This window comes from Cannabis sativa, chromosome 1 (genome assembly GCF_029168945.1).
Source record: "Cannabis sativa cultivar Pink pepper isolate KNU-18-1 chromosome 1, ASM2916894v1, whole genome shotgun sequence".
Taxonomy (NCBI): Eukaryota; Viridiplantae; Streptophyta; class Magnoliopsida; order Rosales; family Cannabaceae; genus Cannabis; species Cannabis sativa.
The window spans coordinates 41,302,633-41,374,721 of NC_083601.1; the positions used below are offsets into that span (position 1 = coordinate 41,302,633).

Sequence of the window (72,089 nt, forward strand, 5' to 3'; positions counted from 1 at the left end):
GACCAAAAGTTTTCTATCTACCAATTTTGATATGAAAGATCTTGGAGAGGCATCTTTAGTTTTGGGGATTGAGATTCATCATGATAAGAATTGAAAAGTTCTTGGCTTACCTCAAGAAGCTTACGTTACTCGTGTGCTCAAAAGGTTCAACATGGATTTGTGTAAAGCTGGTTTCGTTCCTATTTTGAAAGGGACAAATTTACTAAGCAACATTGTCCTAAGAACGACTTAAAAAGAGAAGCAATGAAGAATATCCCATATGCAAATGTAGTAGGGAGTTTGATGTATGCTTAGGTTTGCACTAGACCTGACATTGCTTTCATGGTCGATGTTCTTAGGAGATATTTATCTGATCCTGGCCATGATCATTAGGATGCAGCCAATAAAGTTTTGAGATATTTGCATAGAACGAAGAGTTTTATGCTTGTGTATAAGCATGTCAACAATCTTTAAGTTGTTGGTTATTCAGATTCAGATTTTGGTGGTTATGTAGATGATTTAAAGTCAACTTCTGGCTATATTTTCACTTTTGTTGGTGTTGCTATTTCTTGAAAAAGTGTTAAATAGACTTTAATCGTATCATCTACTATGTATGTTAAATTTGTTGCATGTTATGGGGCATCTTTGCAAGCTTTATGGTTAAAGAATTTGATTTTAGAGATACGACTAGTTGATCCTATTTCCTCTCCTATACTAATCTATTGTGATAATAGTATTGTTGTTTTCTTTTCAAAGAATAATGAGATTAGTAGTGCTTCCAAATATAAGGAAATAAAGTATCTCACTATTAAAGACTTGGTCTAGAAAGGAGACATTGTGATAGAATATTGAAAGACCAAGTTGTTGTTTGCAGATCCCCTAACCAAAGGATTAAGTTCCATATTGTTTGATAAACATGTTTTTGTTATGAGCATTTTATAATCTTTTGCTCCTTTGGGTTAGTGGGAGTTTCTTGCTTTATCTTTTGAAATTACATTTATATGTAATTTACTTGTTGATGTTATGAACTACTTTGTGGGCCAATAATTTTTATTATTGGATGTTTATGCTTTCAGTTAGGCTTTGTTATATTCTCGAGAATAATTGAATTGAAAGCATGTAGTTCATATCTTGTTGTGATCATTGTATTTTAAGCATATTTGCTTAATAACAATGATATTTTGTTGGCTTAATGTTTTAAGCAAGTTTAGTGACACTTACTTATTTATTAAGTAATGTATGTTTAATTTCACTGGCTTATTTATTAAGCATCACGGTATCAGTGAAATTGAGGACTGATAAGGATATTATGTTATTTTAAATTGATCACATGTTGAACATAATTCCTTACCACACTACTAGACTTATTGACCATGTCGATTTAATACTTTGGTATTTTGTGATTATGAATGTCTTTTGTTGACTTAAAAACAATATGATTGTCATAGTTCATTATCAAAGGTTAAATTGGACCGGTATGTTGAGATGCTATCAGAGAACTATCATTTTTTAAAGTGGCCACAAATGTTTTCCTGTTGTTCAACCCATGAGTCGTTTTCAAACAAAATTATTTTAATATAATATATATATGTATTAAAATTAATGTATCCCAAGTGGGAGAATGTTAGACTTTTTATTTGGGCTTACATTAAATTTTATTGGTTTTATTAAAACTTGGGTTGATTGGATAGTTCTTTGCTGCGTTAGCCCATATTGTTGGTGATCAATTGTTAATGGGCTTAGCATCTGTGAGTAAAGTCTAGGTGAAGCAGAAGTGTGGGCTTTTCTAGTTGACTGAAGCCTTTGATGAGCAGGCCCAGCCCAACTAGGGTTTTGTAGCTAAGTCCCCTCCCTAACTCTATAAATACATATTGTCTCATCACAATTGTATACCTTTTGATAATCAGAGAAAATAAGCGCTTTCGATTTAGAGATCTAGGGAGGAAGACTTAGTTGATAGTATTGCACTATCAAATTGGAGTAACTGCTGTGGATCAATCAGAGATAATTGCTATGGATCAATCAGGTACACATACCTAATTATTATATCTTATTATTGTGTTCTATGTTATATACAAATAGATCTTGGGTTAATTGTTAATTTATTTAACACACATTAGTTTCAACTTTCAACAATTCTAAAACAACACTAAGGAAAAACCAAGACCATAAAATAAGGAGACCCTTTGCCCTTTAATATGTAGAATATATAAAATAATAGATTGAATTTTTTTTTAAGTCATGGGAATTGATTTACTTTGTGTTATACATAATAATATTATATAGTTAGGAGTTGTGAGGAAGAAGTTGGCTATATATCGAAGACAGCCAAAAACAAGGAGATTTGCATGAGTTTTTGTTTTTCTATTTGCCGCGTAGATAATGGTCAATTTCGGTGGAGTTGGAGAGGACTTGATGAATTTAATATTTACTATTTCCATCTGACAAAAATAATTATTATTTCCTATATAGAGTTTCTAGAGACCATTAACTGTACGTGTTAATGGTAAAAAAAAAAACATGCAAATTTTAGTTTAGAGTTTTAGACCATTTCCAAAATTGAAAATTTTGACTTTGACTTTGACTTTTACTTTTCCAAAATAAAATTTTAGACTAACATTTCGATATTACTACATTGAATTAAATGTGCACTGCTTTAAATTTATAATTATAATATAGATTATAATCTCTTATTATGACGTGTTTAATTATATATATGAATCTTATAATAACATCAATAATCCATAATTACATTAATAAAATTTAGATTCATAGTATTCTTTACTTTGATTTATAAAATCATAAACTATTTATAATTGTACTGTTGATTTTTTATTGTTTTTAATTTTTTTTTCTTAATGTTTACTAAAAAAAATGTATTTTTGTATAAAAAAATTTTACGATGTAAAATTATATAAAACATTATAAAAATCTTTTTTTTTTTTAAATGAAAAATTATATGGTATGAGAAAGAGTAATTAATTTGCCGTATAAATACATAAGTTTAACTTTCGGTTGTAAATAAATAACTAATTTTAATTTTTAGCGGTAATAATACCTAAGTTATATTTCTAAAATTACACTCGGTAGGTACCTGAATTAAATATTAAGTTATTATCCACATGTCATTTTCTTATTGGTATCTTTAAACTAATTTCCTTTTTTTAAAAAAAAAAATTAATGACTTGTACCAATTAGGATTATTACGTTGTAATTTACTTAACACTTAACATCTAAGTACTTACTGAAGTTTCATAATTATAACTTAGGTATTTATTTTAAGTATTTATGATGCAAATTATTTTATGAGAAATATATTAAATACACTTTATATTATAATTTGTTAGGGGTTGTATTTGTCATAAATACATAATATAGTTCACTTTATTAAAAATCTACTCTAATAGTGTGCTAAATTTACATCACAATATAGCATCATACAAAATTTTTATCACAATAAATGTTATACTATTATATTTACTAATTACTATTATATCATTTTTAATATTTTATTATTAAATTTTAGCTAACATACTCTTTTGCACTAAAAAACTTGTATCATTATATTATTATTTTATTAAATTTATATTTAATTTTATAATATTATTTTATATTTTTTAATAAATTATTAAATGAATATTAAATAATATATTAAATTTTGCATCAAAATTTAAAATTATATATTAGAGCACAATAATAAAGTTAATATAAAAATATCATAAATTAATTTTTGTACAAAATACAGTTTAACTTTTATATTTTTTATTGGGGATGAAACGTATGGGCAGTTATTAATTAATGTACTAGGTTTATATGTCATGAATGAGGAAATAATGATAACAAAATCCAAATAAAAAGTTGCGAAAGAATAGTAAAAACGAAAAAGATAAAGCTGAGATTATCATTTGCTGATTTTATTCATTTTACGGGACATGAACCGAACATAAATAAATTAATAAGGCATGAGCGTGAGCCTAGATGCTTCAGTTTATTTCTCTACCTCTCTAATATTCTCTAATTTCCGCGTATTTCCCTATTCCTAATCAAAATATTGCAATTAATTTCAACAATTTGTTATATCTTTTTTTGAATGGAATATTCCTTTTTCCAAATTTAAATAAAAATGCTTCTGTATATAAACCACTCACCTCCTCCTGTTTGTATTCACATCTCACACCAAACAACACACAAAATACTCTCTCTCTCTGTTCTTCCTTAAGCACTGTTCTTCAACTGCAGTAGTACTTTAATTTACTTCTTATAATAGTTTTCTCATCGTCGTTTTTCCGCAAAGTTTGTCGTTTTCTTAATTGAAATCAATGGCTGGAAATACCATTGTGGTTTTTGACTTCGACAAGACCATAATCGAATGTGACAGTGATAATTGGGTGGTCGATGAATTGGGTGCCACTGATCTCTTCAATCAGCTTCTTCCTACCATGCCATGGAACTCTCTCATGGTATAATTAATCATTATTAAACTATTATTCCACTTTTCTTTTCTTTATTTTCTCGTCTCAGTCTTTTTTTTTATTATTATTATTTGGTTTCTGACATGAAAACAAAAAACAATTCCAGGATAGGATGATGAAGGAGCTTCATGATCAAGGAAAAACCATTGATGAGATTGTTGAGGTTCTTAATCGGATCCCAATACATCCCAGAGTTGTCCCTGCCATTAAAGCCGCTCACGCTCTTGGGTATGTATCACACTCTTCTTGTTTCTTTTCTTTTTCCTTATTTCTCTCTGTTTTTTATCTCATCAATTTGTTTTCTTATAATTATCTTTTTGTGGTGTATTTCAGATGTGAATTGAGGATTGTTAGTGATGCAAACATGTTCTTCATTGAAACAATGTTGAAACATCTTGGGCTGAGGGAGTACTTTTCAGAGATTAACACCAATCCCAGCTTTGTTGATGAACAAGGAAGACTTAGGATTCAACCTTTTCATGATTTCAAAAACTCCTCACATGGCTGCACTACTGGAACTTGCCCTCCTAACATGTGCAAGGTATATATATATATAATTATACTGTAATTTTTGTCTGTTGTTTTCTGATGTAGTAGTGAGTTTTGAAGGTAATTAAAAGTTCTTAATAAGAAGCAGGGTTCTTCTCGCTTACTACAAATTTTTAATAATAATAAAAAAAAAGGTCTCCCAATGGGTCCACAAATGTTGGAACAAGTTCCTCAAATTTGTTAAAATTAGTTTAGAAACCAAACCATTCCAGCCAATAAATCTTGAATTTTGACCACTTGGTATATGTATGAGACAAAAACTCTGACCCCACATCTTAATTTAATTAATCATATATATTAATTTTGGAATTTGCAGGGTTTGATTATAGAAAGAATACAAGCCAGTGAGGGAAACAAAAGAATAATTTATCTGGGTGATGGAGCTGGTGACTATTGCCCAAGCTTGAAGCTGAAAGAGAGTGATTTTATGATGCCAAGGAAGAATTTCCCTGTTTGGGACTTGATTTCCAATAACCCACTTCTCATCAAGGCCAAAATCCATGAATGGAGTGATGGTGAGGAGTTTGAGAAGGTTCTGCTCAGCCTTATTGACACTATTTCCACTGATGAGAAATCTGCTTTCACTCCAACTTACTTAAAAATGACAAGTAATATTGATGTTTCTGCCATACCCAAAGTCCTCCCAGTTCAGCAATAGACAGATTTGATGTATTATATAACATAATTATTGCTCCAATAATGTTTATCCCTATCCCAAATATATCTCTTTAGGGAATTTTTATAGACAAAAGTGTGTCTAATACTGATCTGTGCTAAAAGCACTGACCATCTATAATAATAAATGTTTTTAGAATTCTAAGATTTTTGCCTTTTATTCGATCTCTCCTTTGTTTAACACAAACCTTAATAACTCAAAGAAAACAAGTAAATCAAAGGACATTAGGCAAGTAAAAAGTTAGCCTTAGTTTGATGATCACTGTTGGATCTTTGTAGATACCCGCGTTTTACACTAAATTTATAGTCAGCAAAAGTTATTGATGAGATTTTAATATTTAACTCATTATATGACTTTACAAAAATAAAAATTAATTATTAAAATTTAAACAAATAAAAATAATACATAATTTCAATAATTTATATATAATTTTTCCACTTCAATTATTTATACTTAAATGATATTTTGGTTCTTTTTAATTAATTGTTTGTACTTAGTTTGATATAAATTATCCATTGCATTGTACTAAAATTAAGAAGTGTGATATTGTACTAACCCAAAATTGGCAATACATATGCAACAAGTAACACAAATATTAATTCTTATATATTTTTAGCATCGACAAAAACAGAGTTACAACCACCGAGGCACCAAGAAACGACTACAAACTATTCTGGAAAATTTTAGAAAATGCCTAAGATTTTGAAATAAAAAATTTAGAAAAATATTGTAAAGTTACGGCAGGACACAATTATAATTACAGAATATATTTTCCTGAAAAGAAAATTTACAAATATATAACATTATATTTTTTTTTTTTCTGAAATTTACAAATTTATAACTAAATTTTTTAATTTTGTAATCATATATATATATACTATTGTTCTGTGGAGAATATTTATAAATAAAATAAAAATTTGTTTCAAGTTGATATATAATTGTTACAAGCTGTTATCTTTTCTGTAAATATTTTTTAAAATTTATATTATTTTGTGTTATTTGTCCAATTATCCTTTTGAGAAATGTTAAAGGGACACCTTAGCATCACAAGAGTGACATATTGTTATAAATTAATATAAAAAGTTGTTAATCAATGGCAGTGGGCGAACATTAAAAATAAGGGGTAAGTTGAAAAATGCCTCTTTTATTCATCAATTAATCAAATTTACCTCTAATTTTACATTTATTTGAAACATACCTCTTTTTATATGTATTGTACCCAAAATACCCTTACATAAGAGAATCACATGGAGAGTATCTTGAAGTGACAGGGGCAAAATTGGTACAATGTTTAAAAAAAGAGGTAAAAATGATAAGTTTTAAAAAAGAAGGTAAAAATAAAAGAGAACAATATAAAAAGGGTATATTATTTTTTGTAAAAATAATTACATTTTTACATTAAATTTTATATATATATTTTTACGATTTTTCATAAAAACAAAACGAAAATTACAAAAAATAACATGAATATAACATTTAAATAATATTAAAACAACAATAAAAAATAAAATACTGATAACAAAAAATCAACAACAAATTAATAAAATACAATATAAAAAAACGTATTATCTATAAATAAAATTATAAAAATATTTAAAATTCTGTAAACTGTATTTTTACAATTTTTTTAATATTTTTTTGTATTTGTAAAATAATTCCATAATACGGTGCCTAATAGTAAAGTTGTAAGTAATCCCCAGTCGGCCCAAATTTTTCTTAGAAGGCCCTATCTATTCAAAATGGGCCTAATGATTCTCCGTGCATCTACACTGAGCAGGGCCTTAATCTTTTCAAAACCTATTATTAGTAGTAACACTTGAGATTCAGCTCAACTGGGCTCGATTTCCTGTATCATGTTTAAAGACATGTCAAAGCCCAAATAATACCTTTTCTCTCTTCTTCTGTGAAATAATGCTGTGTTATTTATACTTTTTTGTCTCGTCTCAAAGAAATCCGAATGAATGATTTTTTATTTCTTTAATTTTTTTTTCCTGTATTTTCACCGACTATTTATTAAATTTTGCTTCAGAACCAATTAAAATTGTGAAAAAGTAAAAAAAATTCAGAACAATTTATTTATAGAAAATTTTTAAAAATATTATTTTTTTTATATTTTATTTATAATTTTATAGGTTAAAATTTTTAATTATAAAAATACACTTGTAAAATTTTTAAATCATAAAACTACACTTTACTCAATAAATAGTGAAAAAAATAACAAAAAATTAATGAGAAATTAACCTCACAGACATCTATAAATTAACTATTAAATAAACTATAAAACAATAAAACAACAACTAAAAAAATAATATCGCGATAGATATAAATAAATTATAAAATAAAAAAAATAATTTATTATTTATACTGAAAAAATATATTTTTATAAATAAAAAAAATTAAAGAGTAAAAATATAAATATTTCTATCTTGACATATTTTTGTAATTTTTTTTTTCAAATTTTTAGTTTATTATGTAAACTTTTCTTTATATTTATTTGAAACAACAACAACCCATCTTTATAGTATAAGAAACTAGCAAATATGGACCAGACTTTTTGACATGGTACAAAACAAGAACGAGCTCAAGAGGCACGTAAATGATCAGGTATGAATAATTATAGACTTAGACATGACAAGAGATGATATTACAAATTGACAGGACACGAGACGAAAAATACAAGTTTGAGCATGACACGACATGAAAATATAAGCTTATGTATGACACGACAAGAATAAAAAATATGACAAGTAAGTACGGATAATTTATCTAAAAGCACAACATGTTAAAAACCTTATATTTGATAATAGTAATAATAATTTGAATATTTATAAGTAAATATCTTAATTTTAATAGTTTTAATGATTTTAATGTTTTTATATAATTTTGTGTGAAAATTGTGAAAAAATTATATAAAAATAATTAAAATTATAGGAAATTTATAATTTTAGTAATTATCTCATTAATTATAAAATAAAATGTGGGAAAATAGAATATGAATTTGAACCTGAATAAAAGAAATGGGTCGGCTTGAGTAAAGCACGATATAAATCTAAGAACAACATGAATATGAGCACGATATGACACAATTTTGTATTTTTTTTAGCACGACTCAACATGACTCGTATATTCACCACAAAAAACAGTTACTTTTAGTCACAAAAAAATTATATTGTGACTAAAAATAAGATTTTTTGTTGTGATTTTAATGATACAACAAGACATGATCCATATTTTTTTATAGCACAACACTGCATGACTTATATTTATGATACTATATTTTTTTACATTGAAGGAGGGGAAGATTCGAACTTGGGACTTCATCTTTATAAGGAGAAGTGTGAAACATTAAACTATGCCTATGACCACTCCAAATCTCCAATACATCCCACTTGAATCTTTAAGAAAAACAATATATAGTATTGAATACAAAACTTATTTACCCAATTTTAATTTAACAAATAAAAACAAATCTTCATAAAAATAAATTTATGTCCCCCAAATAGTATACATTTTCTAATTTCTCACCACATAAAACTAATCCTAGCAATGAAAAAATATTACTAATCATACTAATTGTATTAAAATAAAACTATGAAACGGTAAATTTAATGAATAAACAGAATTTGTATCCTCTCAATTATATCGTTGGTAGAATTTTCTCATTGAATTTCTATTTTTTTGTAAAATATTTATCTTCAACTACAAAATAATTGTAAATTTCTTTCCTTTAATTGTATTTTTTTTTTTTTGAGATAATGCGTATAACTATAATTAAATACAAAAACTTATTTAATTAACTTAAGCTAGTTAGAATTAAGTATAATAACTTTAAAAGTGCGCACATATTAATTTTAAAATTACAGATGGAAAATATTTAATTTTATCACAATCTATATAATTATTTATCACTAGAGTACTACTATAATTTAATAATTTTTGAAAACTTTAAAATTGTATACGTACATTAATTTATAATAATACATATGTTATAAAATGCAAAACCAAATCGTGTTTAATATGTATATGTATTTAAACAAATGCGTTTAGACATTTGTAGTCATATAAAGATTGATCCGACCCATTAAATCAATAGTTTTATTTAGGTACTAAACTCAGTACTACTACTCTTTTTCAACAGAATATATTGGACAGTAATGATTAATGGTCTAGAAAATAATAATACCACAAATTTGTTGGCTGTTGGGGAAGAAAAATTGAGGATACAAATTTTTTTGAACTGACGTTGAATATTTCTTTATTTGATTATTGTAATATAATCAAATGAAGTCTATTGAATGATTCAGGAGATCGATCAACACTAACATCTCATTATTATTTGTATTTGAAGAAGTCAAAAAGGATTATCATTATTCAACACTATATATATCTTTTAAGTCATTAGATCAGAAGGTCAATTTCAAATCACAAACATGTTTGCCAATTTATTAGAGTTGGATATATGGAATGGATAATACAGTAGAACCTCTATTTAAGAATACTCTATTCAAGAATAACCTCTAATTTCTTATAAAAAATTCAAGTCCCGATTTGGGCCAGTTATAAATAAGAATAACCTCTAAATTGTAATTAGTTATACATTTTCTAAGTCTCGTATTAACAAAGTATACCAATAATTACATCTTAATAAAATATATACATGTATTTTGTAAATTTATTTATGTAAAATTAATAATTTTATTTTAAATTATAATACATGTATGAAATTATATTACTCTAAAATATTTTTATTATGATATAGTATTAATGATTATTTATTGTTACATTGATATTTTTGTGGTTTTTTAATTTTTTTTTCTAGTGTAACTCTATTTAGTTATAACCTCCCAATTAGAATATAATTTACTTGTCCAAAGTGTATTCTTGGATAGAGGTTCTACTGTATATCTCATCTCATATAAATTATAATATAAACTTTTTTTTTTTTTATATATTATTGTTATTGTTATATCATTTTTTTCTTAAATTGGCCTCACTAAAACTTTATGAGTAAACTCGCTAAGAAAAATCTCAAAATAATAAAAAAAGTATCAAAATAATATTACTAATCAATAAAAGTCCGTCTACAAATAGATACTAATATAACTGGAGTTGCCATATAAATGGAATTGCTTATTGCTACTAATAAGTGAGCAACACTATTAGTAGGATAATCAGAAATAAAAAAAAAAAATTAATAAATTAGTTACAAATAGAATTACAATATTATGATGATTAGATTTTATGAGAAAATTTCCATTATATTGAAAATCTTATGTAATAAGGATTCTATTACAAATGATTAAATAAATTAAAGTTAAGATAACTATAATATTCTCTCTTTATATAAATTTTGAAAAATAAAATAAAGACAATTTTAATTATTTATTACTTATTTCAATATTTATTCCAACAACAAATAAAATATAATAATCAATTTACATTACTATTTTTTATTTTTACTTTTTTTTGGTAAAAATTCACATTACTATTTTTATTCTATTACATTACTATTATTATTATCATTACCATTATATATCACTAAACCAAACACCTAAATTAGTAACAATAAGAGAAATTATTGTTATATCATCTTAAATTTCCATTCTTCCTCAAACTCTCAATCAAAAGACTTCTTAGCTATAAAAACAAAAGAAAAATTATTTTAGAGAAGAAAAGAAAAAAGAGGACACACATGTCTTTTCATATAAAAAATTTATATATTCTCACTAGAAACACTTTGTTAAAGGATATATTTGCAAAGAAACAAACAAATACATATTTTTCTTTCCTCGAACTCAATTTTGTTAAAGTCACCAGCGGTACATGACCGACCAATAAAATATTATTTCTGTCCACCGCATCGCCACATTGCCCAATCAAAACATTTAAACTAAACCGACCATCACCTTAGGTTGAGTTTATCAAAGCTAAGTTAAAAAAAAAAAACAATAAATATAAAAAAAAAAGTGAAAAAATTAAGAAGCCCATAATAGAGATTTTGGGAGAGAACTAAACTCAGAGAGAAAAGTGTGTGTATTTGTGTTGGGTCTCAAAAGCCATAGAACGGTTTTGCTCACTCACTCATTTTAATATTTACATAATTAAAATGCCAATTTTCTCCTTTTCCTTCTAGATAGAGAGAGAGTGTTGTTGTTTTGGAGAGAGGGAAAAGAAAAATCGGCCATTTCTGGGTTCCAATGGTTGAATTAGGAAAAGCCCAATAATCATTCCGATTTTTACTTGGTTGATTAGATATTGGATATGGGTCTTTGGAAGAAGGACCAGTGATCTTGTGAACCCAGAAAGCGATCTTCGATGTGGTGATTGGATTGTCGGATTTGGGGTTAGTGTAATTTTTTTTTTGAGGGGGATTTAGTTTTTCTGTGACGAAAAGTGAAAAATGAACGGTGGCGATGAGGTCGTGGCAGCTCCGTCGGGCCCTCCACAAGCGTTGGATTGGAAATTCTCTCAGGTATTTGGAGAGCGTGCTGCTGGTGAAGAAGTTCAGGAAGGTATAATCTATTTTGTTTGTGTTGAATAGTGCTTCATGTTTTGGATCCAATTGATGTGTTTTGATGATTTGGGGATTAGGGTTTTTGGGCGGTTGTGATCTGTTTTGGATCGGTAGTTTGTCGAATAATACAAAAGCGAAGTGTCTTATTGGGTTGTGGGTTTTGGTTTTGATTTGGGAATACAGTGGGTTTTATTTTAGGTGTCGAATTGATTCAAAGCTTTGCATTTTTGTTTGTTGTGTTCACAAATAGTGTGGGGAAAATGAGCTTCTTTGAAGTTGTTTGGTGGTTATGGGTCGTCTTTATAGCTGAGGCTTTTACTTGTTTAGTGGCTCTGCTTCCCTTATTGCTTGTGTATACTTGCTGAATTAGCGCACTGCAGATCCAAAATCACACTCATTTTTGTATTTACACGTTGAGATTCATTTACTGCATGTTCATAGCTGTAATTCTCTAACTTATATCAAAATCAAACTTTTCGCTTGCTCCCATTAATAATTAGAAAGCTAATGCTTTATATTTTCTTTTGTAACTGTCATGAAGTGAGAAAGATTATCGCTTTGTCTCCCTGTACTGATTTTGCATTTTCTTGGTATTACTTATACATTATAGAAACGAATGATGCTTCAGGGCATGTTTCACTGGTTATGCTTGAAGAGAATGTATAAAGGTTGATGTCAGCTTTATAAAGATGACTAAATAACTAAGAGGTCTGTGTATTCAGTGATTAGGCAACATAGATTTGCTAAACAGAATTTAATTGATCTGGATGCTAATGTCATTGGAGATTAACAGGGGTTGTCTAGACTAATCCTTATTCATACTACATTATAGCTTTCCTGCAAGAAGCAAGCCTGTAGGGAAGTATAACGAGTACAGGGGAGGAGCCCTCCCCTCATATGTTTTCTGGGTTTTCTCGAGACAGTTTCAAGTCTTTTGACCAATTTTCTTTTTAGCTTGGACTTAACATGTATATGCACTAACTATGAATACAACATATTTATATTCTATTATGTGAAACCACTTCTGCATATAGGCTCATCTTCTCTCTCTCTCTCTCTCTCTCTCTGAAACTGAATTTCTCATTTTTATTTGTTTCTCTGCAGTTGATATTATTTCTGCTATTGAATTTGATAAAAGTGGTGACTTTCTGGCTACTGGTGACCGTGGGGGCCGTGTTGTTCTCTTCGAGAGGACTGATACAAAAGATGTATGTTCTTTCTGTATACCCTTGCAGGCATTGTTAATTGTAAGTACTATTGTAGTTTGTCTTGATATGCTTTGATGTGTAGCATGGCGACTCCAGAAGGGATTTAGAGAGGATGGATTACCCTGTTACTAGGCATCCTGAGTTTCGTTATAAAACAGAGTTTCAGAGCCACGAACCTGAGGTATAAACTTTTATCTTTTCTTTTCTGCCTTTTAAGCTGTTCCATATCTTATATCATCTCAAGTTTGACTTTGTGGGGCCCAATAATCGCATTGCTTTTTCTTTATCCTTTTGTCAGTTCGATTATCTCAAGAGTTTGGAAATAGAAGAGAAAATCAACAAAATAAGATGGTGCCAAACAGCCAATTCAGCTGTGTTTCTCCTCTCTACCAATGACAAGACAATTAAATTTTGGAAGGTCAGTGTAAACTGTGCTTAAGCTTCACAGATCTATAAATAAATATAAAAAGCCTTGCTTAAGCTTGAAGGAAATCCAGCCATAACTGTTTTGACTGTAAGCAATGATTCCAGTTGTAAGTTATAATGCATACTACAGATATGTACTAGTTATTATGTCATTTGTGTACTCTTATTCTTATTATCTTCTAGAAAAGGGTCTGTTCATTTGTATCAAATATGGGCTGGTGCATGAAAGTTTTTATTGTAGTTTACAAGCATTGTACTTGATTGAAAGAGTGAAGATTTTACAGTTCTGGAGCATTCATGACTTGGGGCGTTGGGGGCATGGAATTTGCTGCTATTCATTGCGAAATATCAAAAATATATTTTAAGACATATAAGAAATCTTACTGAATAGTGCGATTAATGTTTCTTGAGATAAACAGGTGCAAGAAAAGAAGGTCAAGAAAGTCTCTGACTTTAATCTGGATCCTTCTAAAGCTGTTGGAAATGGAAGTATTGCCAGTTCAAGTAATTCCAGCAGCCCGAAACCATATCTTGCAAATGGAGGTTGTCCAGACAGAACGAATAGTTATCTGAGCAATGACTTGTCGATCCCATTAGGGGGAATTCCATCATTACGTTTACCTGTGGTAGTTGTACTTAACCCTTAATTTTGGTTTGTTTGATTTCTTGCATCATATTTCAGTACCATTGATTTTGTGCCTATTTTGTCATGATTTGATTAAATTTTCAACATTGTGTCATTGTCAACCCAATGCTTGAAAGCCAGAATGCCCAAGTTTTATCGGCACATAGTTGAAGGAGCCAAATGCAACTGAATCTTATATTCCTTCTACTCAACACTTGAATGTCTTACTGTTTAAAAAAACTTCACACTACCCGAAAACTTTTTTTTTTGTCTAATTTACCAATATTTAATTTTAATAGTCTCTGTATCTTTTATCTATGTTTTGGTTTATATCTTCTGTATACTACTCTTTAGCTCATGTACATGTCATTTTTGTAGCATTGACATATCTAATCTCCTAGATTCAAAGATGTAGTTTCTGTGTGCAACCAGTTTCTACTTGGATTTTTATAATCTTAAGATGTATTGCATTCATATTTCTTTTTCTCTTGTTTCACAATCCATGGATTAAGATATTTGAATTCTCTTTGATTCTGATCATTTTGCTAACCCCTAGAGTATTTCATAATTTGTAGGTAACTAGCCAAGAAACCAGCTTGGTTGCTAGATGTCGAAGGGTTTATGCTCATGCCCACGACTATCATATTAATTCAATTTCAAACAACAGGTGATGGCATTTTTTCTTATATTAATTCTGTATTTGCATTTATCTTCACCCCCTTATTCTAAGTGTTTTGTTGTAAAACTAGTTTGGGTTTCTTTCCTTTGCTTTTTGGTGGGTCATTTTTAGGCCAAGTTTATCCTTATTTATGTAGTTTTGTTTCTTATAATAATTATACATATATATATTATGGTATTAACTCTACTTATATGTTGAAAAATGTCATATTTCAAATGTCATCTTCTGCTCAGTGTTTTAGAACTTACTAACTCTTCTCTCTCATCCTTGTACTTTTTAGTGATGGTGAAACTTTCATATCGGCTGATGACTTGCGAATCAATCTTTGGAACTTGGAGATTAGCAGTCAGAGTTTCAATATTGTTGATGTTAAGCCTGCGAATATGGAGGATTTAACTGGTAAGCTTCTTTTCGACATTCTTGGCTGTGTGAAACTGTGAATTTAGATGTGCTGTGTACTTTTATGCTATAAGATAGACTATGATTTTCGAGGTTTTCTCCTCATCTTTTTGGGTGCTTGGATTGTGAGAGTAATATTTTACATTGCTTCTGCTGCTAATTGCATTGCATGAACATGCTTGTGGATGAAATTTGGTTGAGAAAATGTCTCAATGGAACCAGGGCAGGGTTTTATTTCACCAGGCGCAATGAAAGTGAACTTGTATAAAAACTAAATGTTAATATTTGAGTTGGGGCATTTTAGTACAAATGCACATGGAGAGGGGTTAAATGATAGATACAAAATATATATATATATATATTTATATATATATATATGTAAAAATCTCAGTGGGGCATCTGCCTCCACTCCTCATACACTGGGTCCCTTAGTGAATGAAACTTTTGCCTTGTTGCTTAAACGATTTTATGAGAAACGTTCTGAGGCATGTGGCTTTTCTTGATCTCTTGTTTAATCTCGAAATAGTTACTTAAGTACTGGTCATACCTTCCTATGTTTGTCTAACTCCGACATGATTGCAATCCACATTTATTGATTATGTATGGCTCATCGTTGAATATATATTTTTATTATGTATTATATAATTTTATATATACGTATATTTTTTTTATGTTCTTGCAGTGAATATTTTTTTGTATACCTTGCAGAGGTGATAACATCAGCTGAGTTCCATCCTACTCATTGTAATACACTAGCATATAGCAGTTCAAAAGGATCAATCCGACTTATAGACTTGCGGCAATCAGCATTGTGTGATTCTCATGCTAAATTGTGAGTACTTGGTGCTCTAAGTTTCTGATTTTTAAGTGAATTGGTTGAAAATAATACAAAGAAAGGCATGGAGGAAGGGGCAACATTTATGTGCATATATTTAATGTTTTCCTTTACCCCATTCTCATTTCTTTATTGCTTCTGCATATTTGTTATTCTATAGTTCCCAATACAATTAATAAAGTAACATTAAATGCCATTGCCACCTTTCTGATGTGAATCTTGATTGCCGTGGTTCTTCCTTTCGCCAATTTGCATGAAGCTGCAACTCTTAAATGGTTGAACCTCTATGCTGCCAGGAAATTTTTCTTTGAGGTATTGTCCAATTTGTAGTCTAACCTGCAATTTTTATTCTTATGCAGGTTTGAGGAGCAGGAGGCACCTGGTTCTCGATCCTTTTTCACGGAAATTATTGCTTCAATTTCAGACATTAAGTTTGGCAAGAATGGAAGATACATACTTAGTCGTGATTACATGACTCTCAAGGTTTGGCTTTTGTATTGTATTTCCCAACTTACCTTGGCAATGAATTTTTTTTTTTTCAAATATATATAGACAACAAGATCGGATTAGTAAGCGATGATAGATAGGACAACCACAAAAGAGGCTGTGCTCATAAAAACAACATAACCACCCTCATGAAAAAGCTATTATATTACAACTACAAGTACCTATCACATAGAAGTATCGAGGAGTATGCCTTGAAGTTCGTATTTTTAAAAATTCTGAATAGCAACCCAATGCTGAGCCTTTACCCATGTATCTTCCCATCCTCTTCTACATTGTTGAATACTTGCAAATTGCAATGTTGCACGCCATAAGGAGCATCCCACATTCTTATCAATTGATAAGCATGGCTTATTTAATTATCAAAGCACAGCATCATTTACTTCTCTACTTTGAGTTCTGAGTTGACACTTGTGCCGAATACATCTCATATATGGGTTGGACATTTGATCATTTTCCCAGTTTCTGACTTTCATGCTATGTTTGGCTGTCAGTTATGGGACATCAATATGGATTCAGGACCTGTTTCAACCTTCCAGGTTCATGAATACTTAAGACCTAAGGTGAGACTTCCTCCCTTTGGAAAAATATTGAAGCTTCCTCTCTGAGTCTAAACTAACTATCCCTGAATGTAACCAGCTATGTGATTTGTATGAAAATGATTCAATCTTTGATAAATTTGAGTGCTGCCTGAGTGGAGATGGATTACGAGTTGCAACAGGCTCATACAGGTCTGCTATGAAACATAAACATCCATTTTATTCTATTGCTCTTTGCAGTTTGATATTCTAATTAACATTTTATTGATATGCTCCCAGCAATCTCTTCCGCGTATTTGGTTGTGCCCCAGGAAGTACCGAGGCTACAACCTTGGAGGCTAGTAAAAATCCCATGAGGTAAATCAAATGGTAATAACTGGTAGACATATTTTATTTTTAGACTAGAATAATTGTGTATTCTTTTATGCTTTTTCAGGCGACAAGTTCAGACTCCTTCCCGACCATCAAGGTCTCTGAGCAGTAGCATAACACGAGTTGTTCGACGTGGTCAGTTTTTTTTTTTTCCTTTCTAATATATAGCTATCAACAGCTGCTTTTCATTCGATGAGGCTTGCATGTACTTAATAATTTCTGACATCCCACTTTTCTAATTTTGTAAAATCCACAACAGGATCAGAGAGCCCTGGGGTCGATGCAAATGGTAATTCTTTCGATTTCACAACAAAGTTGCTGCATTTAGCATGGCACCCTACTGAGAACTCAATAGCTTGTGCTGCTGCAAATAGCTTGTACATGTACTATGCATAAAGACAGTCCAAGAACAAATATATTTGCTTGGGTGAACTTTTTTGGGTTGCTATTGGAGAAGGTGACTTTTCCCAACTACCAACCACTCAATTGGAGGCTACATTAGTTCTCAAGATTTCAAAGTGCCCCTTAAGATTGGTAGCCGTTGTTTAATCTCGAGTTCAGGAAATGGCTGTCACAGAATCGAGGATGAAGCGATCAGATTTTGTTCCAGGGTGGGCAGTCTCGTCTTTTTTCTTTCCACCCTCTTCTCAAGTTCCAACCCTCAAAAGTTTCTCTAGTTTTTCTTTTTCTTTTTCATTATTCTCTCCCCTTAGTCATCTTCTGAAGAAGAAGATGCATTTTATGTCTGAAAATTCTGTTGGGTTGAAATCAAGAAGAAAAATGTGATTGTAGCTCTCCTACAACAAAATACTAAAAGGATGTTCCATAATTTGCCACTAGGTTTAAGATAAAGAATGTAGTTTCATTTACTCAAAAAAAAGTTCTTGGTGGGATGGAGCTGTTGAAACCTTGCAGTGCATCAATTTTTTTTATTGATTCTTTATGATGGTTGATATTTGATTAACAACAGTACACTTCTTAATATTTTGTTTTAGACAGAATTTCTGTTTATGTTTTATGTAACATAGCAAAGCTACAATAACTTTATCATTCTCTTTCACCAGGCTTAGTGGTCCTAGGATTTTCTTCTATCTTTTTTTTTTTTTTCGTTAACAATGTTTAATTTTTTTCCCTTCATTCCCATTTAACATGGTTGTCTATGTTTTTCTTCCAAAATCACTTTAGGGATATTAGTTTTACCTGACATCAATAGGAAGGGATTCTTATTTGTACAAATGGTACTTAGAAATAAATGCCTTGATACTATATCTTCCTTCCATTTAAAAAATGTATTCTTATAAATATATTTAATTTCTATAACAGTCCATTGTCATTGTGGGGGTACATCACTTAATTGAACTCTGTTCATTGACATAAATGTAACAGTATTTATTATTCAAAGAAATCCACGTTCCAGAAAATTTGGACCAATGTGATGGCAATAAATAGCTCAATTTGAAACATTTCTACTGACATCTGTTTTCTACAACGAATGGATATCTTTTGAGAGGAGCAGTAGAGATGAGAGCAGACAGCTTTTCCTCTGTGGGCCATGGCTGTTGACTATTGACAAAATTGAAGAAGATCAAAACAAGGAGTTACTTTCCTCATTGCTATGAGCACCCTAGGCTTTATTTTTATATGTTATATATGTTGTAAATGAAATCTCTCTATGATACGATAACTTGTCAATACTTTTCTTTTATTTTCATTTGATTAACTCAGTCAAATATATGGTTGTTCCGATTGTATTGCTCACATTTGAGGCCCAGCCTTCTTATATTTGCTTAGACTGGGTATTTCAGATATATTCTAATTAAATGGGATGAGACTAGATTCCATCTTCAGATCTGCTAAAGGACACTAATAGTATTTAGTGTTATTAGAAGGTGTCATATTATTATCAATGTAATTAAATATAAAATTTCATATATTTTAATTTGATAATTAGTATCAAATATCACAGGGCACAACTTTATAATAGTGTTAATATTAAGTACTACTAGTATCTATTAGAAATACTCTTTCATATATGATATGTTTTGTGCTTTTACTTTAACCAAATACCCATACTCGCTTATGAATGTTTACAGTGTTTCTCCTCTTTCAGTTTGAAATATCCAATTTATGGTTTTTTAAGAATGTTGAAGTTTTCTCCTCACTAACAAATTCAAGATACGATGTTGGCAAATTAGGCTTCTTAACTATATTGTTTTAAGAATTAGCGTGATTATAATTTTTGGTTTTAGATTGAGAATAAAGGTTTGCAAAAGGAAAAAGAAAAAATGATGAAAGAAAGGGACATTGATAAACAGATAAATGATATAATTAATGAAACTCTCCAAATTGTTAGGTGTTATTCTAATAATAATAATATAATATAAAAAAAATTAAGATTTTTATTTGAGTTGCTATGTAAATTTTAGTTGTAATTTATATTACTCTGTTGGTTGTTATATTACTCTGTTGATTGTTATGTGGATTGTTACAGTGATTACTGTAAAAATATATATAAAAAAATCGTTTTAAACTATAAGAATAATGAAATTCCTAAAAAAAAATTAAAGAAAATTAAAGTTGTGATTTTATCATCTATTCCTCTTTCCATATCAAATAGATAAGAGCTTTTTTTTTTTTTTTTTTAAAATTACAATAAGAGATTAGATTCATCTACTCCTTCATATTTTTCTGATCTTAATTAATTGGAGCATGCATACATATAATTTTTTTAATCAATCATCATTTATTTACTAAATAATTTTTTACTCTATTTTTTAAAATACAGCAACAAAATTTTACTTTTAAGTTTTTTTTTCTTAAACTTTTCCATCACGACATCATCTATTTTTCTATTTTTTCACTACATCTTTTAAATATTGAATACTTTTTATGTCTTATGAAAATTCCAAGTCGGTAAGACCTAATTAAGATAGCATTTTGTAGGTGAAACAATAATCAAACTATATAGGTAGCTAAGCTAGGGATCAGATTCTGAATAATATATATTATTCTTTTCCATGAATGATATATGTTCCATTCGATCGGCATATATAAAATATGAGCAAACTATTTTCAATTAGTTCCCCTGCTAAACACATGCATAATAATATATGCTATACTATATACATTACTGTGTATTATATGTATATATATATTCCGAATATAATGTGGCCGATCGAATGATTTTATTAGATATATATGTATAGCTTAATTTATAACCATGTGATGTGAGGGATCTAAATGAAATAGATTGAACGACACAAAACACTATTTGTGTAGATTGTGATCGATCAGATTTTGAGAATATTATACATATATTTAAAAGGAGCGAAAAAAGCACTTCACTCAATTCACACCTGTCATATTAATATTAATAATAAACAGTAATACACAAGACGAAGAACAAGAATAATTATTTATGTGTATATGTATATGTATATACATCTTCTTCTTGTTCAGACGGTGCATATATATTATTCTGTTGTGAAAACTATTTTTTGTTTTTTGTCAAAACACAACGGAAGTGGGTCCCACCCACCCCCACCCAGAGAATGAGCAATGGAATTGAATTGATGAGTGGCACTAGCTAGGTGCTGCTGTAATATATGTACACTCATAATTAATTTGATCTGGAAGACTTTGTTGGTGTGTAGTACTTACACTGTTTCAGTATATACTATATATTCACCATATTATATATGGCAATTATTTTATCTTTTTGGCCACCCCAAACTCAAACTATACGCGTCTTATTTATTAATCCTATTCCTATAAAATATACTTCTGTTTTCTATTTCTGTAAATGTATGCAGTGTTGTACTCACACTTCAAATAAAGTTCAAACATTTTTCTAAATGAAAAAAATAAAAAAATTGATGCATAATATATATCTATATAATTATGGTTATATAATAAAAATATTCTTATTTTTTTTAAATGTTACTATTCAATTTAAACTAATTTTATTTTATATTAAATATTTATATAACATAATTATTTTTTTAATATTATAATTCAAATTTAAACTAATTACATATTTAAAAAAGAGATTACTATTGAATGCCGGTAGTTTGAATATTTTTTATAAGAAGTGCTTTATAATTGATTAGAAATATTCATTAAATGTACTATTTTAATTAAGACCGTATGACACAGAGAAATACTAATCTTGTCTTTTAACATTTTTCCTAAAAAAATATATTTCTATTATAAAAAAAAAAATTATTATACAACTAAAAATATATATAAGTAAAATAAAAATTAAAAATATAATAATATAAATAATATTAATCTAATATATATAGAATATTTTCCCTTTCAAAAAAAAAATGTATATATTCTTTTCATACAAAAAATGGCAAAAAATTTGAGAAATTTTTACATGAAAAATCACTTTTGCACAATTTATTACCTAAATACTCCTACACGCCTATATCTACTTTTTTACTTACAAAGTTTGTTTTATTACACAAATACCACTTAGTCATCATTCCATCCATCATCAATCAAATCCTATTCTCTTCCCTCTCTTTTTTCATTTTCTATCAATCAATCCATCATTTCACTCTCTTTTTTTCTTCTTTTCTTTTTATTTTTAATTTTATTTCAGTTTTTAATTTTTTATTTTTAATTTTATTTCAGTTTTTAATTTTTTATTTTTAATTTTATTTTCAGTTTTTAATTTTTTATTTTTTTTCCATAACAATTCTTCTTTTGTTTTTATTTTTAATTTTTAATTGTAAAGCTAGTTTCTTATATATTGTTGCTTAGGTCTAGGATTGACTTCTATCAATCAATCCATCATTTCACTCTCTTTTTTTCTTCTTTTCTTTTTCTTTGTAATTTTATTTCAGTTTTTAATTTTTAATTTTTAATTTTATTTCAGTTTTAAATTTTTAATATGTAATTTATAAAATATCATATATGTAATATATAAACACTTATAAACGCTTATAGATATATAGTATATATAATAGTCCAGGCAACTATTGGGAGATACTGGTTCTGGGTTGGTGGATATATGTTCATCTATTCTAGGCAGTTAAATTATGTTGCTCACAACTTAGCCAATTGGGCTTTATCTACTTCAAGTTCTGGGTTGGTGGATGTTCCTCCTTAACAGGCCAATGATTGCAATCTGCGCAGTACAGCATGTATTGTATTTGTTGGGCTGACAACACTCCTGCTTTTTATTATGTACCACACAATATACACTTTTGAAAAAGAGAAAGCTAAACATCCAGAACACGTTTATTGAATTTTACCCAGCTGGACCACTACGTAGTTTACATCTCTCTAGAAGTTGCAATATATTTTTGAAATATTGTTAGTTTTATTATTTGAAATTTTACACCTTCTGTATGTATTTTTTTAATATGTTTTTTATCTAGTTGTTTCCTGTCCATTTTTTAATTTTATTTTAGTTTGTATACAGTTGTTTTGTAGTTTTATTATAGTTTTGCTACTTGCATATGTTATTTCATTATAAAATTAATATGCAACTATTTGCACAAAACTTACTATGTATAACTACTATTTTTTAGTCTCCATCAAATTAAATTCTTGCATAATATATAAACTATCATAAAACGATAATGCAACTATAAGGCAACTATTTGCACTTGCATACAGTTGTTTTGTAGTTTTATTATAGTTTTGCTACTTGCATATGTTATTTCACTATAAAATTAATATGCAACTATTTGCACAAAACTTACTATGTATAACTACTATTTCTTAGTCCTCATCAAATTAAATTCTTGCATAATATATAAACTATCATAAAACGATAATGCAGCTATAAGGCAACCAAAACAAAAATAAATCAAAATGTAACTGTATATAACGTAGATGTATTATTCATGAGGTTTTTTTAAAAAATTTCACATCATACATTGTTTTGAATTTGGTGGGAGGTCCAGATCTGTTTGTTACAGATCTACATTTCATGAATCTGGATTTCGATATTAGGGGGAGTTGTTTTGATCGAATAAAACAGAAAACAAATGTGTAATTTCAGTTTCTTCACAGTTTTTCTGATTTTTTTTTCGTCATTTTCAGTTTAGATCATTGCAGGTATTCTTTTCCAGTTGATTTTGCCAGAATTAATAGTTGTATTTTTCTCGTTTTGGTTTCATTTTGGTTGTTTTGCGGTTTTGAAACGAGCGCGTATTTTCATGTTCATGGTTCGCTCTGTACAGCTGAAGGCTTAGTGCATGTGATATTTTTGTAAATATTTGTATATAGACTGTATAAATGTTTAATGGGCCGGCCCAAAATTTATACACAATTTTTTTATTATTATTTTTTTTAGTAAATCAGATGATTATATTAGGGCTTTTTTCATAAATGTACAACAAAAACAACATAATTACAAAAAATGTGCAAAAAAAAATTATTTTAAGAACTTGTATATTTTGAAAACTTATTACATGAAACCATACATTTTAATCATTAAATAATAAACTATGTTTATTAAAACTCAAAATAAACAATTTCGTAAAATTAATTAAACAGTTTTATAAAAATAAACAAGTTATTTTTTTTATTAAAAAATAAATGTTTATTATCTATTTTAGTATGAATTATTATAATTTAATAAGATGTTTTTTTTTTAATAAAATACGATATCAAAATTATAAACATTACTGTATATAAATACAAATCAATACTTAAAATTACTAAAAATAAACATAACACATAGAGTGATATAATAAACATATATGAATATTATTATTTTGTTTATTAAATTAGTATGTTTAATAAATAGAAAACAAAATAAACATATATATACAAAGTATTTTATATTATTAGTATGTTTATTATAATTGTAAACATAAAAATAGACATAGACAATTTATACTATACTAAAATAAGTATATTCTTTTTCTATTGTTTCTATATATTGATTATTTTCTAATGAATTAGTGAACGAATTTTCTATTAAAGTATAATTCTTACACCAAAAAATAAATAAACAAACATAACTTTATAAACTCCAAAAATTATTTAATTAGAAAAAATAAACATGACACAATAAACAAAAAAAAAAGATAAAAATAAACAATTTTTTTATATATATATTATTTATTTTCTAAAAAATTACTAAAAAATAAACATAACACACATAGAATGATATAATAAACTTATGTAAATATTACTATTTTGTTTATTAAATTAGTATATTTAATTAATAGAAAAAAAAATAAACACATATATAAAATGTTTTATATTATTAGTATATTTTTTATTATAATTTTAAACATAAAAATAAACATAACCAATGTTACCATATATATAATAATCAATAATTGTTACCATATATATAGTATAAAAGAAATTGAAAAAAAGTTTTTAATTATATATAAAAATGTATGAGAAAATGATAATAAGTTTTTTTGCACATATTTTGTAATTAATTAAAATAATGTATACAAAATTGTAAAATGCCCATTATATTACTACAAAACATCAATACAACCTAAGTAGCATCACAATCAAAAAAGGTCCCCAATGCTCTACAACTCTTCAAACCGAATTTATCTTTTCGAAAAAAAACTTTTTTTTTAGGAAAAACGCATCTAATTGTATTACAATACAAAGAAATTGAATAAGTTATTAGATTCAAAGAGCTAATTCATTCCTATATTGCTGGTAAACAACCGCTACAAAATATCAGAGATGGAATGAACTGAGTTGCTCCACTTTAACCAAACACATATAGCAGTCATAAATATTGGCTCTAAAAGAAAACACGTTCTCTAGTTTCTCTCTGTTCAATCCACAAAGGACACAATTCTCATCCAAACTATTAATATTGAATCTGAATAATTTAGTCTTCAGTTGCAATTTATCTAATACTTCTAGCCAAGGTACAAACCTTCCACACTCCACTCACCCAAATTAAATGAGGACAAAAGCTCTTTCATCTGGTAATAAGCACCTAGAAAAATTAGCAAAAAGATTCAAGGCTTTAGCTTATATTTGACTCTGATCACTTGCTTACCAATTGCTGGTACTTGGGCCTCATAGGCCCTCCAATCCTCATTGTCAATGTAGACAGCATTAACCCATTTCATCCATATATATCCTGTTTCGATTCAACATATTTACCAATTACCGCTTTGATTCCTTTCTTTAATTCTTCTAAACCCCAAACCTCCTTCTTCCTTTGTTTTACACACATTTCATCCCAAGCTACCAGCCTCGGTCGGGGTACTGGAACTACTCAATCATTTCCATAAGAAACCTTTCCAGAGCTCCACACTTTTACGCATAATTTATTCTCTACACCATTTTTCAATCAAGATTCACAATCAGAAGCAAGAAGTTTTTTAGCAAAGATTTTACACAACAATTTTAGAAAAAAAAAAACATATATATACATTAGAAATTTAGTGTTTAATTATTTATTGGATTTTTATTTCGTTTTATGAATACATAATAATACTATAAGTTCAATTTTAATTAATTAAAATGAAACATAATAGTAGTATGAGTTAGAGACTTAGTTGATTAGATCTTTTTGAACCTTTTTGTGTTAGATTCTAGGTTCAGGTTAGTTATTCATATTAACCCGTGATTTATTTATTTTTATAGCAATACTCTCTAATTTAAGGCGAACCCAGTCTGACTGTTATATCCCAGCTTGAATAGACCACACATTTTATTGATTTGAATAATTTAGTTATTTAAATATATTAAAAATTAAAAAAAAAAATTATAACTAAAACTAATATTTTCATATCCAATTTGCAAGTAAACACGAAAAAAATCAATCTGGAAGGATAAATGCGCTTCTAAAGTCAACGAAAAAGTGTTGTATTTCGTCAACTATTACGGAAAATGATATGAAAACTTACTGAATCTTATTCTTTTTTAAATAAAGGATTTTCATTAAAAAATTAACAGGCATCAGCCTTAACAATGTCACACAAAGAAAGCGGAGCATCTAGCTCATTAAAAGTACAACCTGACGATAAATAAGACACCCTAGCAACACAATGGGCAGCCCTATTTGCAGATCGATTAACATAAGAAATAAGGACATTATTCAAACTAGCAACAATAGTACGACAGTCCTCAACCAACAAACCAAACTGGGATGGCATATGCACTGAGCTATTAATTGCTTGAACAACAACTAAAGCGTCAGACTCAACAACCACCCTACCCCAGCCCTTGCGCTTTATCCAACTTAGCGCTTCCTTGATGGCAATGACCTCAGCTATTTCAGCAGAAACACAACCCCAACGACTCTCAGAAATAGCTTCAATAAGCTTACCATGGTGATCACGAGCAACACAACCGAAACCAAAGTTTTGGTGAGCTTCAAAAGTCGCACCATCGACATTCACCTTGACCGTATACTCATTAGGTTTACGCCAACAATTACTTTTAGAGATATCCCCCATAGCAAATAAAGCATTAGGAGATTCATATTTAGTAATTTTCCATTGGCCAAGGACAGCTTTTGCCGACTTCACTACCTCCAAAGCAGACCGAGACTTATGGTTCCATTGCACTTCGTTGCGAGCATGCCAAATACTTTAACACACCATCGCAGCCTCTACACTAACCTCCTCACGGCCATCAGCTAGCAACTCAAAAAACCAGCTGCTAAACTCGGCAATAGAACCAGGAGCCAACTGGTTAACCGCCAAAAGAGCCCAGCAAGATTGAGAAAATGGGCAGTCCAACAACACATGTACAATAGTCTCCATATGTATATTACAAAAAGGACACAAGAGATCTACATTCACATGTTTTGAGTGAAGTTGTACCTTAGTTGGGAGACAACCGGAGCAAGCACGCCAAAGAAAGTGATGAACTTTGGGAGGAATGGGCAGTTGCCATAGATGCTTCCAACAGTTCTCATCTTGCAAAAATAACCAATTCCCACTTGAAGATTGAAGGAACTTGTAGGCACTTTTAACCGAATAGAAGCCCGAGGACTCCATGCTCCAAAACCAACCATCTCTAGCCCGAGAAGAAGAAAGTTGGATGCTTCGAATCAACTGAATATCTCTCTCCTCAAACATATCATTAAGAAGCTCAACATCCCAAGATCTTTCCCCAACAACCATCAAACTCGAGACATTGTGATCAACTAAACCAGGATTACTCGTCAAGACATAAGGATTAGAATCATTTGGAAGCCAAGGATTAAGTAAGATACTAACCGAAGAACTACTTGCAGTAGCCCTCCTTCCACCGGCCCTTACAAGCTCTTGAGCGGCCCAAATGCTTCTCCAAATAAAACTTGGATTGGATCCCAATTCACCGGCCCTCACTGAATCTTATTCTAAAAAATAAAAAGAAAGAAAGAAAAAACTTATTCTAAATACCCACTATTTTACCATAACATCAACTTTGTTGTCCTGTTTTGTTTTGCGTCATGTGTCACTAATTGAAATATTAATAAATTCCCAATTTTATAATTCCCACGAATCCCACCATTTATTAAACTATGACTTTCTTGTTTTCTATTTTATATGTTCGAGATTTTCTCATTATATAGTTGTGTGGCTGAAATGTTATGTATTGCAAAAAAAAATATACATAGATATATATTTTAGTTGGATTTTTTTTGGTAACATATTTTAGTTGGATTTTGATTACAACACTTTTATTCATGATTATTTATTTTTTTAATGTATATATGATTTTTTATTATTATTTTAGAAAATTGGGAGCTAGACTATATTTTTTGTTCTTTACATGCCATTTTCCTTTCTCTTTCACTATTGTTTTAATATTTCTCATTCACATTTGAAACAAATAAATAAAAGAAATTAAGAAATACTCTTATTAATTTATAGCTACGTTTGATAATATTTTTATTTTTCAATTTATATTACAAAAATAAAAGTGAAATTTGTGTTTTTAAAAAACAAAAAAGCGTTTTATAGCTACTTTTACTTTTTAATTTTAAAAACAGAAAATAAAATTGTATTCTAAAAATTTATTTTTGTTTATTTTTTTATTTTATTTAAGTCAGATATCCGGGTCTAGGGTTGAGACAATGAGTCCGAGTCTGGGACTATGATCGAGGCAGAGTTCGGATCTCAAGATTCAGGTTGGGATCGGAGTGTAAAGTATTAATTAAGAAAAAATTTTAAAATTTTAATTCACAATTAAAAATTTAAAAAGTGAAAATTTTATAGAATTTATTTTTAGAATATATTTTTACTTTTTTAATTAAAAAGAAATATCACCAAACATACCCTATGTTATTTTTTGATTATTAGTGTGGATGATCTTTGGATAATATAAAACGTGTTTAAATATTATGTCCCCTCATCTTTTTCTTTTCAAACAACGTATGGTAGAGATTATTATTTGAAATAATTTATTTTTTAAGTTTGTATGACATTATAATTATAATTGTTTTTAATAAAAAAATTTATTGCTAAAAATAGGTTTAAATAAACATATATTTAAATAATACAATGAAAATTAATATGAGCATTTTACATGAATGTATACATTTTTTTTAAATAATTACAAAAAATGTGCAAAAAAATACAATTTTAAAAATGTACATATTTGAAAACATATTTACAAAATTTCATACAAATTCTTAATTAAATTATAATAGATATATTAATGATTCAACTTTCTATATTTAGATTTGTATAACTATTTTTTATGACTAATTGATATGGTATTAGAGCCAATTTAATAACATATCATTTTTTAACTAAAAAATTATTATCAAATTTGAAATGATATTATATTGTATAATTTGATCTTAATAATATATTATCAGATTTTATTGGAAAAATATTGAAAATTGATATTAATTATACATATGATCATATCAAGCCAATTTAATATATTTTAATGTCAATTAACATATATTTTAAATTAGTGATATATATATATGTTTCATATTTTAATTTTCATTCATTCTTCTTCTTCTTCTTCTTTTTTTTTTTTTTTTTTTTTTTTTTTTTATAGATTGCATTCTTGTTACATAATTTTTCAATGGTGCAAACTCATTCCACTGATAATATGTCTATTGAGTCTGGTGATTTTGTTAGTGATGATGAGAAGATCTCATCCCTTGTGAGTGTGAAGAAAGTTGCGATCAAGAAATAAATTAGTGGGAAGCAACCGGACTTTAAAAGACCCGCTAAAAAAATCTGCACACACCCGCATGTAGATGAAGTATCCGATTCAGATTCTGGTGGAAGACTTATTCATGTTCCATATATAAAAGTCTTTTTTTTTTTAGTATTTTTATCTTTGTTAGTTTTTTTTTTTTTTTTTTTTTTTTTTTTGTAGTGTTTCTTATTATGTTTTGTTGTGTATGGTATTGTAATATTTTTTTAATATTGCTTATATGTTTTTAGTGTTTTTTTTTAAAATTTATATATGTTTTTGCTAAACTTGATGGGTTGTTTTTGTTTATTTTTTTAATGTATTTTTTTAGTGGAAGAATTATTCATGCTCTATCTATAAAGGTCATTTTTTTTTTTGTATTTTTATCTTTGTTAATTATTTTTTTTCTTTTGTTGTTTTTGTTTTTTGTCGTATTTCTTATTATAAATGCCTAGTGGAAATATAATTTTTTATATTTTTATGATATAAGAAAATCATTGAGAATTTTAATTAGGAAATCTCGTCTGAAATTATACATATACTAACATTACAATATAATTTATATAAAGAATTAAATAAGATAACGTGTCATCCATTATACGTATTTGGCGCTATAAAATTATCTACTTTTCATTTATTATGATTGTAATATATATATTTTCAAGAGAGAACTATATATATACATATATGATATGTATACGTAGTGAAGATTTTTGAGACGCACACAATGATATTATTGTCAACATATATAGTAGATATTAGGAAATTAGGTATACCAATACCAATAGCACCACGATTCTAAGATTTTATTTTTGAAATATCTCAAAATCAGTCGATTATTTGTATATAAATTAAAAACGCGCATGTTAGTGTGTTTAATTAAGTCAATAAAAATCATTATTGAAAGAGTGATGAACATAACCACTTGAGGCTAGCTCAAGTGGCCATAGGGGGTGCGTGGTGTATTGGAAGTCCTGGGTTCGAGTCCCAAATTATACTAATGTAATATGTAAACGCTTAAATAAAAAAAAAAAAAAAAAAAGAGTGATGAACATATATAGCATTGCTATTGAAAAAACTGGTGATATACAACATTCACGTGCAACAATATTAGAGAATAGTGTTAGTTTTTAGTTTTGTATATATATATTGGGTAAGTTATTACTATTAATCTCAATAAGTGATATTGATATGAGTGTATCAAAGATGTATTCGTACTTTTTATTATTTTTATTATTTAAGAGAGAGATTATTCAAAGGCTCTAGAGCGCCAAAGGATGACAAAAAGACATAAGAACTCTATATTTATATGGCCAATTTCACACATACATGATAATGGTGATTGTACCTGTATTTTTATGAGCAAGCTTAGTAATAAAATTATGAGCAAGAGGATTAGCTACCAATACACAAAAGAAATTCTTTTTTGCTGGATAAAATATTTACGTGTATATATGAGAATGAGCAATGTACTATATTATATTATTATCATCCGTGCGCTGCGACGATTCGAATCCTACCTAAAATTAATTAATATTTAACATTTATTTTGTTGTTATTAATTTTTTTTAGAAATTAAAAAAAATTAAGAAAAATAACTTAATTATTAGGTAAATTAGAATTGATGACTTGATTAAATGAATTAATATATGTATGTACTCTTCTCCAACAATTTGTTCCTCCGATCCCCTCATAAAATATTTCTATCATTTATTTCAGTTTTTCTATATATTCCCTTAGTCAGTTTTTTTTTTTTTTTTCCTTTTGACTTATATTTTCTTAATTTTCCAAAATTAAGCAACATTTTCATTTCATCATATCATGCTGTGTGTATGTGTGTGTTAGGATACTACTTATATGTAGTTTCACTTTCATATTCAACGTTTCTAAATTTCCCAACTTAATTTTTCTTTTATTTTTTATTTTGGAGCTTCTTTGCATAATCGACATTTTGTTCTCAAAACTCATTTTTAAATATATATATTTTAATTAGAAATAATAAGTGGGAATTTTGTTTAATGTATCTATTTTTGGTGTTTATTATATGAAAATTAACTTATTTGATCAAGACGTTTCCTTGTACTGAAATCAGTGGGGAATATTTGGGATTTGTATTAAACAGAGTTGGAATATGATTCTACGAATAATAATATTTATTGAGAGTGGATTAGAATTTAGAATGGGATTGTTAAATGTTTAACTAAACTAGTTACTAGTAATACCGTACTCTTTCCTCCTAAATTGGTTACATATATGTAAAATATTAGAATGTGATGATGATGCAAGAGGGAAATGTAGAGAAGAGAGAGAGAGTGAGGAAAAGCGTGGGCGTCAATCAGGACCCAAATGGCACGCCATCGGAAGCGTGTCGTATGGTAGTTGGACAGAGATGACATATATTTCTTCTCTTTCTCTTTCTCTTTCTCTTTCTGTTTCTGTTGTAGGTTGATCACCATCAAATCATACTCCACTTCTTCTTTCATTTTCTTTCTATTCATTCGATCTATACCTCCATTAATGGCCCCCACTTCACACACACACACACACTCTCAATCACTCATCCAAATTAATCTGCTGTGCTGTGCTGTGCTGCCACTCTTGCGTGGGTCCTATTCCTTCCTGATCAATTCCCTCCCATCATTCCATCCCTCATTCCCGTGCTATTTCATCCATTATTATATATACTTTACTTGATCTCCTCTCTCTTATAACCTTCTTCACTAAGATACCTAAACCATTATTACTCTTGCACTATGCTTAGTACGTATTATATTTCCACAACGATAGAAAGGAGTATAAGAGAGAGAGATTAGCAACAGATGATAACAAAAATTAATTGTTCTAAATGAAATATAAGAGATTATGTCAAAAAAATATCATATATATATATATATGAAATAAGAATTGAATGCGAGTAAAGTTTTCCTCTTGAATTTATAAAAAAATGAATTTAGAGAATCAGTGATAAACAAAGCAAAAAAGAAAAGAAACAAATTAAGAAAATTACATAAATATCCTTTAGATAAAGTTGAGGAAAAGTTATTTTTACTAGTGCTATAAAAATGCGTGTGCCATAAATATGGTATCGTGCGATCAAAAATATAGATCGTATTGTGCTATATTTAAATTCACGTGTTTAAATTTGTTTCATAGTTTACTCGGGTTCTATTTTCTTATACAGATTCAAATTCATACTCTACTTTTTTACATTTTATTTTTACAACTAATAAGATAATGACTAAAGCTATGTATTTTTTTTAGAACTTCAATTATTTTTATATAATTTAAATTAGAACCATTAAAAAAATTGAATTTAAATATTTAAATTATTATTACTGTTATCAAATATAAAATTTTTAACATGTTACGCTTTTAGAATAGATTATTCGTATTTATGTGTCATACTTTCTGGCTTGTCATATTGTACGTATTGTGTTATGTTGAAGCCTATATTATTCGTATTGTGCTGTACAAATTTATAATTTCGTCTTGTGTCGTGTCAAATACCATATTTGTTCGTACATGTTCTTGCTCGTGTCGTATCAAAAAACTTGGCTCATATTTACAACACTTTTTCTTATTTATATTTTAGTTAAATTAGTTAAAAAGCATGTTTTAAAAAAATATCAAAAATTATTATAAAAAAACATTAAAAATGTTAATTTAGAACCAATGTTATATTTGATTAAATTTATAATTGAATTTCAATATATGTTTAGTACAAATTTAATATTTACTTTTTATGAAAGTATATGTAAAAAGATTATTAAATTATTATATTAAAAAGTTAAAGATTGTATAACAATAACATATAATATTTTTTTTCATGGAAAGATTGTAAAATATATTAATTAGTGAGAAAGAGTAAATTAAGAAAAAGCATTTTTTATTGTGGCACAAATTTACAACATTACCATTGGAGTATTATATTATAAAAATATGCTTTAAAAAAATAGTAATACACTACAAAGTATTAAGAGCATCACCAAAGATAAGACAAATCTTTTATTTGGTGATGAATTCTTATGTAAGGAATTTGGAGTGAAAACTATAATCCACAGTATATATGCCGTGTGCACTGTAGCACGGATTGAATTTAAATTTAAGACTTCATTTTTGTCAATACTAGCAGACTATAGCAAAACAACATAAAATCGTTTTATTCTTATTTTTTTTCTTAAAAAAAAAAAGAAAATATTTTTTAAACTCTTCGTTCATCCAAGTTCATCAGTGTTACTGATCACTTTATTTCTTCTTTTAATTACTCTGTCACATAGTGATGTCATCCTGCATACATAAAAGCAATTAGGGGGACTTTTCTTTCTCTTTTATTATTGTCCTTGTCTTCTAAATCATAATTTAGAGTGTTCATTCATTATTACATTTACATCCACAACAATTAGTTTTATTTTGTCTTTAATTTCTTCTTCTTCTTCTTCTTATGTAAAATTCACCACAAATATGTATATGTGTATCAACTCAACCCCACACCCTAAAGCAAAGTGTAATCAGTCAATGTTTCCACCTTGTTCATGTGCTTCTAAACACTTTTATTCTTTTGTCTTTTCCATCTGGATGGTGAAAGTTAAGATTATTAATAGGGACAGATGTTGGACTTGTGGAAGTATAATATTAATTAAATACAAAGAAAAAGAGTGTTGTTGGGTGCCATAGGTTTATTTTATACTTATTAGTACTCCTCTTTATTAATTAATTATTCAAAACCAATAAAGTGGTATATATTACATTTATTTATATAATGATACTACTAGGATACTCACACACACGCATCACTTGAGTAGTACGTAGTGATTATTATGTCAATTTTTCTAAAAGATAGCAACATTTTCAACAAGTGTAACCATGTATTAATAATGGCGTGAAGAAAATATTATCCCCACCTCATTTAAATTATTCAATATATATGTATATAGTTATTCAATTTTTGTTACTGAATATTATCTTTTGCTTATTAATGCAATTCATGACCCTCTTTGAGACTTTAATAAGAAAACATGTATATTTCATATATGAATGTGTTTGAATTCAATTTGAGAATTGTTTTTTAGCAAGGAAATGCCCATTCAATGTGATTTGGTGATAGATTCATACTCACTACAATTTATATTCTTATATACATAAATCATTATATTTTTCTTTCCGTCATTTAGATATATTATATTTTTATATATATATATATATAGGGCAAGACTATGGTAGGACCTAACTTTTTTTAACCATTGATTTTAAATCGTGTGGTTATTAAGATATAAGGTGTATACTCTTACAATAGGACTGCTTGTATACAATTAAAACTTTATACATATTATAATAATATTTAATTATATATTTATTTTAAAAAATAAAATAATATTAATAATTAAAAACATTATTAATTTTTAATTTCAATTATTATTTTTTTTAAGTTAACTCTCATGTAAATCTTGACAGTTTCCGCACCAATATTATTGTTATTCTAATTTTTCTTCTCACTCAATATATTAAACTAGTGTGTTTTTCTTTTTTTTTTCTTTTATTTATTTTTCTTTTTTTTTTTTGTTGGAAAATTTCTTTTTCTTTTATTCATCAATAAATTTTAGGAGTTTTTTTATCAAGTCATTTTTTTTTATCAATTTCGACTATAATATTACGTTGTATTATTATTATTATTATTATTATGACAAATTGATTTGGATCACTTAAGAATTTACAGTAAAAACATCAACAATTGAAGTGGGAACCTCTATTTTTTTTTTTTTTCATTTTATTGATTAATAAATTTTATGGGTTTCTAGATTAGCATCTTTTTTTTAATCGTCGGAGTAATTGCCGATGTCGGAAAAGTCGTTAGAGCTGTTGCATGTAGGGGTGTTCATCAAACCACTCAAACTGTTCAAATCGCCCACACTGCACCATACCGCAAAAAAATGTGGTTCGAAATTCTTTACGGCGATTTGAATTTTTCCTAAACTGCACAGTGCAGTGCGATTTACAGTTTTGAATTGTTAATATGTGGTTCAAACCGCACCGCATCGCATATTATAAAAATTTCAATTTTTATATTCATTTAATATGTGAAGGCCTAACCAAAGCCTACTAATTTTTTATTTTTTTTTGCTGAAAAAATAATTATTGTATCGTTGAAACTTAAATTTTTTTTTTCATATTTTTTTTTTTCAAGTCTTATGATATTTTTGACAAGTGTTGCTCAAACTTTGTTGTATTTGTAATAATTTAATTATTTAGTGATAGTCCAAATTGCAAAAACTGCATAAATCGCACCGCACCACACCATTTTTTGCGGTGTGATTTTTGCGGCTTTTTAGTTTCGCGCTGCGGTTTGGGAAATTAGAAAAATACATGTGCGGGTTGGTTTGAAAAATAGTCAAAAACTGCACCACCCGCATCGCGAGCACCCCTAGCTGCCGACACTGAAAAAGTCATCGAAATTGGTATTGTCGCCAGAAAAATTACTGAAAAAATTACCAGGAAACCGGTTTCTTGATGAAGGAACCAGTTTCTTGGTGATATATTTTTTTATGACACATTAATATTTTTTTCATTTTCAAAATTATATACATATTTTTTTAAAACATATTTTTTTTTAATGATAAAGAAAATATATTATTTTAATGTGAAAGTACAAAATAAAATGAATTCTACCTAATATTTTTATAAAGTTAAAAAAAAATTAGTTTGCATATATTCTAATCTTTAGTTAATTTAATAGAGAAAACAGGTATATTTGGAAAGAAAAAAAAAAGGAAAAAGGGCAAATACAATGCCCAAAATCGACACGTGGCGAGTCATCAGCCCCTCTGCCAGCAGCACTATACCCACCAGCTGCAAATATAAAAAATCTGTTAAATATGTCTTAACAAAAATTATCAACACTTACATTTATTTAACTTCTGATTGGCTCAATTTCTTTCCCCATAGCATGCGGAAAAAATAAGGAGCCCCACAATAGATTTACCCTATATATATATATTTAACTAAAACAACAAAAAAAGATAAAAAAGAGTAATGAAAGAATAAAAAAATAATTAAAAGAATGAGAGAAAAAAAAATGTAATATTTTTACCTCACTACTATTTATAGAGCTACAACTACAAGTAACTAAAAGAATAGTTATGATCTATCTTAGTTTACTATTTATCTCACTTGATGGAGGTATAATTTTACTAAATTTTTTAAAATTTTAGCTAAGAGCACTCACAATAAGTGAGCTATAATAGCTAAAAGTTGAAAAAAAAAAAAATAGCTAAGAACTTAAAATTAAGCTCTCCAACAAATACTTTAAACTCGTAACTATTTTAGTTCATTCCAAACTTCAAGAATTTTTCTTTAGGCTAATTAGTAATTTTTTCCCCTGAACTTTGACATGTACTAAATCGTGCCACCTAAACTTTTTTTGCCATTAAAAATTCCCCCCGAACTATTGAGATTGTTAAATTTAAGGATTTTTGTCTAATTTTAGTAAAAAAATTATATTATAGATGAAAGTTTAAGGGGCATGATTTAGTACATATCAAAGTTTGAAGGGAATGATTTGGTAGATATCAAAGTCTGGGAAGCATGGTTTAGTACATAAACAATCACTGAAACAGTAAAATTGAATGAAATTAGACAAAAGTCTTTAAATTTAACAATCTCAATAGTTCAGGGGGAATTTCTAACGACCAAAAAAGTTCAGGAGGCACAATTTAGTATATGTCAAAGTTTGGGGGAAAAATTACTAATTAGCTATATTAGCTCAATGAATAGTGAAAAAGTAAAACATATTTTATATATTTTTTTTCTCTTTTTTTTCGTTTAATTGATTTTTTATTGTTCTTTTTACCTTTTTTTGTATTTTTCATATTTTAATTAATAAAATACATGTAAAGATATTATATTTAAATAATATAAAAATATATATATAAAAATTGATATATAATGTAAATATATAAGTATAATAGAGAAAATAAAATTTTAATAATGTATTTTAAAAAATGAAATAAAGAAGTTATTGCGAGTAATCTAATGAGCTATTTTACCTTGAAATGCTCTTAGAATATGGATTCAAATGAACTAAACATTAGAGTGAATGATCTTTACCAATAAAAGATTGAAATTATAGTTTGTTTTCAGTATCAAAATCCCATTAGATGATGAAATTATTATTATTATTATTATTATTATTATTATTATTTTCTTTAATTCTCATTGTTCTTACAGTCTAATTAACTATTAATATTTCTTTTTTAAGAAAAAAATTGAAACAAATATCACTTTATTTAAAGAATTCATTTTGGTATAATAATAAATAAATGTAAGTCTTTTTTTATTATTCTCCTTTTCATTGTTTTTCCCAGTTTAACTATTAAGTTCTTTAATTTTATTTAAAGAACTTTGGTCTAATAATAAAAAATAAATGTAATTCATTTAAATAGAGACATTGACCCTAGTTGGTTCGACTTTTAAAAATTATATTTGCGCGTCCGAAGCTCCAAAAGTATTTCTACTACTGTTTGAGTAATCTATGAGTTTTAGCTTTAGCTATAAAATTTTATTTTATAATAAAATCATGTTTAGTAGCTTTTCTCTAATTTTTTTTTTTTGAAAAATTAAAATCAAAAGCATAAAGGAATTCTTTTAAAAATATATAAAAATACGATTGTACGGATTTTTAAATATTTTTAAAAATTTTAAGATTTTATTTAGAATTTGATTTTTTAATATATTTTTATGTGGTACTTTTTTTTTTTATTTTGTTGCTAATTTTTTATTATTTATGTATTATTATTTTTTTTTAATGTTTTGAGATTGTTTGGAATTTGAATGTTGTAATTTTATTATTTTTATATGATTTTCTTGTTATTTTTTTAATACAGTAAAAATATATAAAAAAAAATCTCTAATTATAAAAATGTTAATGTATAAAAAAATAGTAGTTTATGTATATTCTATAAATTTCAAAGGTAGAAATTTTTCAAAAAATTGAAAGTTTTTTGGAGTGTCCAAATTAAAAATTAAAATTGATAATAATAGGTGATTAGGTGCTAACCGTTGACAATATGGATTGAATTTATATTATAGTTAGTAATTAATTACTAAATTTGAACTTAAAAATAATATTTCTTTGGTGATTAAAAAAAATGGATTTGAAAGATTGATTTATCTTCATCAATAATGAATCAGAGCCGTTAATTTTTCCCGAGTGGTGGGCCCCCACACCCACTCGCGATTTCGTACGTGCGTAGTAAGGAAAACATAATATATATATCTATAACAGTAAAATACAAAATAAAAATCTATTCAGACTTGTTGAAATGGCTCTTCAGCATAGAAAGTAGTCAAATTAAAATACAAAAACTACATACTAAAAAAGAAAAGAAAAGAAAAAACCAAAGGAAAGTCTAAATGGGACCCACTAGCCACCCACTAACTCACTGCGTTCAGGTTCACTGGTTCAGTAAATAATAACCTGAAGGGAAGCTCTTCCTAAAAATCTAAACTCATACATTTGGCTTTCTCTCTCTCGCCCAGAACTATAGAGAGTTGGGGTTCTGCCACGTGTCACAGCTCGCATTGGCTACGGGTTACTGGAACCCAACGCTACGATTCCTCCTCCGATTATAGCATGAGACATCTTTACGGTTGTGATATCGTTAAGTAAAAAGTTAACGGTTCTGATTTGCTGATTAAAATAATGCCTAATTATGATAACGTTTGCTTTGATCGCACGCGAGCTTGGTTTGCGGCTTAAAATGGGCTCTCTCGGCTTGGCTTAATTGTCAATTTTGGCTTATTAGGCTTCATCAATTCCTGAGCCGACATGGCATACTTGATATTTTGAGATTTTTTTTATTGTTTTTTTATGTCAATATTTTGATTTATTAAAGATGAATAGAGTTTTTTTTATTTCACCCATCATCCGTGCGAAGCAAATAATAATTGTGTAGTTAAAATAATGGACAAACAATCATGTCTAATTATTTTTAATCATAGATTTTCTAAACCCTATAGAAATTTAACTCTCATAGTTTACTTTGATTGAGATTTGATGGTTTGGTAAAACTTTCATTTAGCTTTTTCAAGGATAAAAAGTGTCAAACTTTTCATTAAGATATCGTTTAATCACCACTAGTTTCCATTACTACTATTATTTTACTCAAGAGTCAAGATGAATAGCGTGGTTCAAGTAATGCCATTATTTTTTATTTTTTTGACATTTTAATTAATGACATGCTGCTAATAATTACTCTCTAACAAAGACATGTTAACATTATAAATTTTAAATAATTGTATAATATCATAAGATAAGATAAGATAATACTATTACAACAAAATACTATAATCAACTGAAAATAGTGATCAATTAATGAGAATCGATATTTTTTTTTTCATAATTTTCTTTGAAAAAGGAAAGTTGTTTTCGCTTGCTTTTTGGCAACGCGACAAAACTAATATTACTTCCACAAAATATTCTATTAATTATATATTAGTTAACTTAACTAACAAGGTATGTATCACATTGTTTTTTCTCCTAATCATATCGATTTCTTAAATTAAACAAATGTTTAAGGTTAATGTAGTAATATTTAATCATAGAAGTTGACTTGATGTTCTTCTACTTAAAATAAAATAGTTAGTAGGAAAAATACAAACTCAGCCACTATTTGAATTCTCTAGAGAATCTAAGAATTACGGTTTACTAATATATAATAGTGTGAGCTTAAGCTTCCAATAAAAAATATATTTTGATATTATTATTAAACTAATATATATGATTAGTGGACATTCTTGTATGAAAAAGCCATAAAAGCTAAGCCGGTCCAATTAGTTTCTCACTTAACTACTACAACTAGCATAAGCATAAGAACAAGCATAAGAGAGAGATTTTCTTCCTATATTTGAAGTCTGGTCGTCACTTTCACGCGGACACAAATAGATAGCTCATCTCCATCGAACAATTCTCCAGACCCTAATTATCTCTATTTATTCCTTTTTAATATTTTTTTTAGTTCTCTCTAATTCTCATCCCAGTTGAGAAGACGGAGGAAAAGGAGGATTGAGTTTTTTCTTTTTATGAAGCTTTTCAGTTAAGAAATTCAGTGATAAAGGGCAAAAAAAAAAAAAGAGTTGTCTTTTCCGGATTTGCTTTTGGCTACGCGGTTTTATCTTGTGGCGAATTGAGTATGAAACTCGAACATGTTATAGCCTGGCAGTAAGTAAGTCTGTTAATTTGCTTTGAAGAGTGGCGTTTCTGTGTTTGATTTCGTCTCTGAGTTACAAAAAAGAGAAAGAGAACAGAGAAAAGTTGCACCTTTTTATTCACTTTTAAGCTCTGCTTTTACCTTTTTCTACCACTGAAAAGCTCAGGGTCTGTCAAAAACCCTGGAAAACTTTTTTCGAAACTGAAAACCCATTTTACTTTCTTCTATTCATAATCCAGTTTACCCATATTTAAAGACAAGGGAAAAAAAAACTCAAAATATTCGCTGATGGGTTTTTGAGTTTTCCTCTGTAAAACATTTCTGGAAAAGTAACTTCTCTGTTCTGAATTTGAGTTTGATTTATTCCCAATTCAAGCCCTCACCACTGAAATTGTTTTAATCTGATACAAACCCACTTTAGAAAAGACCTTAAAAATCCAATTTTGTATCTCTATTACTCTTTTATTGTCTGGGTTTCTGAAAAAGAAAGGAAAAAAAAAAAAGGTTCATTTTTTTTATCTTTTGGGGGTGTTGAAGATGCAAGACCCTGCAACATTCGAGCCCATCAAAACCAATTTTCCAGAGCAAGAAACTCTGAAATGTCCAAGATGTGAGTCCATGAACACCAAATTCTGCTACTACAATAACTATAATCTTTCACAGCCTCGTCACTTCTGCAAGAATTGCCGGAGGTACTGGACCAAAGGGGGTGCTCTTAGGAACATTCCGGTTGGTGGTGGGAGCCGTAAGAATACAAAGAAATCTTCCAATCCAAAGCGATCCACACCAACATCTTCCTCATCCCTCACAAGCTCATCGACCCAGAACCCGGATCCACAACCCGAATCGACCCGAGTTTACGGTTCTCCTGTTGATCAAGACCGTCGGTTGCTAGACCTCCCAGGAAGTTTCAGCTCACTGCTCACGTCAAATGGGCAATTTGGAGGCATCATGGAGGGGATAAACCCAAACGGGTCGGGTGCCAAAATGGGGCGGGTGAGGGAAGCTGTACATTCGGGTCCTGAGCTGAATTCTGATTCGGGTCAGAGCTTGGGGATAGAGGTGCAGAGCAGTAGCAATTCAGAGAGCTATTTGAGTCTTCAAAATGGGGATTCCAACTGTTGGGGAGGAGGACATGAGTGGCCAGACCTTGCCATTTACACTCCAGGTTCAAGTTTTCAGTAGAAATAAATAAAGAAAAAAAAAAGAGGAAAAAGAGTTTGCTTTTGCTTAAAATATCTTTTTTCTTTTACTACTTAGAAACTACAATGGTTAAGTATATTGGAGCCAAAAAAAAAAAAAGAATGGCTCAAAGTTTTAATTGTAGTATTTATATTATTCTCTAATGCTATAGAGTGTGAGACATTACCAAAATGTCATGCCATCCCATACCATATCATTATCCTTTGTTCTTTTGAGTGGTTTTTCTTTGTATGATGTATGTTATATAGATTTATATATAGCCTACACAATATAATTCTGATGCTAATTTGTGCTTTATTTTATTTATTAGTGTCAACAAGTAAGTTAATCCAAAGTGTACTTAGTATTGTGTTTGTCCACAAACAAGCTCTTGTCTCTTGCGCATATAGGCATGTATATATGTGTGTAAGGTATGCTATGAATATGAATGTTACATGTATTGGTTTGTGTATGCATCATATACGTGTATGGTATTTTTGATAAAGCTAAAGACATTAGGATTTGACACCTTTGTTTTGTATGAAAATAAAATAACATATGTGGAGTGGTGGGAGATATGGGGGAGTAATACAGAGCACATTTCAAGTTTTGTTGTTTTTAGCCTGTCTTTCGAGGGCCAGACAAAGTTCAACTCCCTTTCTTCTCGGATATTATTTCTTATTCTAAAGTTTTCCCTTCATCACAACATGCCAAGAAAAAATCATTCTCATTTAAAAGAAGAAAAAGAAAAAATCTCTCTTGTTGACCATATCTCCCCTCTTAAGTGGAGCATACTATTAAACTAAGTGCTCATTTAAGTATGACGTACTTTGTTGTTTAAGCAAATATTTTTAACAATTCAGACCAATGGACATGTTTAGTGTAATATCTTATGTTTTTTTTTTGCTGGAATAAAAGTTCAAATTTTGTGTTGTTTTAGTTTTGGTATTAAAAATATCATAAAATCGGTGGACAGGGATGCCTAGTTTATGACTATTGATCTTTATATACTGCATATATCAGATTTTATTATTCCTAGATTAACAACCATTTGAAAATGAACTTCTTTGTCAAGATTTTACTAGAACAAGTTGATGGAGTTAGGTTTTATAGGGAGTTAATTGAATGTTTTTATTTTTGTTTTTTCAAATGAAATGATAGATACGAAGACATTTTTTGGTTTCAAGGGAGTTGAATTACCATTTTTTTAATGTGTCTCTCTTCAATGGGTCACACATGGTTATTTGCATAATTGGACCAGTCTATCTATGTGGTAAGCTCCAACTCATATACGACCAACCACATGTTTGAAGTGGCTGGGTCGCTTCAGCATTATAAAGGACAAATTGGTCCACCAAGAATAATCCACCGGCATTGATGTAGACTTTACTCTACAGAAATCAACGGCTTAAAACTTATTTGCCTAAAAAAAACAACGGTGATTGATGAAGCTCTGTTGTGTGTGTGTGTATTATAGCTCTTGTTTCTTGCCAAATTGAATGAAAATGGAACGCATTCAAAGACTTTTTTTTGCTTCTTGGTTGGCCTTATTTATTGTGGTTTATACTGTTAATTATGGTACACATTCTATATGCTGTAATTGTGGACTTTTGACTAATCGTTTGGGTAAATGAGTTGTTTGATCTCACTACGCATAAAAGAATAGTTAAAGAAGTGTGAATGAGTGTACTTCTCATCAGCAATTTTTTCAGATTGGGCTGTCTTTTTCTATATATTTTACTTCGTCTACTTAAATTATCCCACTAAGGTCCAAACTAGTGCAATTAATTATTAGGACTTCCACGAGCTAAAATGCTATGGGAATTTAACAAAGTAGAAGCAAAATCTATCATTCAAGATTTCATGCTTCGCTTCCAAGTTTTTTCCTCTTTAAGTATTCACTTTTATGTTTTAGACTTAAAATTTTACCAAAGGAAAAAGAAGAGGAAGAAAATATTTTCCAAAAATTTGATAGACTAGCTATTGAGATTAACACAAACTTTACTAAATTGTAGGAAAGATAAACAATTTGCAGGGAGAGTGAAATCTCAGCTCTTATTTCGAATGGGATGAATCCATATATACGCAAAGTTATATGATTTCATCATAAAAATATACAACCAAGAAAATTAAAAAATATATTTTATGTTTATGGTTGACTTATGAGATATTCTCAATTAATGTAATAGTTGATTAAATTATTCTCAATTAATGAATTAATGTAATGGATGTTTTATATTTACAATAATAATAATAATAATAATTATTATTATAACAGAAAGGGATTTTTTTTTTAAAACGGTTAACTAATATGTTGTTTGGTAATACATTTATTTTCTAATTTTTAAATCACAAAATAAAAATAAAATTTTTATTTTTGAAAAATAAAAATGTGTAATAATTTTTGTTTTTTAATTTTACAAACAGAAAATAAAAGTATGTTCTGTAAAGTTATTTTTATATTTATTTTATTATTTTATTTAAGTCGGATTTAGGTCTGGGGTTAGATTTGGGTTCAGGTTAGAGAGGTTCAACGCCAGGGTCGTGGGGAAATTTGAGTCCAGGTTTCGTCGAAGTCTAAAATATTGATTAAGAAAAAAAAATTGTTCAAAAAAAATATTGAAAGTTTTTTTTTTCTTCAAGATTTTGATTCTCAATTAAAAAATTAAAAAGTGAAAATAATTTTATAGAACATGTTTTTAAAAAATATTTTCACTTTTATAATTTTAAAAATAAAAAACTGATTAAAAAAGTGTTACCAAACGTCACTTGAAATCACAAATTTTAGTTTATTTGGTTAATAGCATTGTTGTTGGACACCAGTGGTATTTAGTACATTCTAGACGTGTCGTCTTGCGATTGGCTAATGATATTTTTTAAAAATTATTACATTAAATTATATAAGAGTCCATACCAATCAAAATATTGATATATAAAAAGTTAGTAGGCATCCCTAATAGTATTTCTCTTTGATAAAAGGCATCTCTTCTTTAATCAGTTGTTGGTCAACTAAAAGTAATTAATTTTGCAGATCAAAATAGTTGGAGTGTAACAAACGAAGGCTGTAGACTAGTGAGCGAGTGAGTGAGGTCCCATTTTAGACAATTATTTGATCCACGTACACAAAGTACATCCAATAACAACTTTATCTTTCCTTGAAAGTGTAACTAATACTATGAAAGCTCCATTCCTTTAATAGAAGACCATGTGAAGAGATGCAACTTTAAGTTATGAGCCAAACTGGAATATTGTTTGGTTTGTTTCTTATATAATATTTTATGCCTTTGTTTCCTATTGGAATGTGTATTGACCAATTTATCCTTTCTAAGTTACATAAATTGACCAATAACAGTTAGAAACTAATTTAATAAGGGTAGTGAATGATGTACTTGGAATGGAAGCTAACCAAGTGAAATGTCATACTCATATTAGTTTAGTTCTTGATTGGATTTAGGATTTTACCAATAAAAAGAAAATGTCAACAGAAAAGAGAAAGAAAAATGTTCTTCAAAAATTTATAAATGGTTTTTTTTTACAATATTTATAATTAAACTAAGTTTTTTTTTTCTTTTTCAAAAACTTATTATTATTTATTTTTTTAACTTTTTGTTTGAATTCGAGAAAACAAAACTTTGGAAGAATTATAAAATTATCCTAAATGAAAGATCTAAACAGAGGGTTAGGCTTTGTTTAGATCTTAAAATTTTAGCAAGACAAAAAAAAAATCAATCTCCAAGCCACACATTATTAGTTGTTGGATATGAGTATTGTTATTAGACATTCAGGTAGTATGGTACCTAATATTATTTATATGTGACGTCTATAATTAATAATATTTTACAATAGTTATTAAATTAAATTATGTTAGACTCAATATTAAAATTACGACAATAATAATAATATGAAGATATTCCGCGTGTACCTTTTAGCATTTTTCTTAGTTGTAGCAATCAAGACATATTCTGTTGAAAAATGAGCTACAAAATTAATGTTCCTCAAACAATGTATTATTTTTATATACTAGTACTGATGGAACATATTTTTATTAGATGATAATCCATTCTTATTTAATAATAATAATTTTTATTGTGAATTTCTGCTGCAACTTGACCAATATTCTGCAACAAGCTTGGAGAAATAAGAATTGGCATCCAAAAGCTTTGAAGGCTCATCATACTCAACCAACTTACCTGTGAGTGAGTTCAAGTACACAATCCCCATAAGTTACTAAAAAGAAATCTGTTCTTTATTTCTTTGAATAGAGATGAAGTGGAAAAAAAACATACCAAAAGAGAGGACCATGACCATGTCACTATCTATAACAGTAGGAACTCTGTGAGCTACTGTTATGACTGTACATTCAGAAAATTCTTGCCTAATGATCCTTTGAAGAATGGCATCTGTGGAAGAATCAATGGAAGCAGTGGCCTCATCAAGGACTAGAATTCTATTTCTCTTTAGTAGAACTCTGCCTAGACAAAACAGCTGTCGTTGACCGGCACTCCAGTTTTCCCCTTCATCACTCACTGTTGAACCCAAACCAAACATTAATATTTTTGTAATTAGAAAAAAGAGAGACCCAATTAATATATTTGGACTCACCTGATGAATCCAGTAGATTGGGTAGGTTGCTAACTGTTGCTCTAAGCTGACACTTATCAAGAGCCTGAAGTATGAAAAAAAAGAACATTGAACATGGAACTTAATTGATGTTGGCAAATCTCTTTTTGTGTATTTCTGACAAAATGAGATGAATGAATCAAGTGGCTCACCTGCCATATTTCATCATCAGAGTAAAGGCCAAGAGGGTCCAAGTTAGTTCTAATGCTACCCCTGAAAAGAGTTGGTTCTTGGGGGATAATACTGAGGTTCATCCTCAAATCTTTTAGGCCAATAGAGCATATGTCAAGTCCGTCTATGATAATTTTCCCACTTGCTGGCTCTACCAAACGAAACAAAGCACTAATTAGTGTTGTTTTTCCACTTCCTGTTCTTCCAACAACTCCTACTCTAGTCCTTTCTTCGAATGTGCATGTAATTCCCTTGAGAACTACTGGTGCATTTGGACGATATCTAATCTGTAATAAACCAAATTGTATTTATTAACATTGCAGTGAAAATTGATTGGTTACAAGTTATTGTGCTAACATTATTACTCCAATGAGATTTGATTACTTTACCTTTAGAGATTGTAACTCTATCCTACCCATGGTGGGCCATGAAGAAGGTGGCCTACTTCCTTCAATGATTGCTGGAGGCTCTTCTGGGATATGCATGAACTGTTTGATCCTTTCAACTGAAACAATATAGTTGGCTAAGTTGCAATACCATCGAGTCAGGAAAATCTGTGTTCCTGTTAGTGACAAGGCATAAGAAAGAGAAAGCCCCACAAGTCCTGCAAGTGAAAACATTCAATAAATTTTGAGATCATTAGTATTGAAACCAAGTTTCAGTGTTGAAAGTAAGAACATATATAAAAAGGTGTTGGGAATAATACCTGGAGCTATCTGACCCTTTGGAAGTAAAATAAGGAAGAATGCTGCAGTGAAAAGAGTCAAATTTTGAAGTACTTCTATTCTTAGAACTAACCACTCTATGGCTGCATTGGATAGAAAGAACAAGACTGCATCTGTGTCCACAAGTTTGAGGTAATCTTTAAAGAATCGATCCACTGACCCAAAAGCTCTTATTGTTACAGCACCAAGTGATGTTTCAGATACAAAGTTGGTAACAGGAGCTTTTGTTGTTCCATTAATTCTTATTAACTCTCTAGCAGTAGCTAGATAATACCCCTTGTAATAAAAAAAGCCAAGTATTTTAGCTGCCATCTTTCTATTATTAAAGAAAGAAGAAAAATCAATGAACTTAGTAAGGTTTTATGCCTACCTGAACATATACACTAGCAACCAGGCTGAAAATGCCAACAATAAGAACTTGCCATGTGACAGAAGCCATAATGCCAATTGTTCCCAGAAGTTCAGTACTACCAGCCAGTACAAAAACGACAGAGAAAGGTATGTCGTAGTCAAGAATACTCAAATCTGATGAAGCCTGTGATGAAAAATAAAAATAAAATAATGAGATGTCATGTCATGTCACTAAGCTAAAGGGTAGATTTCTTTCAAGGCTTACTCGGGTCAAGATTCGGCCAACTGGGGTGGAATCAAAGAATAGCATGGGAGCTTTAAATATAGCATTGGTGAAGCCAGTGAAGAAAGCTTTAGAAGCTTTTATTCCAAGACGAGCTCCAAAAAAGGCTCTTAGATACACAAATATAGCACTAAGTGTTGAAATTCCAGTATAAACACCAACCAACACTCCACTTGTGATCTTAGGAACTTGAATAGCTAGAGCTAACCAATAAGTTGCTGCAGCTTGAAATGAGAAAAAAGCAAGCTGAGTTACTGTTGTTAAGAATAGAAGAAGTGACCCTTTAGAGACAAGGATATAATCCTTAAATGGCTTCCAACGCACATCGCCAATCTCTTTTTCTTCTTCTTGTGTTAATTGCACTCCTGGTACACTATTTGCAGAGATTTCTTCTTCAGTGTTTTGTTTGGAGTATGAGCCATAACTCTCCTCTGTTCTTAACTCATCTACCATATGAGATTCTCCTTGTCCTTCGTTATTCAAAAGACCAAGTGTAGAGATTGCATCTTTATGAGCATTCACAAGCTGTTCAAATGCTGTCCCAGCTTTCAGGAGTTCTTCATAGCTTCCTGAGTGAGTAATATTTCCATCTTCCATTACCTATAAGCAAAAAAAGATAGAATTTTCCCAAAGTGTTTCACGTTACCAGGATATGTTATCACGCTTTTCAGACTATGATGTTGTTAATTCTGATTCTTTGAAAGATAATTAAAAACAAGTAAAAACTTCCAAAGCTGTTCATGAATATTATTTACCAGAATTTTATCAACTTCAGAAAGAAACTCTACTTGATGAGTCACTAGAATAACAGTTTTATTTCTGAGAGCAGCCATGACACAATCCTGCATATTTTTTACCAAACAAAAAGTGTATAATCAGAAACAAATCTCATGTTTTCATGCATATAAAAATGGTTCAAATTTCTGTTCTCTTACATTGAAAAGAGTAGCAGCAGTATGGGCATCAACTGCACTAAAAGGGTCATCAAGGAGATAGATATCTGCATCATTATATACAGCTCTGGCAAGCTGGATTCTTTGCTTCTGTCCTCCACTCAAGTTAATCCCTCTCTGTCCTATTTCAGTAAGGTCTCCATGGCTGAAACTGTTGATGTCCTTATCTAAAGCACATGCTTCAATAGCCTTTTCATATTGAATTTTGTTCATTGGTTTTCCATAGAGTATGTTATCACGAATTGTCCCACTTTGTATCCAAGAAGTTTGAGAAACATAGGCTATGGATCCATACACTTCAACCTGTTTTCAAATATCAAAAAACATGAATTAAAGAGAAGTACTTCTTTCTTTTTACATGGTGTAATTAATATCTTCTCTGCACTTACAGTTCCTGTTAGCTTTGGTATCTCTCCGAGTATGGCATATAAGAGTGATGACTTTCCTGCTCCAACTGGTCCACAAATGGCTACTTTCTGCCTCAATCCAATCTCCAAGTTTACATCTTTTAGTGTTGAAAGTGTTGACTCTGGATCCCAACTGAAAACTCCTCCTTGAATTTCTAAGCTCTTATCTGATCTGGGAAATGAGTGTCTTCTTTCTTCCTCATCTTTGAGCTCATCATCTAATAAAAATGAATTTAGTCTTTCCAACGAGACCTTTACTTGGATTATTACTGAAAGGGCCTCTGGTATCATTCTCACAGGCTCTGACATGGTCCTTAAAGTAGCAAGAACAGTGAAAATGGTGCTTGCATTGAGTGGGGCACTACCAAGAAGAATACATCCAAAGAACACAACAGAGGAAACAATGGTTGGAGACATCCAATACAGTAAAGTCCCATAAACCTTCTTATATTGTGACTCTGATAACCATTTGAGTTCGCGATCACGACGGGAGTTGATCAAGTTCTTAAAATTTTCTTCCCATGATTGAAGCTTAATGATTTTCATACTGTTTAGTATCTCTGAAGTGGACCTGAGTCTTTCATCTTGAGCAACCATGAATTCATACTGACACTTTTGGAGTATCTTTGCAAAAGGTATGTTAAGAAGTCCACATATGAATAAAGGAAGTAAACCAGGAAGAGCACCATAACCAGTGACCTTGAAAAGAACAACAATGGACAGTAAAAGCTGGACCCCAGAATTCCATCCCAAGTGAAGCCACCATAAACATTCACCCATTCTATAAGCATCAACTGCAACATAATTCACTATCTCCCCTGTTGAGTGTCTTTTCTTTCCCAAACTAGACAGCTTTAGCTGCTTTTCATAGACTGCAACCATTAAAGATGATCTTATTCTCATCCCACTTCTTCTTGAGTTGAAAAACCAGTGCCTCTGAGTTAAAGACTCAACAAACTTGGTAAGAACTAGACACCCCAATATAGAAAGACCTTGTTGGAGATTTTCCTCTTTGCTATTTGCATAATTTACAAAAGCATAGAGTATGAGAGGAGAAACTACTACAGAAATTGTCCTTAAAAGTGCACAAATGCCAATATATATATTTTCTTTCATGTACACTTTTACTATTGCCCAAAGGACAAAGTTCTTTGTTTTGTCTCGGCTACTTTCCGCACTTAGAAGCCCATCCCATGCTTGTTTGAACTTTTGGTAACCTATAATGGCTTCATCTTCAGAACTTAAAGAAGGGATGTCTTCAAGAGACAATGGTTTTGAATACCCCAAGCTAAACAACTTACCAATCCAAGAAAATGTCAGTTTCTCAAGAAAACAAGCCCTGTCTATTTCTGTTCCTCTGTTTTCAGTCTTTTGGACAAGAGGCTGGGATAGACTATCATCTTCATTATGCTGAGAAATCAGTTGCCTGATATTCATAAAAGCACAAACCAGAAGTAAAAGATTCACAAGCCACAGCACAATGTCGATGACATCAATACTTTTTGCTCTGATTAGTATTTCAAGGCTTAGAGCTGAAATCAAAGAAAAGGAGCAAATCCACCAGACAGAGTTCAGAACTCTAAGCCCATTTGTCCCCTGAAGATGCAAAGACACTGAAAGAGATATCCAAATGAGTGCTCTGACAAGGCAAACCAACCAGTTGGAGTGATCAAATGTGTCTCCTTTTGCATTTATATTACCAAAACCAGCAACTAGATATGCAAGGCTTGTGAGACCACAGCAAATTGAAACAGCTAGGAATGTCCAACAACCCCTTCTGTTTGCTGTGCATATATTACGTTTCCTTAAAGAAACTACTACCAAAGACAGGCAAAACACACATAGGAACAGCAAATTTATAACATCTATGATAATTCTTTGGATGTAATAAGAAGAACCCATGTCAAATTTGCCACCAATAATCAATGAAAGCATCCCTGCATAATGAAAATGAATCACAATGAATCGTTAAAAAACAAAGTAAAACAGTCTTTGAAACTCAGTAAGGAAGGAAAAATAGAAATAGTTGTTTTGTATACCAAATGAGTCTTTGAGAGTCAGTAAGCATTTTTGCCAAGTCTTTTATGTTTTCATGGCTACAGCAGAAAGCCCTGGCGGGCAGTTTCCAGGAAAAACCATTTCTAATCCACTCCCTCTGTTTTGTCTGTATTTGTCCTAATATGCTAAATAACTTACCTTTTTGGCTTCATCTTGTTTTTGTTTTATATTAGAACTCATTTGAGGCTGTTGTTCCTTGCTGTTGGTGTTATGTGTGTGTATGTACCTTGTTGTCCCATCTCGAAATCCTACTTTTTCCGCTATAGATAATTCGAGTAATCCCAACTTTCTAAGTTGTATAAAATGTAGCAACATAAACTTAAATTTTTCATAAAAACAAATCGGTAATCATACTCATTTTTCCTTTTAATAATTGTTATTGTAAGGGACATGAATCTGTCCTATCATGGATTACTTTTCAACTTTTTATAACATTTTCTTTCTCATTTACTTTTTATTTTCAACATTTGTTAAGTAAATAAATTAGTAAAGAAATTCTGTATGAAGTTTACTTAGTAGACCGAAAATAAAATTCAAATACTAATTTATTACATTTAAAAAAAAAAAATCTCAAGTATAATAAAATATATAAATCTTATTTTCAATCTTATAAATTATTCAAATAATTCTTATAAGATTTAAATCTTATATTCAATATTTTTTTTTTTGAGGAAATTAGACTCATTTTTATATTGTATTCTTTTATTTTTACTCTCTTTTTTAAAGTCTATTACTTTTACCTCTTTTTTTAAATATTGTACTAATTTTATCTTTTTCACTTCGAGATACTCTCCATGTGACTCCCTTATGTCAAGGTATTTTAGGTACAATACATATAAAAAGAGGTATGTTTCAATAAAAAAAATTAGAAGTATATTTGGTTAATTAATTAATAAAAGAGACATTTTTCAACTTACCCTTATTATTTTTGGATTTTTAGATAATGTACTGTTTTATGTTAAAATCTTTCATTTATACTGTGTCACGCTAGTTTTCTCATTTATACTATTTTGAATTGTTTTTTTTTTCATTTTTACTTGAAACACCATAAACCTTTCTATGATTCCATAACTATCTTCGTCTTCATTGAACCTTCTATCTCTATACTATTTTATCTCAATTCAATTACCTTTAACTTATATATATACATTATCTAAAAATATATATACATCATATATATACTATTTTACCTTCTATCTCTTTCAAAAACTTATATATAGATATACATTGGAAATTTTGATTTTTTATCCTTGAAGGAAAATTTTTCCATTAAACCTAAAATACTTTATATTGGTAAAATAAGATAATATTTACTTAATTCGCACATTACCTCTCTCATTCAAATCTGACTCCTCTCTCTTTCCCCTCTCTTTTTCTCTTTCTCTCTCTATCTCGCACCCTCAACTGCACGCACATCGGACACAGACGGAGACCGCCCACACTTGTCCACGCAAGCTGCCCACACCCGACCGCCTCCACCGTCCACGCAGCCGACCGCCCCCACCATTGGGCCCATCGATCCCAATGTTGCGATATTTTGCACACGCAAGTGTACGTATCGTTTCAAGTAGTAAACTCACCAGGAGTGAGGTCGATCTCACAGAGAGTGCAGTTAAGTACGTTAAAATTAAACCTTTACTTCTATTTGGTTGAATAAAAATTAAGAAAGAATTAAAAATAAGAAACTAGTAAGAAGCAATTATTCAAGAAAATTGATAGTTAATAAAAACTAGGGCTTCGATTTCAATTATTTTCATTGATTATGGCCTAATATGATTATTTTTCTAATATTAATTTCTATGCAATAGCAGGTTTGCTAAGGTAATTTATAGTCTTCTCAGATATATAAATCTCAATTACATGCGAACTTTCTACTATCGTGATAAATTTAACATGCAACAGGCATTAAACACAGAAACCATATAAGTTATCTAAACCATATAGGTAGTCTCGTCCTATATCGAAATTCAGTTCTATTTCACTATAGTATAATTGACACTCACTTCTCAGATCTCGCATCAAAATCATAGACAGTTAATTGGTGGCCAGACAATTAAAAGTAATTAAGTACAAATGAAATAGAATACATAGAAATTAGGGGAAAATAAATCATATTGAAACCATAAAACAATGTTAAACAATCTCCATCTACACCCTAATTAAATGTTTAGCTACTCATGTTTATGGAAGCACAATCACACATATTAACTTTAAGAAAAAGAAGAAGATAGAGAATAAAATAAAACGGAAAACCCTCTGCAGAATGCCTCCAGTATTGACTTCTGTCTCAGAAATTCGTATTCATTTTCCCTCTAAAATTGCTTGACTGAAATCAACTACAGTTCACCCTTTATATAGGCTTTCAAGTACTAAAAAGATAGAAAAACACACATGTTAAATGCCTATTCGAACTAGGAAACCCCCAACACCCACGTGAGAGAAAAATACGATTTTTGTGTTGTTTAGGGGGCGGGCCGCGGCATGCTAAAGCCATGCCGCGGCCCGTGTTGGAGGTGATTTTTCTGCTGCGTCGACTGATAGTATTTTGGTCATAACTCTCTCAATATTTCTCGGAATTGGACGATTCAAGATGTTCCGAAAAGATAAAAGAGAGATCTAGAACTTTTATGTTTTGACTTTTTCCAAAATCTAATCAGAAGATAGTCGAATTCAAGCTTGAAGTTTCAGCTTTATTTTCTAGTACAATTTTCTCTATTTTAAATATCATCTTTTTGTGAGATATTTTTATCTTCTTTCATCTTATTCCTTTGATATTTTCTAATCTTCTTCTATTTTAAGTCTGTAAAAATAAAAGATAACAAGCGTGAAAATGCTCCAAACACGATTAAAACTAAATTAAAAATATACTAAACTTAATCTAAAATTAATACTAAAAATAACCTAACACCCAACACACCAAAAAAAATAGAACAACACATAGGCATCGGGCCCCATCGGACCCACCATCTGCACCATCGGACCCAACACAATTTTTTTTGAAAAATCACTCAACACTATCGGGCTCCATCGGACCCAGCATCAGGTGCCATCGAACCCAATGAGAAAATCCAACACAAGCATCGGACTCCATCGGGTCTCCTATCGGACCCATCGAGTCTTCGTCTTCCCCAACCCATTCGCATGAGCATCGGGCCCGGTGGTTCGGTCGAGATGGGTTCGTGGTGGAGGAAGTGGATCGGCGTGGGGTTTCGTTGCGGTCGGTTTTCATAGTGGTCACGGTGGTCGAGCAGTGCGGTGGAGGAGGTGGATTGGCGTGGGTTTTGTGCGGTGGAAGAGGTGGCTCGGCGTGGAGGCTTTGGGAATTTTGGGTTTGATTTGAGAGAAAAAAGAGGAAAAGAGAGAGAGAGAGAGAGAGTTGAGAAAAATAGGAGGAATATTTTAGAGTTTAGAGAAAAGTATACCCATTTTTTTAGTAGCTATAACTATTACTTTAAAGAACAAATTTAATTATAAAAGATCACAGAAAATCAAATTTCCATATACATTGTATACCATGATTAGGTGCGAATCCCAACATCATTATTATTTCTAGATTGAATCGCAAGTTTGTTGTGGATGATAAGAAAATTGTGCCCGTCCCAAAATATCCCATCAATTGAGGCACACAGCAAGTTCTTTTATTGTGTTAATAGCTTGTAATAAACCATTACAGTAAGACAAAGGATGGCTCTGATCCATTGATGATCAACTACTTTTTCTTTTTTCTATGAAAAGATAATTTTAACATTAATTAATGTCATCCTCATTTATTGTAAGTGGTTCTTATAGTATAAGAGAAATACACTAGCAAGATATTGTTATACCGAAATTAAATACAGTAAAATTGGAACGAATTACCGATAGAATAATCTGGCTGAGTCGCGGACAATGTCGCTCTCTTTAAGACGTTTCGCGGCTCTGCCCGAAGTGTGCACGACAGTCTAGCAACCACGGCGTCTCCAGGATAAAACAGCCTCTGTATAAGTACGATACGTTCTGCACCGAACTGTATCGCTCTGTAACACCCTACTGTTTGCTCTCAGAAAAATCGTAAAGAAAGAAAAGAATTTTTTTTTAATGTAGAAAAGATGTATTCTTACGTTGTTCTGATACGACTTATATAGAAGTCGATCCAAGAAAAAACGGTAAGAAAACGGTAATATTATCGTTCGTGGGAGGAGTTGGATCGTGGGAGGAAAAGGCGGATCATTGACTGATCGCGTTTTACCTCTTCTGATCACGTGTTAAAATTAATTAATAAATAAATAAATAAAAATAAATCTTTATTTAATTAAATAATTTTTTCTTCAAAAAATAAAGTGACACCTCACCCGCCAACCCGGCCCGGCTCGGATCGGTCGGACGGCGGCGGCGGCGCGCGTGTGTGGTGGTCCAGTGTGTGAGTCCTCACCCATGCGCGCAAAACTGGGTACCCCTTGGGGCCCAAACCCATATCTCAAACTTGCACTAGATATACACTTAAAATGTAGTGTTTCTATCCCATGTGGGACTCCTACTCACACACTTCACTTTTCTATTTTTACATATTTCATACAAAGTTCCGACAATCCCCCACTTGAAATTTTTAAAAATATTTTCTCGAGCAACCTCAACAACTATAAGACAGTGCTTCAGCAAAGATATCTTTCGATTTGAATCTTGCATAGTGAATACGATTTAGATTTTACTAGAGTGACTCGAAGTCTTGAACTCTATCTCTAACGTCGTACCACGCACCAATCTTTCAAGGGTGTATTCAAATAAGCCCGTGCGTTAATGGCCATGCACGTCTATCCCAGTATAGTGAACGCTCTAGAAATTTTGCCCAAATTTCATAGGAAGCGGCCCCACTCCCACATTCACATAGGTGAGTCTATCAAGAGTACTCCTGTAGCTCGGTACTCCACTCCACATAGAGTATAGATCTCATTAAGAGTTTCTATTAACTCATCCTCTTATCGCTTCAGGACTTCATGCTTCTCGTATAACTATAGCATGATCAACACATATCAACTCATAATTTGTTATTACCCGTTGAACCTAATTCTTGGGATCTCCAGTCATTAGGTTGGGTTACCATTATGAGTGACTCATTTTTCTAAGGGCAATAGTCCCATTCCTTTCGAAGTTTTATAGACTTTCTCTCTAGCTAGTCCTTTCGTCAAAGGATCGCTAAATTGTCATCGTGCGTACATGATCCACTCTAATGACTCCCGTTGAGAGGAACTCTCTAACGATCTTTGCCGTGCTTACGACGGATTTGTCGTTTCTTACCGTTATAATAACGGTTGGACTTTTGCAATAGCCGCGGTACTATCGCAATGGATCAACACAGCTGGTATCGGTTTTTCCCATAAAGGGATCTCAGCTAGCAGGCTTCTAAGCCAACTTTGCTTCTTCACTAGCAGAGTTGCTATCATTTCAGACTCCATGGTGGACTGTGCTAAAATAGTCTGTTTCTTTGACTTCCAAGAAACAGCGCCACCAGCTATGCTAAAAATATAGCCACTTGTAGCTTTGGAGTCATCTGACAAAGTGTTCCAGTCCGCATCTTTGTATCCTTCAGGGCAGTGGAAACCTTTGATAGTGTAATCCAAGGTTCATGGTTCTCTTAAGGTATCTCATTACCCTCTCAATAGCATGCCAATGCTCTATACTAGGCCTACGGTAAACCCGCATAATAATCCCACGACATAGGCAATGTCGGGTCTCGTACAATCGATTGGCATATCGAAGGCCGCAATGATGCTCGCATAAGCAGATTGTCTCACACCGTCACCAGTGTTATTGAATAGCTTTACACTTGGATCATATGGTGTGCAAGCAGTTCTGATCAAAGTAATTATATTTCTTAAGAATCTTCTCAATGTAATGAGATTGATCCAAAGAAATTCCCTTTTCGTACCTAGTAATCTTAATACCAAGGATTACATCGGCCTTCTCCGAGGTCCTTCATATCAAAGTTAGCACACGATAATGATTTCACGGCATTAGATATATGGATATTTGAACCAAATATAAGCAAATCATCCACATATAGGCAAATAATTGTGCAAATGTCATTATGAGATTTATAGTAAATACATTTGTCACTTTCATTCACTTTGAAACCATCTGAGATAACTAAATTGTCAAACTTCTCATGCCATTGCTTAGGTGCACGCTTAAGACCATACAAAGATTTATCTAACTTGCAAACCTTATGTTCCCGGCTCACAGGATCACGAACCCTTCGAGTTGATCCATGTAAATTTCTTCTTCTAATTCACCATTAAGGAACGCTGTTCTAACATCCATTTGGTGCACAACTAAATTGTGTATAGCAGCCAGAGAAATTAAAACTCTAATGGATGTTATTCTAGTGACAGGTGAAAAGGTGTCAAAGAAATCTACATTCTCTCTTTGTCTAAAACCCTTGGCTACTAAGCGAGCTTTGTATTTGTCAACAGTTCCATCAGGTTTCAATTTCTTTTTCGTAATCCACTTACAACCTATAGTTTTGCACCCGGTGGTAAGTTTGTATAATGCCGAGGTTTTATTCTTAATAAGTGAGTCCATTTCATCATCAACGGCCTTCTTGCCTGGTCGGCATCTATGGAAGACAAAGCTTCTTGGAGGTTGGCACGGGATCCTCCTCTAAGGTGTAAGCACAAAAATCGAACCAAAAGTTTTTTCTACTCTAGCTCTCTTGCTTCTTCTAGGTTCTATATCATTACTCTCAGTGTGCTCATTATCCCTAATGGTAGGAACATTGCTAGTAGATGTACCCCCACTATTTCTTAATTTAAAAGGAAATCTATGTTCATAAAATTCAGCATCATTAGATTCCACTATAACATGTGCATTCAGATCATAGAATCTATATGCTTTGCTATTCACCGCATATCCAATAAATACACATTCATAGGCTCTACTAGCTAGTTTTATTCTCTTAGGATCAGGAATCCTAACATAAGCTAAACAACCCAAGGTTCTAAAATAAGACACATTTGGTTGCCTATTTTTCAAGATCTCATAAGGTGAAAATTTACTCTTAGTTTTAGGAACTCTATTCAGAACATAACAAACAGTCAATAAAATTTCACCCCACCAGTGAGATGTAGCACCAGAATTCAACAAAATAGCCACAACTAATTCAGTAAATGTTCTATTTTTTCTTTCAGCTTTACCGTTCATTTCAGGTGAATATGGTGCAGTCCTTTCGTGTATCATACCATGTGAATTATAAAATTCAATAAACGAGTTTGATTCATATTCAGTTCCTCTATCACTACGAAGCATTTTTATTTTCTTATTATATTGATTCTCAATTTCGCCTTACGAATAATTTAAACATGTCAAGTGCATCATTTTTATTTTTCATCAAGTACACATAAGTAAAGTCAGAACAATCATCTATGAAAGTAATAAAATAACGTTTACCATTTCTGGTTAGCGTTCCATCAAGTTCACATATATCAGAATGTATCAAATCTAAAGGTTCGGTTTCTTTAGTAGCTGATTTATGTGGTGTCTTAGTTATTTTTGCTTGACTACAAAAGATACATTTTTCAAAATCCTTTTCTGACATTTTCGGGATATAGCCAATATTACTCATATTCTTAATGATACGTTTATTAACATGACAAAGTCTAGAATGCCAAACATTAAAATCACACAGCATGTAAGCAGAAGAAGATACTTTATTAAATTCAACATTTAATTTAAACATTCCATCGATAGCATAACCCTTCCCCACAAAAGTACCATTCTTAGTGATGGTGTACAAATCGGCACCAATTGTTTGAGTAAACCCGGCCTTATTAAGCAAAAAAACCGAAACCGATTCTTTCTCATCTCGGGAGTGTGCATTACATCTTTCGGCAATAAGGTTCTTCCCGAGGTAAACTTTAGCTCCACGTTTCCGGTTCCCAAGAACAATAGTGGTGTGGGAATCTCCCAACAACACTTTCTTGTCATCGCCAGAGTGTATGTCTTAAACATAGCACGATCATAGCAAACATGGCGAGAGGCGCCAGTGTCTACCCACCATCCTTCGATCCACCAATCATATTGATCTCGGAGATCATAGCTATAAAAGCTTCGGTCAAGTTAGCTTTGCGCGGAGCGAAGCTAAAGTTGTTAGACACTTTCGTGCCATATGACCCGGCTTGTTACGGTTGTAACACAAAACCGTGCGGGTCATTCGTTTATGTGGAGGTGGGCGCCTTCCATGTTGGTTCCTATTATGGTTCCAACTCGATTATTGTTACGAGGAGGGTTGTTGCGGTTAGAATTAGAATTCGAGTTGCGGTTCGATTCTTAAAATTTTTTGCCATTAGGCTTGTAACGCCGTGGTGTGGATTTCTTAGTGTTGTTGTTTGAACAACAAGCACTTCATCTTTACGGTCTTGTTTTCTTGCTTCCTCCTCTATACGAAGGCGGGTGATCAAACTTTCTAAGGAAAATTCCTTAGTCTTATGCCTGAGAGTACTTTTGAAATCCTTCCAGGAAGGGGGTAACTTATCAATTAATACCGCAACTTGAAACTGTTCATCTAAAGTCATACCTTCTGAGATGATCTCATGTGCAATTTTCTGAAGCTCGTGAGATTGGGCTTCCACAGGTTTGTCGTCCACCATTTGATACTTGAGGTAGCGATCGGATACTTTTTAGTTCCGGCTTTCTTCGATATCGTATTTCTTTTGCGAGCATCCCATATTTCGTTTGCCGATTTATCCGAATTATAATAGTCATACGGATAAATCGGATAAACCGTTAAGAATAAAATTCTTACAGAGGAAGTCATTTTCGACCCAGGAGTCCAAATCCTTTTGTTGCTTCTCGCGTTCAGCCTCTTTGTCCTTGTCGGTAGAAGCTTCAGAAACGACTGGCTTCAGAGCAGTGAGAACGAAAGCAACTTTCTTCATCGTCAGGTAGAACAACATCTTCTGTTTCCATCGCTTAAAATGTAATCCCTCAAAACGGAAAGGCTTGTTAATATCGTTAGACGAACCCGAAAATTCATCGGTCAGAGCCATAGCGGGAACCGAGCGTCTTAAAATTGTTATACCGAACTTAAATACAGTGAAATTGGAACGAATTACCGATAGAATAATGCCGAGTCGAGTCGCGGACAATGTCGCTCTCTTTAAGACGTTTCGCGCCGCCCGAAGTGTGCACGATGCCTAGCAACCACGGCGTCCCCGGGATAAAACGACCTTCGTATAAGTACGATACGTTACGCACCGAGGCGTATCGCTCTGTAACACCCTACTGTTTGCTCTCAGAAAAATCGTAAAGAAAGAAAAGAATTTTTTTTTAATGTAGAAAAGATGTATTCTTACGTTGTTCTGATACGACTTATATAGAAGTCGATCCAAGAAAAAACGGTAAGAAAACGGTAATATTATCGTTCGTGGGAGGAGTTGGATCGTGGGAGGAAAAGGCGGATCATTGACTGATCGCGTTTTAATTAATTAATAAATAAATAAATAAAAATAAATCTTTATTTAATTAAATAATTTTTTCTTCAAAAAATAAAGTGACACCTCACCCGCCAACCCGGCTCGGATCGGTCGGACGGCGGCGGCGCGCGCGCGTGTGGTGGTCCAGTGTGTGAGTCCTCACCCATGCGCGCAAAACTGGGTACCCCTTGGGGCCCAAACCCATATCTCAAACTTGCACTAGATATACACTTAAAATGTAGTGTTTCTATCCCATGTGGGACTCCTACTCACACACTTCACTTTTCTATTTTTACATATTTCATACAAAGTTCCAACAGATATCGGTGATTAGTATCCTCTTATATGTCAATATTAATATTAGTTTAATTAAGTATCGGGTCTCATACAAGTAATAATTTTCAAGAAGTATCACTAGTCAATCGCAGAATGATATATTTAAAAAGTATTAAACATCACTAATACCTAATAGCAATGCTTATAGTATAAATACATAATGCTTTATTTAATACAAGGAGCACTCATTGACTCAATTATTATTTAATTAATTATAAAGGCAGTTGTCATATTTTTATAGCTTTCCATGATTAATTAATATTGTCATATGCTTTAAAAAGAATTAATATTGTCATATATACATATTTATTTAGTTTTAATATTTTTTTTTTCTCTCACAAAAAAATTTACAGCACTCTATTTGTAGTTTTTTCTCTTTTACATAATTAATAAAAATAGTATCTTCTAAGATGTTGTGTTGTATATTTAGAGTTAATCTATGAATGGTTTGTATGTTGCAACGAGATCGATGTCTTTTTATTTTTCTGTTGCTTTATAGCTATTTTTTTTATTATTTTTTATAATTATTTCCATGTTATTGTTTAGGCATTCTATAATTATTTTATAGTTATTTTTATGTATTTTTTGAATGTTTTGTAGTTAATTCGGAGTTAATTTTTGAATGATTTGCATATTTAAACGAGATTGATGTCTTGTTATTTTTCTGTTGTTTTATAGTTATTTTTGTGTTGTTGTTTAAGTGTTTATATGGTTATTTTTCTGTTATTTTATGTGTTTTTTTTGGTGCAGTTGTTGTTTAATTATGTACATTTTTTTATTATTTTTATGTGTTTATTAAGATTGATGTCTTGTTATTTTTCTGTTGATTTATAGTTGTCTTTTTGTTATTTTATAGTTGTTTTATATTGTTGTTTAGGTATTTTATAGTTGTTTTATGTATTTTTGTACCGTTGTTGTTTAGTTTATGTATATTTTTTATTGAATATATTTTCAGTTTATTTTATTTTATGTATCTACATTTTTGTTGTATGTATATGCATTTTGTTTTGCAATTTTTATGTTGGCTTTTAGTTATATTTTTAAGTGGTTTCCATAATATTTTTTTTGTGGAATAGTTATTTTTTATGATGTATTTTTTTAGTTTATTTCTAATAATTTTGTTGTTGTATGTGTGTTTCTTTGTAAATGTACATATGTATATTTAGTTTATTTTTTTTGACACATTTTTTTAAAATATAATGATAAGATTTTTATTTTTTTAATTGACACAATGTGCAGTAGTAGATATTGACATATTAATTATATATTACCCATTATATTATATACCTATTTTGAAATCATAAGTTTTTATTATTTTTTTAATTAATGTAAATATTTATTTAAATTTTAAAAAATAAATTATCATTTTAACTATCACTAACTCAACAAAAAAAAAATGAAAGAATAAAGTTGTAATATTAAATTCCATGAAAAAACATAATTTAATAGTACAAAAAGATAAATCAAGTTGTCAAAACTAAGTACAAAAAAAGTTCGTAAGACAAAAATATATTGAGAAGTTGATATTAGTTTACTTATTGCAATTAGTCAATGTTTTGTTATTTTCTGTTGTTTTGTAGTTATTTTTTTTTTTCATATTATTTGTTAAGTGCATGTTTAGCATCATAACTACAAAGTTATTTTTGAAAACAATTAGGTTTGTTTGGCCTTATTTATAAAAACAGTTTTTAGAAAATAAAATTACAAAAACAAGAATTTTAAAAACAACAAAATGTTTTTTTCTGTTTTAAAAAACAATTCACTTTTGATCAATATTATTTTTAGAAAATACTAACCAAACGCGACATGTGTTTTGAAAACTTCAAAAACTATTTTTTATTCTTATTTTTAAAAATAAAAACAGAAAAACAGAAAACAATACCAAACATGCTCCAAGTTGTTCTAGGGTTGTTTTTGATTTTTTTTTTTTTTTATTGAAACACAATATTTTTATAATTTTAAAACTTTAAAAATTTACTACAGTAAAAATATAAAAATCTCCACGTCTCAATATTTTTGCAAACTTTCTCTCATTTTTTCACTATTTATGTAAGTTCGCATTTTTTTTACTAGCTTTACTACTAGTCTAACAACTTATTAAGTGTTGATTGGACTAATTCCAATACCACATGTCATGTCATGCTCATTTTTATTTCAAAAAGTAATCAAAATATTATTTGAAAAAATAAATAAAAAGAAGAAAAATATACATAAATAATTATTTAAGAGGTTATCAAAATACAATTCTCTAACAATGAAGACTTTTCAAAATAACACAACATGTAAAAAGTAAAAGTATAATCAACTAATAATAATATATTAAAAATCAACTCATATACAAATAAATGAATAAACATTTTTAACTCGTTGTCCAAAAATCATATGCCAACTCATAAATGAAGAACAAATTCAGGTCTGATTTTGATTAAATAATTGAAAAGAAAAACAAATTTATTTTTTCGAGAAGAGTTGAAAAAGAAAATCAAATATGATTTTTGTTGTCTAAAACTTGAGAAATCCATGTGAAATAGATGGACTAAACAACCATAACCAAAGCCACCAACCACACACAGATTCTCACAAAACCACAAACTCATAAACTCAATAATAATTTTTTTTAAGAAAAAAGTTAAAATACACACCAACATCTGCTCCTATTCACATTCAAAACAGGCTCAACCCAATTTTTCTGGATATCGAAACCCAGATCTTGTAACCCACTCAATCCCTCCACTACGAATGATCTGGACAAATGCATGGTGATTTCTCGCTCAGAAATGTCAAGAGAGGATGAGATAGTTGATCGGCAAAGAGGACGAGAAGGAACGAGAATCAAACGCTTTTCATCTGGGTAGATGCTCGAAGAGCGAACGACCATTATTCGGTTGTTGTGAAAAATTCAACACGCACCCTCGTTCACAAGTAATAAACTTACAGGAATAAGGTCAATCCCACAAGAACTGTACTTAATTACCAAACAATTAATTAAATTCTGAATTCTATTTGGTGACAATAAAAATAAGAAAAAAAATTATCTATGTTAAAAAGGAACAAAGAAAACAAATAATTAAAGTAAAATTAACAATAACATGAACATGAGTTCATGATTACTCAGGATTCATATCAATCTACTATTGATTATATTTATGATATGAATTAGGTCTTTATAGTAAACAACATGTTTGATAAAGACAAATTAATTACATATCGGTCCATGTCATATATAATATTTTTTATATGCAGCACATTCACTTAGATGTCATACTATATCAGTAATTTGAATTGAGATTACTTATACACAATAATGGGCATCAGTGAACCGCATTAGTAACTGTTGATTAAAGATTCCTAATCTTGAATATATTATTGATTGTTTTATTAATGGCTAAGTAATCTTAATTCTTCGTATAATACAACTCACAATCTCATGTGTGAGTAGAAATTTTTTTAATATTTATATATAAATTATTCAATATCAAATATTAATAATCCGACATTCATTCACGTGCATCAAAATAATCAACTCTTATTTATAAATTAAAATATCGTTATCCGCTTTTCAAAATATAAACCATAATAGGTAGTAGTTTTGGGGGAGAGAGAGGGAGTTACGGAGAGAAAAGGAAAAAATATAATTATGTATTTTTTTATTTTTATTTTTAATATGATTTTCTTTTAATTTTTAAATAAAGTAATTACATAGACTAATATGATTGCAACACATGTATATTGTATACACGTGGACAATTCAATATGACAGTTAACAACTGAAATTGAATAAAAATGGTAAACTGCTAATAGAACACTGGTTTGGGAGGATTTATCGTTAAAAATTGATTTTGGGGTTAGTTGTAAGCGTAGTGACACATTTTTGCTTGTGCAATTACAAACGTTTGGTAATATTTTTTAATCAGTTTTTGTTTTTAAAACTGGAAAAGTGAAAATATTTTTTAAAAACATGTTCTATAAAACTTAGGGGTGGGCATCATCCAATCCAATCCAATTGAACCGAACCGATCCAATCCAATCCAATTACAAAAAGTTGGATATCCAATTACAATTGGATTGGATTGGATGTTAAAAGTTGGATTCTAATTGGATTGGATCGGTTATTGGATGTCAATCTCAAAATCCAATTAAAAACCGATCCAATCCAATTACATTTATATATATTAAAAAATTATTTATATAATAAAAAATATTGAAAAATATAATAAATGTTATTGTTTTAATTATTTTCATGATATTTTGTTCTATTTTATTACTTAAAAATGTTATTGTTTTAATTATTTAAAACTTTTAGCTACAATACACTTGTAAGAATAGTATATTTATGAAGTATTAAACTTAAATAAAAAGTGATACTTTATTTTTTTTTACGTATTTTTCTTTATATTTTTAAGCTAATATTGAAATTTAGGTGTGTAATTGGATATCCAATTGAAAAATCGATCCAATCCAATTAGTAATTGGATTGGATTGGATTGGATTTTGACGTCTAATTGGATTGGATCGGATGATGATTTTCTAAATCCAATTACTAATTGGATTGGATCGGATGAGCAAAAAAAGGTTGGATTGGATCGGATGCCCACCCCTAATAAAACTATTTTCACTTTTTAATTGAGAATCAATTTTTTTTTTTTTAAAAAAAAAAAACTACTTTCAATATTTTTTTAAACAGTTATTTTTTTTAATCAATATTTTGGACTCCGATCAAATTCGGACCCAAATCCCCCCCCTTCCCCCCCACGACCCTGGCACTGAATATCGCTATTGGTCTAACTAAATATCAGGTCTCATATAGTTTAATATAATAATTTTTAAGAAATATCGCTAGTCAATTGCAAGACGACACACAAAGAAAGTGCTAGACACCATTGGTGCCCATTAACAGTACTCAATAATAAAGACTAGACTAATTGACACACATCACCTTAATTGGCCACATACACACATACTGACAAACATTTCCTGTATTAGCATCCTTATTTTTTATTTAGTGTTTTATAGTTAAATTCTATCAATTATTAATCTACTTGCACTTAATTGTTTAAATTTAAATTTTAATAGTCAAATTCTTTAAACTATTGAATTACTAATAAATTTAAAAATTAATTGCATCAACTGACCAAAATTTAAAATTGATTGCCACAACATTATTGATTAATTAACAAGCACATATACCACTTTTTTCTTCAATCTATATCTATATATAAAGGAGAAGTATGAGGAGGTGAGATGACATTCTAAAATCACTCTAATATATACTATTTTTCTCTTCTCTCCTTAATTATCTCAATTTTGAATATTTTATTAAAACATAAATCTACAAATTAGTTTACTATTATTTTAATTATTTTTCTAAAAAAAAGCATAAATCTACAAATTGATATTTTACTATTAATTAATATTAAAAAGAATATTTAATTAATTTTATTGAGTATTTAAAAAAAACAAAAACAAAAAAAAAAAACAGAAAACAAAAACAAAACTCACCTAATATCTACATTACGTTTTTCACACTTTTTTTTTAAACAAATTTAAAAATTGTAACTAAGTGAGAATATATATATACTAGGTGAATGTACGTGTCGAGCCATGTATTGCTAGTTTCATTTAAAATTTTGGTCTTTTTAAAATTTTGAATGTATTTTATTTTTAAAGATTACAAATTTTTTGTTTGAAAAAATTAAATATTTATATTTGAAATATTATTTAATAATGTATTAAAAATAATATTAGTGTAATTATAAAATTGTAAATAAATTTATTATTGGAGTAGTAGATTATTCTATTTAGTTCTTTTTTTAACATAGCATTGTAATGTAAGTTTATATCTATAAATATTCTGTAAAGTGTTAATATTATATGAACATCTCCATTTATAAAGCTAAAAAGTGGGTCAATGACAGAAGTGGTATATCTGCAATCACACAAAGATAGAAGTGGTATTTCTGCTTCCTATGCTTATCTAGAGAAAACATTAGATAAGTGAGGTTAACTTTAATATATAAAGATTTTTCTTTTTTAAAAAATAAATATATAAAAAAAATTATTAATATTCTCCCAAGATAGGTTTGTTAGAGAGATATATGGCTAAGATGATTTTTTTAATTTAAAAAGAGATTATTAATATTTAAAAGATTGTTTAATTTTTTAGTTTAATTATTGGGTTTATTTGTTAACGGGAGATCAAACCTAATCGTTAAATTTAACAGAATATTCTTTTATTTTTAAGTATATTCTGTTAAACCAAAAAATGCCGTTAAATAGGCACTTTTAATATATAAAGATATATATATATATAAATACCAAATATTTTTTTACAAAGAAATAAAAAATTTGCTACACTTTTTTGACCTATCACTTTTATACATTTATACCTATATCACGTTTTTTTAAGAAAAAATTTAAAAAATTATCAACAAAAATAAATATATCAAGTTTAAAAAACTATTACTTTTTTAAATTCAACTACTAAACTCTATATATATCCTAATCTACTTCTCTTTAATTTCATAATTTAATTTACTACTAAGCTTTTTTTTAATTTTAATTCTCTCATATCAGTGTTTTTTTTTTAAATTAAAGTTAGTAGAATGTAGGAGTTTGTAAATACTAAGAACAATAGAGAATTAATAAGTCTCGATATGATTTTTATTAATGAGAAGGTGATTATTATTATTATTATTATTATTCATATTTTTTGTTTTATTATTTTTCTTATCAATTTATCAATCATTAAATATTTAATGTGTCTATCATTTATCCGATAGAAAAATCTAATACATGCAAACAATAAGAAAAAAAATTAGCTCTTAAGTTTAAGAACCTATTGAATGAAGGTTCGTCTTTAAAATTTAAAAAGTGTGGCAACCTCAAGTAAGTACAGACCATTTCAAATGACTATAAAATTTTATTTTTGATTACAACTTCAGTGAAGATATTAGAAAAAGAAATAGTTAACATCCCGACCAATGTGTTTCAATTTATAACTCAAAAGTTAATTGATTTACGTGTTAATGATAACAGAAATACTCTCAGGTATTTATTCAATTATTAACTTTTATTCATATTTAAAAAAAAATTATTTAACTATTCATCTTTATAATATTCTAATATCTTTGTGTTATTAAATGCTTATGTGTTGTCGGTGATATTGAGATGGTTGGAGGTTATAAAAAAATACATCAAAGTTATGACAAATAATTAGTAAGTATTGCATTTGTTATGACATCGACTTTAAATGTAGTGGCGAGTGGGATACGATAATGACAATAATTTTAAAATTAACGAATTTCTAATAGACTTATCAATCGTTATATTTTTCTCCCAATTCTATTGTTTTATATAAATTTAATCACATCAAAATAACATTGATCCAATTACTAAAATTCTATCATATCCTGATTCTAATTTAATTTATGCCAAATATATATATTTTGAAAATTGACTTTATATAAAAATATATGTTTACAATAAATTAATTAATAATTATAATTTATTGAATTCAAAATAATTAAAAAAACTAAGACTCTAAAGTATTAATTTATTTTTATTTGTGTTATTAAGAGTTAAAAAATAAAATTTTGAATAGGTACTCACAATTAAAAATATTATATAAAAATATCAAAATTTAAAATTAATTTAATATAATTTTATAACTTAATTATCATTAAATAAAATACAACCGCACGCAAAACGCGGTTTGTTTTCTAGTTTTATTATAATACGTATACCGATAAAAAAAAAATGTATATATTTTCTTTAATGTTACACTGACGCATACACTTTCTTTAGTTCTTTTTTTCTTGTTTTTTTTGACATTTTATTTTCTATCTCGATGTATATGTATTGAGTCACCACTTTTTTTCTTTTTTTTTCCTCTCTCTGACATATCATCATATTATATATATATATACTAGGGTCACCAATAATTAATAGATTAATTATATTTTTTATTTTTATTAATTATATTTAAATAAATACAAATAAAATATCTAATTAAATTATCAGATTAAAAGTAAAAAAAATTAAAATTCTAATCAAAATTACTAAAGATAAGTACATATTAATATTAGTACCAACTAATTATTAGGTACCAAACCAATATGGTATTGAAAATTGTAACAGTCAGTAGTCCGTGATCCGTAAGGGGAAATAGCGGGTATGTTGTACAATCCCATATCGCTTGGGGAAGGTCAAGTGTGATGATTCTGAGACTGTGTAGGTATGAGACTACATAGTTAAAGCGAGCTTAAATAGATTGATTGGTACTACCTATATTAACAAGGTGCATCTTGTTTTTCGGTAGCTCATCACGAAAGAACTCCACAGTTAAGTGTGCTTGACCTGGGGTAATTTCAGGATGGGTGACCTCCTAAGAAGTTTTCCCAAGAAGCGTGCAAGTGAGGACAAAGCATGCTGGAAACACTCGTGTTAGTCTGTAGGGTCAGTCGTCAGTCCATGAAGCAGCCAGAGTGACGTACTCGTGTATAAGAGTCATTATTCTGTGGGTGTAAAGGCCCAATGGAAGCTTGAAGCGGGGACGTTACAAAAACCTTAAGGTGTCACATAGCAATAATAGTACAAAAATCATTTACCAAAAAAATAGTACAAAGATTATTCATAAAAAGTAAAATAAAAAAAAAAAGACAAAAAAAATTACTAACTAAATATTAGGTACCACACCGATGTAGCATTAAGTACATGAAAAGCACTAATAACAAGTACAAAAAATCATTTTAAAAAAATAAAACAAAAGAACATAAAAGATTAAAAAAAAATAGTGAATAGTACAAAAATCATTCATAAAAAAATACTAACTAATTAATAATTATTTATCAAAAATAATAGTAAATAGTACAAAGATTATCCATAGAAATTAAAAAAAAAAATTACAAACCACTTATTAAATATCATACCGATATGACATTAAATACATTAAAAATACTAATAGCAAGTACAAAAAATTATTTTTTTTAAAAAAAAATAAAATTAAAACGAATTAAAAAAAGTACAAAAAAATGGGATCATACCGATATGACATTAAACACATTAACGATAAGGCATTAAATACATTAAGAGTACCAATAATAAATAAAAAAAAAATTACCAAAAATAAAATAAAAAACAAAATTAAAAAAACTTATAAAAAAAAACCACAAAATAAAATAAAATATTATAAAAAAATTTAGAAAAAGACAAAAACAAATCTTTTTTTGTTGTCTTATTGTGGAGATCCATTTATATATAGATGTAAGATATAAAATTTTACTCTTATTTTATCACGCGATCTAATTCTTTCTTTATTTTTTTGACACATGTAATTGAATATTTAATATTTATTAAAATAAATTAATTTTTAAAGATTTTTCTTTTTATTTTATTTTTTTATTTTAAAAAATAAACAATGTTTAAATCAGTATATATCAAATAATTTCATAAGTCATTAAATTTTTTTATATATAAATTTTGTTAATAAATAAATAAACAATATGTAAATTTAAATAATACTTAATAAGTTGCTAAATATTTTTTTTATTTTTATATTTAGACAATTAAATAAAAACTAAATAATAATAAGACAAGAAAGAGTTTACATCAAAGCTAAACATCCATCATACAAAATTAGTTTTAACCAATTCACAAAATATAATAATGCTACAAAATAATCAAACCAAACTTTTAACATTATAACCAACAACAAATAAATAATACTAAACCAATTTTATCACATTAACATCAACTAAAAAATAACACATTAATTGATAAAAAAAGGTACTAAAACTAGTTCTATCAAACACAATTAACATAATTGACCAAAAGAAATAAATTAAAACCAATTTCTATAAAAACATTACACATACTCTAATTCGTATGCTCATTTCTTAATGGGCCCTTTAACCTTTTTAGCAAGATCAATGTTATTCCCAATGTATGCATGTTTAGTTGAAGAACCAGTTTCTATCTGCTAAACATTAAAAATAACAAAAAAAAAATCGTGAAAAATACAATAAAAAAAAAACTCATCAAAATAAATAAGTATAACAACTCAATCATAAACACACTACTAATAAAAAACAATACCCAAAACTAAGGAGGGACCCACTTGAATTATTGTGGGGCTATGTAACGTCCCCGCTTCAAGCCTTCATTGGGTCCTTACACCCACGGAATAATGGCTCTTATACACGGGTATGCCACTCTGGCTGCTTCCTGAATTGATGATTGACCCTACAGACCAACACGACTGTTTTCAGCGTGCTTTGTCCTCACTCACACGCATCCTGAGAAAACTTCTCAGGAGGTCACCCATTCTTGAAATTGCTCCAGGCCAAGCACGCTTAACTGTGGAGTTCTTTCGAGATGGGCTACCGAAAAACAAGATACACCTTGTTGATATAGGTAGTACCAATCAATCCATTTAAGCTCTCTTCAACTGTATAGTCCCATACCTACACAGTCTCAG

At 29.5% G+C, this 72,089-nt stretch overlaps 5 protein-coding genes across 7 annotated transcripts; 3 read left to right on the plus strand and 2 right to left on the minus strand.

Annotated features, from left to right (window-relative positions):
• The first annotated feature begins 4,130 nt into the window (after window positions 1-4,130).
• Window positions 4,131-5,822, plus strand: LOC115704930 (inorganic pyrophosphatase 1). Its single transcript, XM_061108375.1, has 4 exons — window positions 4,131-4,439; window positions 4,558-4,679; window positions 4,785-4,992; window positions 5,317-5,822. Exons 1-4 carry the CDS (start codon window positions 4,299-4,301, stop codon window positions 5,656-5,658), a joined length of 813 nt encoding a protein of 270 aa, XP_060964358.1. The 5' UTR covers window positions 4,131-4,298; the 3' UTR covers window positions 5,659-5,822.
• A 5,779-nt stretch (window positions 5,823-11,601) lies between these two features.
• Window positions 11,602-18,746, plus strand: LOC133033540 (serine/threonine protein phosphatase 2A 55 kDa regulatory subunit B beta isoform). Of its 2 annotated transcripts, none has more exons than XM_061108376.1 (14): window positions 11,602-12,188; window positions 13,295-13,398; window positions 13,481-13,579; window positions 13,697-13,816; window positions 14,244-14,453; window positions 15,025-15,116; window positions 15,409-15,527; window positions 16,236-16,359; window positions 16,722-16,845; window positions 17,361-17,429; window positions 17,506-17,597; window positions 17,685-17,762; window positions 17,842-17,912; window positions 18,037-18,746. In XM_061108376.1, the coding sequence occupies exons 1-14, from the start codon at window positions 12,077-12,079 to the stop codon at window positions 18,171-18,173; spliced, it is 1,551 nt and encodes a 516-aa protein (XP_060964359.1). In that variant the 5' UTR covers window positions 11,602-12,076; the 3' UTR covers window positions 18,174-18,746. The 2 variants fall into 2 exon arrangements, with proteins under 2 accessions (XP_060964359.1, XP_060964360.1); XM_061108377.1 differs by having other exon boundaries at window positions 14,244-14,450.
• Window positions 18,747-26,680: 7,934 nt separating this feature from the next.
• On the minus strand, window positions 26,681-27,190 carry LOC133034652 (uncharacterized). Its single transcript, XM_061109901.1, has one exon. The coding sequence runs from the start codon at window positions 27,188-27,190 to the stop codon at window positions 26,681-26,683; it is 510 nt and encodes a 169-aa protein (XP_060965884.1).
• A 13,261-nt stretch (window positions 27,191-40,451) lies between these two features.
• Window positions 40,452-42,588, plus strand: LOC115706919 (dof zinc finger protein DOF3.1). The gene has a single exon (XM_030634689.2). The coding sequence runs from the start codon at window positions 41,621-41,623 to the stop codon at window positions 42,266-42,268; it is 648 nt and encodes a 215-aa protein (XP_030490549.2). The 5' UTR covers window positions 40,452-41,620; the 3' UTR covers window positions 42,269-42,588.
• A 3,577-nt stretch (window positions 42,589-46,165) lies between these two features.
• Window positions 46,166-52,125, minus strand: LOC115706920 (ABC transporter C family member 8). Of its 2 annotated transcripts, XM_030634691.2 has the most exons (12): window positions 51,815-52,125; window positions 49,758-51,712; window positions 49,351-49,671; window positions 49,171-49,257; window positions 48,398-49,015; window positions 48,152-48,316; window positions 47,763-48,057; window positions 47,446-47,660; window positions 47,038-47,343; window positions 46,868-46,931; window positions 46,552-46,791; window positions 46,166-46,455 (listed from the first exon to the last, which is right to left on the minus strand). In XM_030634691.2, exons 2-12 carry the CDS (start codon window positions 51,708-51,710, stop codon window positions 46,349-46,351), a joined length of 4,371 nt encoding a protein of 1,456 aa, XP_030490551.2. In that variant the 5' UTR covers window positions 51,711-51,712; window positions 51,815-52,125; the 3' UTR covers window positions 46,166-46,348. The 2 variants fall into 2 exon arrangements, with proteins under 2 accessions (XP_030490551.2, XP_030490552.2); XM_030634692.2 differs by lacking the exon at window positions 51,815-52,125 and having other exon boundaries at window positions 49,758-51,806.
• Between the last annotated feature and the right edge of the window lie 19,964 nt (window positions 52,126-72,089).

Excerpts from the sequence above, each read along its gene's own strand:
- LOC133034652 (XM_061109901.1), bottom strand. The coding sequence starts at position 27,190 with ATGGGGGATATCTCTAAAAGTAATTGTTGGCGTAAACCTAATGAGTAT.
- LOC115706919 (XM_030634689.2), top strand. The coding sequence starts at position 41,621 with ATGCAAGACCCTGCAACATTCGAGCCCATCAAAACCAATTTTCCAGAG.
- LOC115704930 (XM_061108375.1), top strand. The coding sequence starts at position 4,299 with ATGGCTGGAAATACCATTGTGGTTTTTGACTTCGACAAGACCATAATC. Across the intron at positions 4,440-4,557 it reads TGCCATGGAACTCTCTCATG|GATAGGATGATGAAGGAGCT; the intron begins GTATAATTAATC and ends AAACAATTCCAG. Across the intron at positions 4,680-4,784 it reads AAAGCCGCTCACGCTCTTGG|ATGTGAATTGAGGATTGTTA; the intron begins GTATGTATCACA and ends GGTGTATTTCAG.
- LOC115706920 (XM_030634691.2), bottom strand. The coding sequence starts at position 51,710 with ATGCTTTCATTGATTATTGGTGGCAAATTTGACATGGGTTCTTCTTAT. Across the intron at positions 48,317-48,397 it reads TTGGCCGAATCTTGACCCGA|GCTTCATCAGATTTGAGTAT; the intron begins GTAAGCCTTGAA and ends TTTTCATCACAG. Across the intron at positions 48,058-48,151 it reads TTGCTAGTGTATATGTTCAG|GGGTATTATCTAGCTACTGC; the intron begins GTAGGCATAAAA and ends TTTTATTACAAG.
- LOC133033540 (XM_061108376.1), top strand. The coding sequence starts at position 12,077 with ATGAACGGTGGCGATGAGGTCGTGGCAGCTCCGTCGGGCCCTCCACAA. Across the intron at positions 12,189-13,294 it reads TGGTGAAGAAGTTCAGGAAG|TTGATATTATTTCTGCTATT; the intron begins GTATAATCTATT and ends GTTTCTCTGCAG. Across the intron at positions 15,528-16,235 it reads GAATATGGAGGATTTAACTG|AGGTGATAACATCAGCTGAG; the intron begins GTAAGCTTCTTT and ends TATACCTTGCAG.